The following is a 72089-nucleotide window of genomic DNA, read 5'->3' as shown; positions in this document are numbered from 1 at the left end:
CATCTGTGGTGTGCGCGATGCTGCCCGGTCATCAATAAAGAAGAACTCTCCTGTAATACTGTCTAGAATAATATCATTAAAAATAGTTGAAACAATCTATACAGGAGCAATATTCATATATTATGGTTTATTTAATGATTGTGATGTTATTAAGAGACATACGTTTAGTTTCTTTATCTGTTATGAGTGTATTGCAAAGGTATTGTAATATTTTGTTGCAAGTTTTTAAATAAAAAAGATAATTCTAGTAGTATAGTATAGTAGTTATATTCTTGTACATAAGGGAAGTGTTATAGTAGTTATATTCTTGTACATAGAGGGCAGTATTATAGTAGTTATACTCTTGTACATAAGAGGCAGTATTATAGTAGTTATATTCTAGTACATAGGGGGCGGTATTATAGTAGTTTATATTCTTGTACATAGGGGGCAGTATTATAGTAGTTATATCCATGTACATAGGTGGTAGTATTATAGTAGTTATACTCTTGTACATAGGAGGCAGTATTACAGTGGTTATATTCTAGTACATAGGGGCAGTATTATAGTAGTTTTATTCTTGTACATAGGGAACAGTGTTATAGTAGTTATATTCTTGTACATAGAGGGAAGTATTAGGCCTCATTCACACGGCAGGGTTTCCCGGCCGGGTGCCGGCCGTTCATAAATCGGCCGGCACCCGGCTGCATTAGGAATAATAGACCCCTAATGGGGCTATTCACACGGCCGATTTTTTGACGGCCGGGAAAACCGCCCGTCAAAAAATAGGACATGCTCTATTTTCGCCCGGGTACCCGGCCGCCCGGCTCCCATAGAAGTCTATGGGGCCGGGTAATACCCGGCCATCACCGGGATGTGTCCCGAGTGACGGCCGGGTTTTCCGGCTCTTGCGCTCTATCTCCTCCTCCTCACAGCGCAGAGTGCATGTGAGGAGGAGGAGTTGATGCCATTCTGACGAATGGCATCGCTGTACACGGTGTGGCAGGGCCGGGGTGTACAGCAGGTGGAAGGGAGCGCTGCGCTGGCTCCCTTCCCCTGCTTGTTAAAAGCGCCCTGGCCCGGCGACACCTTTGATGGCGCCGCTAGCAGCTGCAGCAGCTGCTACTGCTGCTACTACTGTAGCGACGCCACTATAGCAGAGCAGGGAGGTATCTCCCCGCTCTGCTATGTGCTAGCCGCACTTTAGCTCCTTGAAGGAGCGGAATCCCCGTGTGTTCGGGGATTCCGCTCCTGGACAGAGCGCTTGATGTCTCTGTCCATATCTGGGCAGTGACATCAGGGGAAACTCCTGAAGCGGAATCCCCGAACACATGGGGATTCCCCTTCAGGAGTTGCCGATGATGTCACTGTCCGGATCTGCCCGGCCCGGCACGGATGCATAACTTTATGCAAACCGGCCAGGCAGAATGGCCGATTTTACCGGCCGGCACTCGGGCTCGGACGTGACCCGGTCGTGTGAATCCCGCCTTATAGTAGTTATATTCTTGTACATAGGCGGCAATTTTATAGCAGTTATGCTCTTGTACATAGGAGGGAGTATTATAGTAGTTATATTCTAGTACATAGGGGCAACATTATAGTAGTTATATTCATGTACATAGGAGGCAGTATTATAGTAGTAATATTCTTGTATATAGGGGGCAGTATTATAGTATTTATATTCTTGTATATAGGGGGCAGTATTATAGTAGTTATATTCTTGTATATAGGGTGCAGTATTATAGTAGTTATATTCTTGTATATAGGGGCAGTATTGTAGTAGTCATATTCTTGTACATAGGAGGCAGTATTACAGTAGTTATATTCTAGTACATAGGGGCAGTATTATAGTAGTTTATATTCTTGTACATAGGGGACAGTATTAGGGTATGTTCACACGGTCAAATTTCAGACGTATACGAGGCGTATTATGCCTCGTTTTACGTCTGAAAATACGGCTCCAATACGTCGGCAAACATCTGCCCATTCATTTGAATGGGTTTGCCGACGTACTGTGCAGACGACCTGTTATTTACGCGTCGTCGTTTGACAGCTGTCAAACGACGACTCGTAAAAATACAGCCTCGTCAAAAGAAGTGCAGGACACTTCTTTCAGACGTTTTTGGAGCTGTTTTCTCATAGACTCCAATGAAAACAGCTCCAAAAACGGACGTAAAAAACGGCGCGAAAAACGCCGCGAAAAATGCGAGTTGGTAAAAAAACTTCTGAAAAGCAGGGTCTGTTTTCCCTTGAAAACAGCTCTGGATTTTCAGACGTTTTGGTTGACTACGTGTGAACATACCCTTATAGTAGTTATATTCTTGTACATAGGACCAGTCTTAGGGTATGTTCACACGCTTAACCAAAAATGTAATAAAATACGGAGCTGTTCAAGGGAAAACAGTTCCTGATTTTCATTTTTTTTTTAAGCCACTCGCGCTTTTCGCAGCGTTTTTGGCGGTGTATTTTACGTCCGTTTTTGGAGCTGTTTTCTATAAAGTCAATGAAAAACAGCTCCAAAAACATTCCAAGAAGTGACCTGCACTCCTTTTTCGCGGTCATTTTTTTACGCGTCCGTTTTTCATAACGGCCGCGTAAAAAAACGGCCCGTCGGAACAGAACGCTGTTTTTCCCATTGAAATCAATGGGCAGATGTTTGGAGGCGTTCTGCTTCCAATTTTTCGGACGTTTTACAGGCGTTTACTGCCCGAAAAACGTCCAAAAATAGGCCATGTGAACATACCCTTATAATAGTTACAGTGAAGGAAATAAGTATTTGATCCCTTGCTGATTTTGTAAGTTTGACCACTGTCAAAGACATGAACAGTCTAGAATTTTTAGGCTAGGTTAATTTTACCAGTGAGAGATAGATTATATAAAAAAAAAAAAAAAAAAATCACATTGTCAAAATTCTATATATTTATTTGCATTGTGCACAGAGAAATAAGTATTTGATCCCCTACCAACCATTAAGAGTTCAGCCTCCTCCAGATCAGTTACACGCTCCAAATCAACTTGGTGCCTGCATTAAAGACAGCTGTCTTACATGGTCACCTGTATAAAAGACTCCTGTCCACAGACTCAATTAATCAGTCTGACTCTAACCTCTACAACATGGGCAAGACCAAAGAGCTTTCTAAGGATGTCAGGGACAAGATCATAGACCTGCACAAGGCTGGAATGGGCTACAAAACCATAAGTAAGACGCTGGGTGAGAAGGAGACAACTGTTGGTGCAATAGTAAGAAAATGGAAGACATACAAAATGACTGTCAATCGACATCAATCTGGGGCTCCATGCAAAATCTCACCTCGTGTGGTATCCTTGATCCTGAGGAAGGTGAGAGCTCAGCCGAAAACTACACGGGGGGAACTTGTTAATGATCTCAAGGCAGCTGGGACCACAGTCACCAAGAAAACCATTGGTAACACATTACGCCGTAATGGATTAAAATCCTGCAGTGCCCGCAAGGTCCCCCTGCTCAAGAAGGCACATGTACAGGCCCGTCTGAAGTTTGCAAATGAACATCTGGATTATTCTGAGAGTGATTGGGAGAAGGTGCTGTCGTCAGATGAGATTAAAATTGAGCTCTTTGGCATTAACTCTACTCGCCGTGTTTGGAGGAAGAGAAATGCTGCCTATGACCCAAAGAACACCGTCCCCACTGTCAAGCATGGAGGTGGAAACATTATGTTTTGGGGGTGTTTCTCTGCTAAGGGCACAGGACTACTTCACCGCATCAATGGGAGAATGGATGGAGCCATGTACCGTCAAATCCTGAGTGACAGCCTCCTTCCCTCCACCAGTACATTAAAAATGGCTCGTGGCTGGGTCTTCCAGCACGACAATGACCCGAAACATACAGCCAAGGCAACAAAGGAGTGGCTCAAAAAGAAGCACATTAAGGTCATGGAGTGGCCTAGCCAGTCTCCAGACTTTAATCCCATCGAAAACTTAGCGAGGGAGCTGACGATCCGAGTTGCGAAGTGACAGCCTCGAAATCTTAATGATTTACAGATGATCTGCAAAGAGGAGTGGGCCAAAATTCCATCTAACATGTGTGCAAACCTCATCATCAACTACAAAAAACGTCTGACTACTGTGCTTGCCAACAAGGGTTTTGCCACCAAGTATTAAGTCTTGTTTGCCAAAGGGATCAAATACTTATTTCTCTGTGCAAAATGCAAATAAATATATATAATTTTGACAATGTGATTTTCTTTTTTTTAAAAATATAATCTATCTCTCACTGGTAAAATTAACCTAGCCTAAAAATTCTAGACTGTTCATGTCTTTGACAGTGGGCAAACTTACAAAATCAGCAAGGGATCAAATACTTATTTCCTTCACTGTATATGCTTGTACATAGGGGGCAGTATTATAGTAGTTATATTCTTGTACATAAGGTGCAGTATTATAGTAGTTATATTCTTGTATATAGGGGGCAGTATTATAGTAGCTATATATTCTCGTATATAGGGGGCAGTATTATAATAGCTAAATATTCTTGTATATAGGAACAGTATTATAGTTGTTATATTCTTGTACATAGGGCAAGTATTATAGTAGTTATATTCTTGTACATAGGGGGCAGTATTATAGTAGTTATATTCTTGTACATAGGGGCAGTATTATAGTAGTTATATTCTTGTATATAGGGGCAGTATTATAGTAGTTATATTCCTGTACATAGGGAGCAGTGTTATAGTAGTTATGTTCTTGTATATAGAGACAGTATTATAGTAGTTATGTTCTTCTACATAGGAGGCAGTATTAGTTATATTCGTGTACATATGGGGCCGTATTATAGTAGCTATATTCTTGTATATAGGGGCAGTATTATAGTAGTTATATTCTTGTACCTAGGGGACAGTATTAAAGTAGTTATATTCTTGTATATAGGAGCAGTATTATAGTAGTTATATTCTTGTACATAGGGTGCAGTATTATAGTAGTTATATTCTTGTATATAGGGGGCAGTATTATAGTAGCTATATATTCTCGTATATAGGGGGCAGTATTATAATAGCTAAATATTCTTGTATATAGGAACAGTATTATAGTTGTTATATTCTTGTACATAGGGCAAGTATTATAGTAGTTATATTCTTGTACATAGGGGGCAGTATTATAGTAGTTATATTCTTGTACATAGGGGCAGTATTATAGTAGTTATATTCTTGTATATAGGGGGCAGTATTATAGTAGCTGTCATGTCCCTCGACTTAGGTTTCTATTCACTGTCATGTTATGTTATATGCTCCTATTGCAGTTGCTTTGCTTTATTTAGTTTGTCCCTGCTATCTCCCTGTAGCTAGGCTCTGAGGTAATAGCTCCTCCCTTCTTTCTGTGCTTAGTTGTCTTTCCTCATGGTTCCCTTACTGTGTAGTCATCTCCTGCTCAACTCTGGCAAAATATCATCTTTTCACCTGCTGGTTTGTGTACATTACAAGTATTTCAGCCTGAAAATAAACTTCTCTGGAAACTTCCCACGTGCCTCTTCAGCTGAGTTGACGCTATCTGACAGTGTCTTGGTGTGAGTACCGGTTCAATACAGACATATACAGTGAGATTGTCTCAAGGGCCCTACAACTTACAGCCTGGTCATGGAGTCAGAATAGTGAAAAGATGCTTTATATATCTGCCAGATCCTGCTGTATAGTCAGTGTGCAGCTCCGGCAGAGATAGTCACAGACAAGCAACTGCCTGCAGAAGAAATCATCAGTGTGTGTGACCCCACAGCATAGACCCTTCTAGCAAGCTAGCACCCCCACCTCTGTATTATCCACATCCTGTCTGTGAGGTGTCATGTCTGAAGAGAACATTGCACAGTCTTCTCAAGGTGAACAGTACCTACAGTCAGAAGAAAGTATGGATCCTAGTCTGCAGTACAGTGAGAGAGCTAAACGCTCTGCTAAGCCTACATGGAAGGTTACAGAGAATCTAGAAGGTGCAAAACATGAACTTTCTTCTGCTGTCTCAAACTTATGGCAAAGATTGCTGAGTCACATCTCCACCATCTCACAGCCTGCTCACAATGTTTCACCACTAGAGGGAGCTCTAGAACAGCTTTGTACAGCATATGAACATTATTCACTGAAAAGCCAGGAATATGTTGGCATTTTGAAGAAACTTAATACAAAGGATTCTTTAGAAGAATTTGAAAGCTTCCAGAAACTTAATTTGGAACGAGACAGCCTAGTATGCAAAATTAAGTCTAACACAGAGGCAAGAATCGCGCAATTACAGGAAACGTCGTCTCGCATTTCTAAGTCTACCAGTCGTTCAAAACTATCTTCTAAGTCAAGATCTTCAAAATATTCCACGCTCAGCGAACAGCTCATAAGAGCGCGGGCAGAAGCAGAGGCTACTAAAATACAGGCCGTCTTTGCGCAAAAGAAGGCAGATATGGAAGCCGATGCAGCGCGCCAAAAGGCGGAAATAGAAACTTTAAACAAACAATGCGAGCATGCCACAGCTATGGCAAGGTTAAAGGTTTTAGAAGAAGCTGCCAGGGGAAGTGAAAGAGACACCATCAGTGTATGTGAAGTGGAGGTAGAAGATCCTCTTAAGCGCACAAGAGACTACGTACTAAGCCAAAACAGTGAACCTGTGATTGCTGCTAATGATCCTGACAGCGCAAATATTTCTCCAGAGCAACGGGGCACAGATTCTTCTGCAGCATTCTGCATCCAAGGTCAGTACAATGCATTACCAATTTGTCATCCTTACCTTTCTCCACATACCACATTGCACCAGAACTCTGCACCTCAGCAAGCTCATTACACAGACGCCCAGGTGAAATCCAATATGCTAGCAAGTCACCAGACTCCTGACAACCACATAGTTCCAGTTCCATGTGTAGCTAAACCTATGGACTTTAAACTATCTCCTGGATTGAACGCCCGTGCAGACCCGTATTTCCCTATGTCTCTTAGCCAGAACACCGCAAATAATATGATCAGCACTACTCAGCCAGCAATACTCTGCCCAAAGTCAGAGAGAACTGACATGACAGAGTTTGCAAGATACATGGTTCGCCGCGAACTTACTAAAACCGGCCTCACAAGGTTTGACGACCAGCCTGAGAACTACAGGGGCTGGAAATGTGCCTTCAGAACCGTTATTAGTGACATTGGCATTACTGCTGCTGAAGAACTAGATCTGCTGATCAGGTGGCTCGGTCCACAGTCTACAGAACGTGTCAAGAGATTGAAATCTGTCCACATTGAGAATCCAACTGCAGGCCTCATCGCTGCTTGGGAGAGACTGGAACAAAGCTTTGGCAGTCCTGAAGCCATAGAGAATGCTCTGTTTAAACGGCTGCAAGGTTTTCCAAAAATATCTGGCAAAGACAATGAAAAATTCCAAGAGCTCAGCGACCTACTCTTAGAGCTCCAGCTGGCCAAGGCAGACCCACACCTACCTGGCCTCAGTTACCTAGACACAGCTCGTGGGGTAAACCCAATAGTTTCCAAGCTGCCGTACAATATTCAAGAAAGGTGGACTACACTTGGGTCGAGATACAAAAAAGAAAAGCAAGTCTCCTTTCCTCCATTTTCTTACTTCTGTGAATTTATCAGGAACATTGCAGAATCCAAGAATGACCCAAGCTTTACCTCCAGTGAGTCCAGTGGTCCTGGTTCACCCCATCCTAAGTACGACAGCCCACGTTCTAACTATAGAAACCACAGAGGTCCAGTGTCAGTGAAAAAGACTGATGTCCTTCCCACACCCTAATCAGCTCCAGACAAGTACAACCAAGGTGAAAAGATTGAAAATCCTAATCGCCTATGTCCTATTCATAAGAAGCCACATCCTCTCAAGAAATGCATTGGCTTCAGAAAGAAACCGCTCCAGGAACGCAAAGAGCTTCTAAAGAAATTTAGGGTATGTTACCGATGTTGTGCGTCTACTGAACATTTCGCTAAAGACTGTAAAACTACTATTAAATGCATAGAGTGCGGCTGTGAGGACCATGTGCAAGCGCTCCATCCATCTCAATTCAGTCCTGCTCCACCTGCACATTCCACTCCTGCGATAAATCATGGCGGGGAGAATGCAGAGCAAGCAGCAAATCTTACTACTGTATCTTCTTCATGCACAGAAGTCTGCGGAGACGACCTTTGCGACAAGTCCTGCGCAAAGATATGTCTAGTCAACGTATACCCCAAGGGTCAACCGGAAAGGGCCGTAAAGGTGTATACCATCCTGGACGATCAGAGCAACCGTTCACTCGCAAGATCAGAACTCTTTGACCTGTTCAACTTAAAAGGAGATGCTTACCCTTACACCTTGGGTACTTGTAGTGGCATTACAGAGGTCTCCGGAAGAAGAGCCAGTGGACTTATAGTGGCTTCTCTCAACAATCAGGAGATACCCTTACCCACACTTGTTGAGTGCAACCAGATACCATCCAACAAAGATGAGATTCCTACGTCAGAGGCTGCTCTTCATCACACTCATCTAAGGGCTATAGCGAAAGAAATACCAGCCCTTGACAAGAGTGCAGAGATCCTACTTCTGCTCGGTAGAGACATTCTCAGGGTACATAAGGTACGCCAGCAAATCAACGGACCACATGATGCTCCGTTTGCCCAACGCCTTGATTTAGGTTGGGTTATCATAGGCAACGTCTGTATAGACAAGATGAAGAAGCCTACCAAGATTTCCTCATTTAAAACTCACATTTTGCCAAATGGTCGCAACACTTATTTTCAGCCATGCCCACACCATTACTGGGTGACAGAGAAGCTGAGCAACAGTAAGTGGCAGCTTGACCACCAAGATAATATGAACACATTCCTGTCCTGGGATGACAGTCTTGGAGCAACAGTGTTCAATTCTACAAGTGAAGACAATAAGTTGGCACTTGCAAGAGAGGATAAAGAATTTCTCAAGGTTATGGACAAAGAATTTGCTCAGGATGAGTCTAACAGCTGGGTAGCACCTTTGCCTTTCCGTTCCCCAAGACCGAAATTACCAAACAATCTACAGCAAGCAGTTTCGAGATTTTCCTCTTTAAAACGCACCCTAAAGAGGAAACCAGAGATGGAAAAACATTTTGTAGACTTCATGCAAAATATATTTGATAGAGATCATGCAGAACCTGCACCACCACTAAAGGAAGGAGAAGAATGCTGGTACCTTCCATCCTTTGGCGTGTATCACCCTCGCAAGCCTAATCAAATCAGAGTGGTGTTTGATTCCAGCGCTCAGCATGAAGGCGTTTCTCTAAACAACCTGCTCCTCACTGGGCCTAACCTAAACAACAACCTCATAGGAGTACTCATCCGCTTCAGACAAGAACCTGTTGCAGTAATGGCTGACATCCAGCAAATGTTCCACTGCTTCATTGTCAAGGAAGACAACAGGAACTACCTCAGGTTTCTATGGCACAAAGACAATGATGTCAACAACAAGGTCACAGATTACCGGATGAAGGTACACGTCTTCGGCAACAGCCCCTCTCCTGCTGTAGCAATCTATGGATTGAGAAGGACAGCCCAGGAAGGTGAGAAGGGGTATGGATCTGATGCTCGTCAATTTGTTGAGAAGAACTTCTATGTAGACGATGGACTTAAATCCTTACCCACAAGTGAAGAGGCAATCGATCTCCTCACCAGAACGCAGGCAATGCTGTCTGTAGCAAATCTCAGACTTCACAAGATTATCTCTAACAGCCAGAAGGTAATGAAAGCGTTCCCCTCTGAAGATCATGCAACCAACTTGAAAGACCTCGATCTTGGTTCTGATGTTCCTCCTATACAACGAAGCCTAGGTTTGCTGTGGGACATTAAGCAAGACACATTCACCTTCCAAGTGTCAGCCAGTGACAAACCTTTTACCAAGCGAGGAGTTTTATCTGTTGTGAACAGCATCTATGATCCTCTTGGCTTCATAGCCCCCGTCACCATTCAAGGCAAGAAATTGCTGAGACAGTTTACCACTGAGAACATAGACTGGGATACTTCTCTGCCTATTGAGAAACAACAAAGGTGGAAGATATGGAAGGAGTCTCTGAAAATATTAGAACAACTCCAAGTCTCACGTTGTTACGTTCCCAGCTCTCTTTCAGCTGCCATCAGAAGAGAAATACACATTTTCTCTGATGCGTCTATCGAAGCCATAGCTGCAGTAGCCTATCTGAGAATCCCAGGAACCAACAAGCCTCACTGTGGATTTGTCCTGGGTAAGGCCAAACTAACCCCAAAACCCGCACACTCTGTGCCAAGACTTGAGCTTTGTGCAGCTGTGCTAGCAGTAGAGATTGCTGAAGTTATTAAAAACGAAATGGACATTGCAATTGATTCATTTGCTTTCTACACAGATAGTAAAGTTGTGATTGGTTATATATACAACCAAACAAAACAATTCTATGTATATGTCAGCAACAGAGTAGAACGCATTAGAAGTTTTTCTACTCCTGGGCAGTGGCAGTACATCTCCACTGACCTTAACCCAGCTGATCGTGGAACAAGACCTGAACCGGCAGCAGGCCTATGTGACATGTGGTTGTCACCTCCAAGATTCTTGTATGAGGATCCCTGTTTAATTCCTACCAACACCACCTATGAGATGGTGGATCCCGAGTCTGACAAGGAAATCAGGCCTACAAATACCACGCTCTTCACTTCTGTAATTCCAAAATTGAAGCTGAAGTCACATCGCTTTGAGCGCTTCTCAAATTGGTCATCTATTGTGCGAGCTGTTGCTCACCTAATTCATATCGCTCACTGCTTTGCTAAGGACACATCAGAGTGTCATGGCTGGCATATCTGTAAAGAACACCCTACTGTCGCAGACATCGAACATGCTGAAGAAGTCATTACCCGTTGTGTGCAACAAGAAGTATACAGTCAGGAGATTGACAATATTACAAAGGGTATCAATCTTTCCAAGAGCAGTGCACTCTTTGAACTGAATCCAGTGCTTGATCATCACAAATTGCTGAGAGTGGGCGGCCGTATAGTGAGATCTGATCTAAGTAGCAAGGAACAAAATCCTGTCATTATACCAGGTCGGCATCATATTGCTACACTATTGGTCCGACACCATCATGAAAGAGTGCAGCACCAAGGCAGACAGTTTACGGAAGGTGCCATCAGGTCAGCCGGCTTGTGTATCGTAGGGATGAAGAGATGCATCTCTTCCGTGCTCCATAAATGTGTCAAGTGTCATAAGTTAAGAGGAAGACACCATCAACAACAAATGGCAAATCTCCCAGCAGACCGACTAAGTACGGAACCGCCCTTTACTTATGTTGGGGTGGATGTCTTTGGCCCATGGTCAGTTGTTACACGAAGGACCCGTGGTGGAGTCGCAAACAGCAAACGGTGGGCTGTGCTGTTTACATGTCTCAGCATCCGAGCAGTACACATCGAAGTGATTGAGTCTATGGATTCTTCTTGCTTCATCAATGCCCTCCGAAGATTCTTCTCTATCCGAGGACCCGTCAAGCAACTGAGGTCTGACTGCGGCACTAACTTCGTGGGAGCCAGCAAAGAACTGCAGTTAGACAATTTCTTGTCTAACAATGGGTGCACATGGGTGTTTAACCCTCCACATTCGTCTCACATGGGAGGATCATGGGAACGCATGATTGGAATTGCACGCAAAATCCTTGACTCCATGTTGCTGGATCACAAGTCTTTGCTTACTCATGAGATCTTGGTCACCTTTCTTGCAGAGGTGTCCGCCATAATCAATGCAAGGCCACTAGTCCCAGTATCCTCGGACCCTGATTCCCCAGTTATTCTTACCCCAGCTACGCTTCTTACCCAGAAGATCGGGACTGCTGCAATCCCTCCGGGAATCTTTGACCACAGCGACATTTACCGACGCCAATGGAAACAGGTACAATACCTGTCCAACGTGTTCTGGCACCGCTGGAAGACAGAGTATTTGCACATACTTCAAAGCCGTCACAAATGGCAGACGTCGAGACCTAACCTCCAGGAAGGTGACCTTGTTCTTCTAAAGGATAAGGAAGCCCATCGCAATGAATGGCCAATGGGTCTTGTTACCAAGGTTATGCCTAGTGATGATGGAAAGACTCGAAAGGTAGAGGTCAAGGTGACCAAAGGAGGCTCAGTGCGAGTTTTCTTCCGCCCAATCACTGAACTAGTGCTTCTTCTTCCAAAGAAAGAAGGCACATAAAGGACACAGCCCCCAGCTGGCTGCTAGCTGTGTTATATTTGGAACACCTTACCATTTGGAATATACAGTGGGTTGGTGGAAGTATTGGCAAGTTGCGGCTTCCCCGATCCGAAGATGGGTTTCTTACTTGGAACTTGTACAAGCGGATACCTACTGTTGTGGACTATCGGCAACAGACTTGGACTATAACTATTGTCATTGTTTGCATGTTCCTTTTGTCTTTCAGGTTCCAGGATCCACTACTGGACATTATTCAAGGACATTCTTTCAAGTTTGATTTTATTGTGAAATCTAAAGATTTCAGACGGGGAGTGTCATGTCCCTCGACTTAGGTTTCTATTCACTGTCATGTTATGTTATATGCTCCTATTGCAGTTGCTTTGCTTTATTTAGTTTGTCCCTGCTATCTCCCTGTAGCTAGGCTCTGAGGTAATAGCTCCTCCCTTCTTTCTGTGCTTAGTTGTCTTTCCTCATGGTTCCCTTACTGTGTAGTCATCTCCTGCTCAACTCTGGCAAAATATCATCTTTTCACCTGCTGGTTTGTGTACATTACAAGTATTTCAGCCTGAAAATAAACTTCTCTGGAAACTTCCCACGTGCCTCTTCAGCTGAGTTGACGCTATCTGACAGTGTCTTGGTGTGAGTACCGGTTCAATACAGACATATACAGTGAGATTGTCTCAAGGGCCCTACAACTTACAGCCTGGTCATGGAGTCAGAATAGTAGCTATATATTCTCGTATATAGGGGGCAGTATTATAATAGCTAAATATTCTTGTATATAGGAACAGTATTATAGTTGTTATATTCTTGTACATAGGGCAAGTATTATAGTAGTTATATTCTTGTACATAGGGGGCAGTATTATAGTAGTTATATTCTTGTACATAGGGGCAGTATTATAGTAGTTATATTCTTGTATATAGGGGCAGTATTATAGTAGTTATATTCCTGTACATAGGGAGCAGTGTTATAGTAGTTATGTTCTTGTATATAGAGACAGTATTATAGTAGTTATGTTCTTCTACATAGGAGGCAGTATTAGTTATATTCTTGTACATATGGGGCAGTATTATAGTAGCTATATTCTTGTATATAGGGGCAGTATTATAGTAGTTATATTCTTGTACCTAGGGGACAGTATTAAAGTAGTTATATTCTTGTATATAGGAGCAGTATTATAGTAGTTATATTCTTGTACATAGGGTGCAGTATTATAGTAGTTATATTCTTGTATATAGGGAGCAGTATTATAGTAGTTATATTCTTCTACATAGGAGGCAGTATTAAAGTAGTTATATTCTTGTACATAGGAGGCAATATTATAGTAGTTATATTGTATATAGGGGCAGTATTATAGTAGTTATATTCTTGTACCTAGGGGACAGTATTAAAGTAGTTATATTCTTGTACATAAGGTGTAGTATTATAGTAGTTATATTCTTGTATATAGGGAGCAGTATTATAGTAGTTATATTCTTCTACATAGGAGGCAGTATTAAAGTAGTTATATTCTTGTACATAGGAGGCAGTATTATAGTAGTTATATTGTATATAGGGAGCAGTATTATAGCTGAAATTTGCTTACCGAACTAGTAATTCAAGGACCTCATATATAAGGCCCAGGGAAACCCCACCTACTTATATGGTATGTAGCAGTTAAAATAATTAATAAGGGTGGGAAGCTGTGCTGCCTCCATACTCCAGGAAATGAAAATTTCCATAAGCAAATTTCAGCTTTCCTGAGCGTCCGTAGGCAGCACACAAATGAGATTTGTAAAGCAATGTTTATAGGGCGTTTTATTTAACACCATTTTGACAAAGGCTGAACCTTCGGAAGCAGAAACGTCCAAACTATAGTGACAGATGAAGGTTGAAGAGGATGCCCACGTTGCTGCTTTGTAGATCTGTTCTAAGGGTATACAACCAAATTCTGCCCATGAGGTTACAGTAGAACGAGTGGAGTGTGCTCTTACATGGATCGGAGCAGTCTGCCTGGACAGAGAACAACATAGACTGATGGTGTATTTTATCCATCTAGCCAGGGTAGATTTACTGGCTTTTTGGCCTTTGGCTTTGCCATGAAATTGTAAGAATAAGGATTATGAATGGTTGTGTCGTCTGAAGGTATGAGAGTACTGCTTGTTTTACATCCAGAGTATGTAGAAAGGTTTGATGATCCAATTCTGGTTCAGGAAAAAAGACAGCTAGGATGATTTCCTGTTCAATGTGTGACCCAGAAGGAATTTTAGGTCTGAAATTAGGAAGAGTTTGAAGGATAATGCAGTTATGTAATATGCGAAGATATGGCTCTTTGCATGACACGGCCTGCAGTTCTCCTAATCTGTTTGCCGAAGTGAGTGCCACCAAGAATAGAGTTTTGAAGGATATGTGTTTCAGGCTAGCTTGAATAATAGGTTCAAATGGAGGACCTGTTAACGCTTGGAGGACCAAGGACAAATCCCACGAAGGAACAGGATTATGAACCTCAAATTTCTTATAGCTTTGAAGCATCTACGGATCAGAGCCTGATTAGAAAATTTTGATTCTAATTGAACATTTATGGCTGTGAAGTGCACCTTCAGTGTGTTGTATTTAACCCCTTAAGGATGCAGCTTTAGCTCAAAATTTTTCATTTTCTCAACAAATAAAGGAATAAAAGAGCCCCAACATTTGTAAAGCAACTTCTCTGGAGTACGGCAATACCCCATTTGTGGTCATAAACTACTGTTTGGGCACACGGCTAGGATCAGAAGAGAAGGAGAACCATTTGGCTTTTGGAGTACAGATTTTGCTGGATTGGTTTCTTGACACCATGTCACTTTTGCAAAGCTCCTAATGTACCAGTACAGTGGAAACTCCCCAAAAGTGACTCGATTCACGAAACTACACCCCTTGAGGAATTCATCTAGGGGTGTAGTGAGCATTTTGACCCCACAGGTGTTTCATAGATTTTATTAGAATTGGGCAGTGAAAATAAAAAAAATCCTTTTTCTTCAATGAGACGTAGTTTTAGCTGAAAAGTCTTAATTTTCTCAACAAATAAATGAAAAAAAATCACCCCAACACTTGTAAAGCAACTTCTCCTGTGTATGGGAATACCACATATGTGGTCATAAACGGCTGTTTGGGCACAGAGTAGGGCTCAGAATGGAAGGAGCGCCATTTGGCTTTTGGAGTACAGATTTTGCTGGATTGGTTTCTGGGCGCTATGTCGCATTTGCAAAGTCCCTGATGGACGAAAACAGTGGATTCCCCCCAGAAGTGACCCCATTTTGGAAACTACACCCCTCAAGGTATTCACTTAGGGGTGGAGTGAGCATTTTAACCCCACAGGTGATTGGCAGAAATTGGTGTGCACTCGATGTTGCATGGTGAAAATGGGATTTTTTCCATAGATATGCCAATATGTGGCGCCGAGCTTGTGCCACCATAACAAGACAGCTCTCTAATTATTATGCTGTGTTTCACGGTTTTAGAAACACCCTACGTGTGGCCCTAATCTGTTGCCTGGTCATTCGACCAGGAGTGAAAGAGTACCATGTAAAATTAAGGCCTAATTTGGCAGGGCTCTGATGTGAAATAATAAAAGAAACTGCTGAGAAGTGACCCCATTTTGAAAACTGCACTCCTCAAGGCATTTATTAAGGGGTGTAGTGAGCATTTTCACCTCACAGGCCTTCTACATGAATGATTGCGCTGCGGAAGGTGCAAAGTAAAAATGAAAATTTTTCCCTAGATATGCTTTTACAGTGGCAAATATGTCGTGCCCAGCTTGTGCCACTGGAGACACACACCCTAAAAATTGTTAAAAGGGTTCTCCCGGGTATGGCGATGCCATTTATGTGGAAGTAAACTGCTGTTTGGGCACACTGTAGGGTTCAGAAGGGAGGTAGCGCCATTTGGCTTTCGGAGCGTGGATTTTGCTTGGTAGTAGTTTTGTTTGGAGTCTTACTGGTTTTTCCGTTTATAATGTGGGGGTACATGTAAACCGGGCGGAGTATATAAGGGGCATAGTCAGGTTGTATAATAATGGGGTAAAAAAAAACAATAAAATAATCCATAGATATTTGTTACACTGTGACACAATCCTTTATCACTAATAAATGGTCCTTCCTTATTCCCCTTTTGGTCCACACTCGGCATCTTTGCAGTTTGTGGAATTTTGCTGGGAAAGTGTTGTCCTGGTATAATACGGGCATCCTCACTTCCAGCAGATATGTTTGGGCCCTACCCTTCCTGATTCCCTAATTTTAGGGGCCTTGATAATTCGCCACTTGAAACAGAAAAAATGTTCCCCTCGGGCCGGCACAACTGCATCATTTTTCTTTCCTGACTTATTGGAGCCTTAACTAATTTTATTTTTTCATAGACGTAGTGGTATGAGGGCTGTTTTTTTTGCGGGACGAGCTGTAGTTTTTATTGGTACCATTTTGGGGTACATATGACTTTTTGATCACATGTTATCCTTTGTTTTTTAGGAGGCAAAGTGACCAAAAAACAGCAATTCTGGCATATTTTTTTAGTTCTTTTTATACAGCGTTCACCACGCATTATAAATTACATGTTACCTTTATTCTGCGGGTCAGTCTGATTCCGGTGATACCTAATTTATAGCACTTTTTTATGTTTTACAACTTTTTGCTCAATAAAATAACTTTTGTAAAGAGAATGGGTTTTTTCTGTCGCCAAGTTGTGAGAGCCATAACGGTTTTAATTTTTTCGTCGACGGAGCTATATGAGGGCTTGTTTTTAGGGAGACGAGTTATAGTTTTTATAGGTACCATTTTTGGTTACATGCGACTTTTTGATCACTATTTATTTCAATTTTTGGAAGACAAAGTGACCAAAAAATAGCAATTATGTCAGTATTTTTTATTTTTTTTTTACGGCGTCCACTGTGCAGAGTAAATAACATAATATTTTTTATAGTTCAGGCCGTTACGGTCGCAGCGATACCAAATATGTATGGCTTTATTACTTTTTTCAATAATAAATGACTTGATAAGGGAAAAAGGGCGATTGTGTTTTATTTTATTACTTGAAACTTTTATTGTATTTTTTACTTTTATTTTGACTTTTTTTACATTTTTTTTTTTTACACTATTCTTTGGTCCCACTAGAGGACTTGAAGCTCCAACTCTTTGTTTGATGTTCTAATACATTGCACTACCTATGTAGTGCAATGTATTAGAACTGTCAGTTGTTCACTGACAGCAAGCCGATCAGGCTCCGCCTCCGGACTTCCGTAATGGCAGATAGGAAGCCATTGCCGATTTCATACAAACCGCTTTGATGCAGCGATTGCATTTGATCGCTGCATTGAAGGGGTTAATGACAGGAATCGGAGCTAGCTCCGGTTCCTGCCTTTACAGTGGGTTGTCCGCTGTGCCATACAGCGGACACCCACTGCTGATGACGCCGGCTCAGCTTCTGAGCTGGAAGCTGAGCCGGCGCCATCTTGCCGATGGTACCGGAAGCCTTTTGGGCCCTGCCGATGACGGGGCATAGGAGGATTCCATTACTGGCAGACCGGGAGGTAAGTATTAGACCTCCGATCGCCTTTGCAGCCACCGGCAACCCAGCGATCACGTTGCTGGGGTGCCGGTGGCTATAAACTCTTCACATGCTGCGATCTCTATTGAACACAGCACGTGAGGGGTTAATCGATCGGATCGGAGGCTAGTTCCGGTCCTGGCCAATACCTTAGGGTACCAGCTATAACATACAGCTGTCAACCGGCGGAGATGTCGCTGGCTCAGCTCCTGAGCCAGCTCCATCTCTTTCACGTACAGTTACGTGGAATTGCGGGAAAACACCAGCTCCCCTCACGTAACTGTACGTGAAATTGTGGGAAGGGGTTAAGGCCTTTGTTAAAACCTTCTTGTAGAAATTGAAGAAGAGATGCGAGAACGTCCATAGAGACTGAGTTTGAGACACACCAGTCTTGATAGATATTCCAGACTCTATTGTACACAGAAATGGCGGCTGGTTTTCTAGCCACAAGTAGTGTTTTAATGACCACTTCTGACAGGCCTGATTGTTTTAGGGACTCCCGCTTAGTCTCCAAACCGTCAGATGTAAGTTGCGGACCTGTTGGTGAAAGAAGCCTTTCTGGATGAGGAGGTCTTGATGGGCTGGCAGCTTCCAGAATCCGCCTCTCGAAAGATATTATGCAAGAGAAAACCAAGCCTGGCATGGCCAGAAGGGTATCACTGCGATGGCTTCTGCTTTTTCGTCTAAGATTTTCTTGAGGACTTTCTGAATTAGAGGAAGAGGCGAGAAGACATAGATCAACTTGTTGAACCAACTGATCGACAGTCTGTCTATGGCTACTGGGTGCCCTATTGAGGACAGAGAACAACATTTGTTTGGTTTTCGTGTTGTCCCATGATGCCATCACGTCTAGATCTGGTACTCCCATCCTCATGGTGATCTGTCTGAATATCTCTGGATTCAGGCTCCATTCTCCTGGATGTAGAGTGTTCTGACTTAGCCAGTCTGCTTGGTGGTTGAGAAAACCCCGGATATGAACTGCCGAATATTCAGAAGATTGGATTCGGACCATGTCATTATAGCTCTTCTGCACTCTTTGGAAAGTTGATGACTCCTCGTGCAGCCCTGTTTGTTTATATAGTAGACTAATGCCAGGTTGTCTGTCTGGACCAGGACATTGCGATTGTGAATGACAGAGTGAAAATGATGAAATGCTAGCTTGACCGCTTTTAACTCTCTTAGGTTGGATGAAAGAGACTTCTCCTGAGGTGACCATAATTATTGGATCCAATGATTTTCTACATGAGCACCCTAGCCCAACGAGGATGCATCCGTTGTGAGAGTCACCTGAGGATGATGAGTCAGAGTTCTGCCTGAGGAAAGTCTGAGGGGATTTTGCCACCATAGTAGATCTCTCATGGTGTGAGTGGAGAGACAGAGATGAGTTTGTCTAGACTTGTCAGGTTTATGTTCCATAGGGCCAGTATGTTCGATTGTAAACATCTTATGTGGGCTCTGGCCCAGGGAACTGCGTCTTTGGATGATGTTAACAGCCCCAGTACCCTCATGGATGACTGGATAGAGACTCTGCGGTCTGAGATTAAGTGAGTCACTTCTGTCACAATTCGCCTTCTCCTTTCTACAGATAATCTTAGGGACATAGATTGGGAGTTGATCAGGAACCCTAAGAACTTTATCTCCTGGACCGGAGTGAGTTAGATTTCTCCTGATTTATGAGGAACCCATGATCTTTCAGAGCTCTCAGTTACTTGAAGATGGAGAATTAGATCTTCTTTGGAGGGGGAGACAATCAGCCAGTCGTCTAGATATGGAATCACTGTTACCCCTTGGAGACGAAGAGCTGCAGTGAGAACTACCACAGTTTTGGTGAACACCCGAGGTGCTGAGGTGATGCCGAATGGGAGACACTTGAATTGGTAGTGAAGAGTTTGTGACTTGTTCTGCATGGCTATCCTGAGATATTTCCTGTGGCTTTGTAAGATGGGAACATGTAGATATGCATCTGTTAGATCTATGAATGCCATAAAACTGTCTTTTTGAAGAATGGCAAGGACAGATCGAATAGTTTCCATCTTGAATTAATTTTTTGTCAAGAATTTGTTTAGATATGTAATGTGTATCTATAATTAGGTGCCATTTTTTTTTTCTGGTTTTGGAACAAGAAAAATTCTGGAATATAGTCCTTTCCCTTTTTGTATGGATGGGACTAATTCCAAGGCTCCTTTGTCTATAAACTCTTGAACCAGATCAATCAATACTGGAGTTGCTTGATTGATGGAAAAATTTGTCCGGTGGGAAGCATTTGAATTCTAGCGAGTACCCCCTTTGAATTGTGGAGGATACCCACTCGTCTGAGGAGGTGTTTGACCAAATGGACAAAAAAGGATGAAGTCTTCCTCCCACCTGCGCTTTTACAGCTCTGGCGTCATAAATCATTGGGTTTTGGGTTCTGCTTCTTTTTGAAGTTGCCCGGGTTGTCTTAGCGAGGTCTGAAACGCCACTGCTTATTCTGGAATCTAGAATTCTTTCTGAATTTTGGGGACCTCTTTCTTTGATAGCCCGATACAACACAGCAGCAGCAGCCTAGCATTACAAGGGTGGGAAGGTCCACTGATTTTGGCCCTTCCCAGCCTCATAATACCAGCCTACGGCCGCCCCAGTACCCGACCATCACAACAGATGGTCGGGTACTGGATCGTACCAAGCTCTTCCCGGCACCCCTGGTGGTGGTGGGTACCGGGGTAATAATGGGTGGTTAGTGCTAGCCTCTGCACCGGCTAACACTAAGTACCGCCTTAATAATGGACGCTGTCAATCAGCCAACTGCCATTATCTAGGCACTAATAAAGTTTGAAAAAAAAACACAAAGACAATTGTTTTTTATTGAAATAAGAAATCCCCAACAAAACCCTCGTTAACCATTTTATTAAAATTTGAAAAAACGCAGATCTACGCAGTAGTCCAACGAATCGTAGATGTAGTCCAATCGGTACATCAAAATCTGCAACAACATAAAAAAACAGTTATCAATGTGAACAATACCAATACTTCTACTCTCCTACACACATATATACACGCACACACAAACAAACAACCATACACAGACACACATATATACACAAACACAACAAGATATACACACACACATAAACAGACAAACACACACATATACACGAACTCACACATATCCAAACACACACACACACAGTTATACACACATACACGAACACATATACACAAACACATATACAAACAAAAACACACATACCCAAACACACATATACACAAACACATATACACAAACACACCCATATATACACACAAACACACACCCATATACACACATATACACATATACAAAAACACACACAAACATCTACACACAAACATATACACACATCTACACACAAACATATACACAAATACACCCATATATACACAAACATATACACAAAACACATATACACAAACACACCCATATATACACACACACATATAAAAACAAAAACAGACAAAGTCACATACCCAAACACACATATATACACAAACACACACATACACAAACACGGTTTCTTTTAAATGCTGCTGGGGAACCCGCTCGATCCACTATATAAGGCTGCGCTACAGTGCAGCATTTAAAAGAAACAGGATCCTGACCTGTCCATAGAGTTTAAGGCAGCACAGAGTATTTCAGGAGATGAGCGTGCAGATTCAGTGCTGCTGCGAACTCTGCTCTTACCATTACGTAGCTCTCAGTCTGTTACCTCTCCTCCACTCCTGTCCTCCAGAACACCTTCACATGATTGGCAAGTCACCACGTAATGGTAAGAGCAGAGTTCACAGCAGCACAGAGTATTTCAGGAGATGAGCGTGCGGATCTTGTGCGGGGTGGTGACTTGCCAATCATGTGAAGGTGTTATTGAGGACAGGAGTGGAGGAGAGGTAACAGACTGAGCTACGTAATGGTAAGAGCAGAGTTCACAGCAGCACTGAATCTGCACGCTCCTCTCCTGAAATACTCTGTGCTGCTGTGAACTCTGTTCTTACCATTACGTAGCTCAGTCTGTTACATCTCCTCCACTCCTGTCCTCTATAACACGTTCACATGATTGGCAAGTCACCACCACGCACAAGATCCGCACGCTCATCTCCTGAAATACTCTGTGCTGCTGTGAACTCTGCTCTTACCATTACGTGGTGACTTGGCAATCATGTGAAGGTGTTCTTGAGGACAGGAGTGGAGGAGAGATAACAGACTGAGAGCTACGTAATGGTAAGAGCAGAGTTCACAACAGCACTGAATCTGCACGCTCATCTCCTGAAATACTCTGTGCTGCCTTAAACTCTGTGGACAGGTCAGGATCCTGTTTCTTTTAAATGCTGCACTGTAGCGTAGCCTTATATAGTGGATCGAGCGGGTTCCCTAGCAGCATTTAAAAGAAACAGGATCCTGACCTGTCCACAGAGTTTAAGGCAGCACAGAGTATTTCAGGAGATGAGCACGGGCAGCCGTTCGTTTTTCCGAGCCGTGCTCCCATCATGCACACGACCGTAAAAACACCCGTTATTGCGGGTCGTAATTACGACCCGCAATAACGGGCTCATAGACTTCTGTTACCCACGGGTACCTTTCCGTATTCTCACGGGAAGGTGCCCGTGCCGTTAAAAAAATAGAACATGTTCTATTTTTCTATTTTACGGGCCGTGCTGCTATAATTATAATGACAGCACGGTTCGCAAAAGCGGCCGGCTGCCCGTGGCCGGCCGGCCGTGCTCGTAGTTACGAGTCGTAATTACGAGCACGGCCCGTAAAATAAAAAAATAGAACATGTTCTATCTTTTTAACGGCACGGGCACCTTCCCGTGAGAAAACGGGAAGGTACCCGTGGCTAACAGAAGTCTATGGGCCCGCTATTTCGGGTCGTAATTACGACCCGTGATAACGGGTGTTTTTATGGTCGTGTGCATGAGGCCCCGTAATGACGGGTGGCTACATGTGTGCACCCGTCATTACGGCAGCGTTGCTAGGTGACGTCAGTAAGGGTATGTGCACACACACTAATTACGTCCGTAATTGACGGACGTATTTCGGCCGCAAGTACCGGACCGAACACCCTGCAGGGAGCCGGGCTCCTAGCATCATATTTATGTACGATGCTAGGAGTCCCTGCCTCTCCGTGGAACTACTGTCCCGTACTGAAAACATGATTACAGTACGGGACAGTTGTCCTGCAGAGAGGCAGGGACTCCTAGCATCGTACATAAGTATGATGCTAGGAGCCCGGCTCCCTGCACTGTGTTCGGTCCGGTACTTGCGGCCGAAATACGTCCGTCATTTACGGACGTAATTAGTGTGTGTGCACATACACTAAATAGTCACTGTTCAGGGTGCTGAAAGAGTTAACTGATCGGCAGTAACTGTTTCAGTACCCTGGACAGTGACTACCGATCACAGTACCTGTAAAAAAAAAGACGTTCATACTTACCGAGAACTTTCTGCTTCCTCCAGTCCGGTCTCCTGGCCGTTGCCTTGGTGACGCGTCCCTCTCGACATCCGGCCCGACATTCCTTGATGACGATGCAGCCTTGTGAGCGCTGCAGCCAATCACAGGCTGCCGCGGCCTCTGCAGCCAATCACAGGCTGCAGAGGCCTCTGCAGCCAATCACAGGCTGCCGCGTCAGAAAAGGTCGGACTGGAGGAAGAAGAGGGACTCGTCAACAAGACAACGACCGGGTACGTATGAAATGCTTTTTATTTTATTTTTAATCAGCAGCCTCTTTTCTCTATCAGTGATTGATAGAGATAAGTGGCTGCCGATTTGTATAATGTTTTTGACCGGGTTCGGTCAAAACTGGTTCGGCCGAACCCGGTGAAGTTCGGATTCGCTGCGAACCGAACTTTACCGGAAGTTCGGACCGAAACCGGGTTCGGTTGTCCCGGTTCGCTCATCTCTATTCAACTGCTGTTCACATGGAACCCTTCTCCACTTCGGCCTTCAAAGTTCTCGTTTGAATATTTGCTACTACCACCAAGATCTGCACCCGCGGTGGCTCCGCCCGGGCCCTATCCCAGGGCTTCCGCGCCCAAAGCGGCGGCCCTCCTACTCGTCGCGGCCTAGTCCCCGTGGACCTCCGCGCCGGTGACGGCCGGGTATGAGCCCGACGCTCCAGCGCCATCCATTTTCAGGGCTAGTTGATTCGGCAGGTGAGTTGTTACACACTCCTTAGCGGTTTTTACATATGGTAAAAGTAACCACGCTTTGTGTGCCACTGTCTTTACAATCGTGTTCAGTAAAATTGTACTGTTTGAATTTTATTTGGTCTGCAATTGTCTTCTTTTAAAGGGGAACCACTCCAGAACCCCCACGGAACTCATTTATGGGGGCTTAAGAAAGGAAACAACATGGCGTTGACCACCTCACAGACCTTCAATCATCCATTGCCAAGGCCAAGTTGTAGGATAGCAGGGCCTGACTGGCCAACCAGAGTATCAGAGGATCTTCCAGTGGGCCCAGACTCTGACACTATAATGGTCCTAAAGGTCCGGCAGAAGACAACCCCTGTTAAAGGTCACTTTGTGGCCAATCACTTGTCATTAGGGTCTATTAATTATGGGACGATCACAAATAACCTTCTATCCTTATTTATACGTTTTACATGTGCAGTGATAACAAAACAAATATGATGCAATTATGGAGGACGTGTACATGTTCTGTATAGATGTAGTGTGCAACTAGATAACCAGTGACATATTAATATCCTTATGCTCCCTATGTGAAGATTTGTATGTGTCAATCTCGAAACTAGCGCATGGGAACAGGGATACAATTGCCAGAAGCAACCAATCAGGTTGCTTTTCAAAAGGGCCTCGGAGAAATGAGATCTGGAACTAGTAGCTATGTGTAGCTACTGCATTTTCCCTTGTATTAATTTGGGTATATCACCCCCACCTGACTGAAAATACTATTGAAGGAGGCCAGGGAGGAACTCAGACTTGGTGTGTCCCCAGCCGGAGCTTTCTGAATTGCTGATGTCTACATGCATTGCTGGGTTTTTCTGCATAATAAAGTTATAAAGAAGCTTATTTTGTAAAATTCCCTTTGAGGAATTTCAGAGTAATGGTAAATCTTTATAACTAATTTTTCACTTAGATACAAACAATCTCATATGTTGACTTGTAGAAAAGTCCAGTTTCTACCAGTGCACAGAGCATTAACATTCCACTTGTGTACATGCAATCCTTATATAACGACATTCTTTTTTTAACCCTTTGGAGACACAGCCAGTTTTGGCCTTGTGGACACAGCCTATTTTTTTCAAATCTGACATGTGTCACTTTATGGGTATGTGCACACGGTAGCAGGCTTTTACGTCTGAAAAGACAGACTGTTTTCAGGAGAAAACAGTTGCCTCGTTTCAGACGTAAATGCTCCTCCTCGCATTTTGCGAGGCTTCTCTGACAGCCGTAAATTTTGAGCTGTGCTTCATTGAGTTCAATGAAGAACGGCTCAAATTACGTCTGAAACTGCACTTCTTTTGACGAGGCTGTATTTTTACGCGTCGTCGTTTGACAGCGTAAATGACAGGTTGTCTGCACAGTACGTCGGCAAACCCATTCAAATGAATGGGCAGATGTTTGCCGACGTATTGTAGCCTTATTTTCAGACGTAAAACGAGGCATAATACGCCTCGTTTACGTCTGAAAATAGGTCGTGTGAACCCAGCCTAAGTGGTAATAACGTGGGAATGCTTTTACCTATCCAAGCGATTCTGAGATTGTTTTCTCGTGACATATTGTAATTTATGTTAGTGAAAAAATTTGATCGATAAATTCAATATTTATTTGTGAAAAACACCGAAATTTAGGGAAAATGTTGAAAAATTTGCATTTTTCTAAATTTAAATGTATCTTCTTGTAAGACAGATACCACACAAAATATTTACTAGTTAACATTTCTTGTATGTCTATTTTATGTCTGCATCATTTTTTAACGTCCTTTTATTTTTCTAGGACGTTACAAGGCTTAGAATTTAAGCAGCATTTTCTGACATCTTCAAGAAAATTTCAAAAGGCTAGTTTTCAGGGACCAGTTCAGTTCTGAAGTGGCTTTGAGGGCTTTATATATTAGAAAGTCCCCATAAATCCATTTTAAAAACTACACCCCTCAAAGTATTTGAAACAGCAATAAGAATGTGTCTTAACCCTTTAGGCGTTTCACAGGAATTAAAGCAAAGTAGAGGTGAAATTGACAAATTTTATTTTTTTTTGCCGAAATTCATTTGACATAATTTGTTTCCTGTAACACAGAAGGTTATACCAGAGAAACACAATTCAATATTTATTGCCCAGATTCTGAAATTTTTACAAATATCCCACATGTGGCTCTAGTGTTGTAATAGACTGAAAAACAGGCCTAAAAACAGAGCACCTAGAGGATTTTCAGGCCTCATTTGTATTAGAAAATATTTTAGGCACCATCTCAGGTTTGAAAAGGTCTTGTGGTGCCAAATCATAGGGAAACCCCTCAAAAAGACAACAGTTTGGAAACTACACCCCAAGGAATTAATCTAGGGGTATAGTGAGTATTTTGATCCCACAGTTGTTTTGCTAAATTTCTTTGAATTAAGCCATAACAATGAAAATCAATTTTTTTTCAAATAAAACATACGTTTTTATTACAAGGAATAAAGGAGAAAAAGCACCCCAACATTTGTAAAGCAATTTCTCTCGATTACGGAAATACCCCATATGTGGTCATAAACTTATGTTTGAACACACAGCAGTGCTCAGAATGGTAGGAGCGCCATTTAGCTTTTACAGCTCCAATTTTGCTATTATGGTTTTCGCTGCCATGTCGCATTTGCAAAGCCACTGAGGGACGAAAACAGTGGAAACTGCCCAAAAGTGACACCCCTTATGGAATTTGTCTAAGGGTATAGTGAGCATTTAGACCCCACAGATTGTTTGCAGAATTAATTGGATATAGGCTGTGAAAATGAAAATCATTTTTTGAAAATCATTTTTTTCCCCACAAAATGTAGTTTTAGCTTAGATCTTTTCATTTTCACAAGGGCCAAAGGAGAAAAAGCACCCCAATATTTGTAAAGCAATTTCTCCTGAGCATGTCAATACCCCATATGTGGACATAAATTGCTGTTCGTATCCACGGCATGGCTTAGAAGGGAAGGAGCGTTATTTGGCTTTTGGAGCTCAAATTTTGGTGGAATGGTTTGCGGTGCCCTGTCACATTTGCAAAGCCCCTGCAGGTCCAAATCAGTGGAAACCCCCAAAAAGTGACCCAATTTTGCAAACTACACCCCTGATGGAATTTATTGAGGGGTATGGTGAGCATTTTGACCCCACTGTGTTTTTTTAGCGAATTTAGTGTAATAATGCTGTGAAATAAAAAATGACATTTTTTTCAGAAAAAACTTGGAAATGTTAAATTTTTACAAGGAATGAAGGAGAAAATTCACCCCAACATTTGAAAAGCTCCATTCCCTGCCATTACAGCACAGTGTCAGTTGTAAAATACAGCTGACATCGGTAACTGATGTCGCAGGCTCAGCTTCTGAGCCTGCGCCATCTTGTTTCTGGGGACGGAAGCCTTTTAGACCCCACCTCCGGTTGGGACCTTGCAGGCTTCCGAACTTGGCAGACAGGATGCCATTGTTAGGAGCAGTCATCAGAACCTCGAGATTACATCGCTGGGTTACGATCTGCTGGTAAAATCCCATAGATGCAGCGCTCGCTTTTGAACGCTGTATTTTAGGGTATAATCGTCCGGATCGGAGCCTAGCTCCAGTCCTGGCCATGCAGCAGTGTGTCAGCTGCAATATACAGCCGACACCCGCTGGCAATGATGCGGGCTCTGCTTCTGAGCTCGCACCATCATCATCGCGTACTATTACGTTGCTTTCCCTTAAGACCTTGACAACAGCAACGTAATAGTACGTGACATGTCGCCAAGGGGTTAACTGTTCTGTTTTTACCATCAAAAATATGTAACCCACAACATCAGTAAAATATTATTCAGCGTTGGAACTTTAGGGAACGGCCTTTAGGGACAGCCTTTAGGGACGGCCTTTAGGGATGGCTTTAGGGGTGTGCGACCTATGATGGCGCCTTGGATGGCCTGGCTCTTACAAGTACTTGTTTAGCAGTATTATTTACACATTGTATAGCGGTGTTATTAGATCACTATATGTATGGAGATCACTGTATGGTCACTGTATGTTTGTATTTGAGCACTGTATGCCGGCATTGTGTGGCACTGCTACTTAGACACTGTATAATATAGTATGGTATTGGTGGCAGTACTGAATAATCTATATGGTGGCACTGGCTTTGTTATTTAGGTAACTGCATGGAAGTGTAATTTGGGCAACATATGACACTGTTAGTTGGGAACCTTATTGTATGGTACTGTATGGTATGGTATGAGTCAGTCAGTTTTATGAATATTAAAGTGATAGTTTTACCATCAATTGCTGAGAAGATCATTAAAACGTGCCAATTAATATGGCTGCACTTCCTGTTGTCACTTTTGCAAAAATGTCCGCCGCAAAATATTAGAATAATAACAATATCTTTGTAAGTAAAATACATGATCATTAGTCTTAGGACTTTTTTTTTTAAATGGGCAATTCAATCCACTGTTACGAAAAACAAAAATTGCTATTTTGTTTGATATATGAAATGGATCTGCCAAATGCTTAATTTTTCCCATTAAAATCAAACAGATGGAGATTAAAACCAGAGACTGAAGGATCTGAAAGAAGTCCACAAAACAAGAGAACATACAAACACAATGAAGATGTTGCCGCTACAGTGGCGACCACTCAATTACAGACTAAAAAAACAAAACATTTTGTACATTATTTGTAAAATCTGTTAAAAGATGAAAGGGGAATGGAAAATATTCAGAGTTGATACTTGTAATTGGGCAGAGCCAGAGCGGAACCACTAACAAAGACCAACTTTCACTCTAGTGGACCTAGACCATCCACATATTACGTGGTCGGCCATTTATTTGAAAGGCCAGCATGTAAATATTTCTGTTTATCTCTTTGTAACGGCAACATAATCCCCAGTCAGGGGCGTGTCACGAATACCACAACATGGCCAGGAAGCCTATGGCTTAGCGTATGAGAATACGGATGAACGGCACAGGCTGGCACGATGATGTCATTGTGCCGCCATACGCCACGCCGCAAAAAGCTCAGGACACAGTGCGGTAGTTGGAAGCGACATGGAAGGGGAGTTCTGCATTTTTTCTTTTTTTGGTCTAGGGCATTATAATCAATGGGGGAACTCTGTAAAAGCATTAATACCAAAGGGGACTCTCTGGGTAAGCATTCTTACAAATGGGGGCACCCTGTGATAGCACTATTCCTAAAGGGGGCACTCTGGGGGAGAGCTATTACAAATGGGGGCATTCTGGGAAGCACAATTACTAATGGGGGCCCTCTGGGAGCACAATTACGAAACTAGGCACTATGAGGGAGCACTATAACTAATGGTGGCACTCTGTGGGAGTACTATTATTAATGTTGGCACTCTGGGTGAGTATTATTACTAATGTGGGCACTCTTGGGAAGCACTATTACTAAATGGTGCACTCTGTGGAAGCACTAATACTAATGGGGCACTCTAGGAAAGCACTATTACTAATAGGACATTGGGGAAGCACTATTACTAAAGTGGGCACTCTGGGGGAGCAAAATTACTAATGGAGCTGTAATGATGGGGGTAGGGAAACGGACAAGTGAGCCCTAATCTACCAGCCACTCTGTCCCTGCCTACTTGCAACGACCCGCCCTAGGTGACGGGGTACAACTGGGCAGCGGTCCCTACGCTCAGTAAGTGCACGAGACAAACAGACAAGGGTACACAAAGCTAAGGGAAAAGGGGCAGTTGCCCACGGCAACACCGTGAGCAACAAGAGTGGTGAACGAGCCGAGTCAAACCAGGAGAGAACGAGGTACCAAACGCAGAGCAGGAGAGTAGTCAGAAAGCCAGGGTCAGTATGGAGCAGGATCAAATAGTTAGAAGCTGTAGCTGGGCCAGGAAACCACACGAGAAAAATCACAAGCAAAGGAGGAACAGGAAAGGCAGGTATAAATAGACAGAGGGCGGGAGCTAGCTCCGTCTGGCCAGGCTGCGATAGGCTCTCCCACTCCTAAGCCTGCCATCCTGAGTGGTGGAAGATGGAGTCAGTCTCAGAGACATAGACTCAGGTGCAGACTGATTACCTATGGGCGTATACACAGAAGTTGTGCCTGGCAAATCCTTTACAGGGGCACTATTCCTAATGTGGAAACTCTGGGGGAGCATTATTACAAATGTGGGCACTATTACCAAAAGGGGAAATCTGGGGATTCTATTACCAATGTGGGCTCTCTGGAAAGCACTATGACTAATGGTGGTACTCTGGGGAAGCACTATTACTAATGGAAATACTCTGGGGAAGCACTATAAATAAAGGAACCACACTTTGGAAGCACTATTACTAATATGGGCACTCTGGGGCTGCACTATTACTAATAGGGGCACTATTCCTAATATGGACACACTGAGGGAGCAATTTTACTAATGGGGTACTATTATCAATAGGTACACTCTGTGGGAGCACTATTACTAATGGGGGCACTCTGGATTAGCAGTATTGCTACTGGGGCTACTCTGGCATAGCACTGTGGAGGAGCATATTACTGTTAAGAGCACAATTTGCTTGGTACAATTATTTTTAGGAGTACAATGTGTGACTCTAATTACTGTAAGGGGCACTTTCTGTGTCAGGTAGTATTTTTAGAGGGACCATATGTATGGCACTTCTATTTCTGCAGTGCAGTATTTGGGGCACTAGGCAGCAGCAGGAAGATAACACTATTAAAGGGGGCAGCCGGACTGGAACTTTTTGTAGAGTAGGTAAGGATGTACTGGAACTGTGAAAAGCCAAAGATGTCTGGCAGGAAACTCTGCAAAGTCATGCCCAGGAGTAGTCATAATGGCACCTTGGGATGAATAGAGAGGAAATGGGAAAGAGAGCAACTACAAGCAGAGAAGATATCACCTGTGAGTCACTGAATATAAATGTTTATTTCCACTGACTGTTATAAGTACATTCTAATACTTGTGATGGTCCCTCTATAGTTAAATTCAATGGGCTAAAGATTAAAACTAGATTTTATTTTTGTCAGAAGACAACCCCATTTGAAGGTGACTTTGGAGCCATCACTTACAACTTGGGATTATTTTTGATGGGATTTGTCACGCCAGGTTAGTATTCTAAGAGTCTCCTCTAATTCAACAAAACTGAGCAGCTCAATAGAGATTAGAAAATCGATTCTACACAAATCAAATTCAGTCTGAATTTCCCAAATGTTTTGGAGGTTTTAAACTTTTGCTGTTCGCAGCGTATAAATCATGGCAAAATGCTAGCCAAAGGAGAGCGCCGGCCACAATTTTACAGATTAGAAAAAGGACCACATGATCTCAGACAAATTTCCCCATTATGCCTTGCAGGCAGACTTCCCACAATGCACTGCGGTTATTCCTCCACCTAGCACAACTAATCTTGAGGGGGCTGTAAAGTACACTAAGGTGAACTCTACATAAATCCACCTAAAGTAAGATGGACCTTGACACATGACAGTCAACCAGATCCCTACTCTTAAATACTGCTGGGTTTTATGTTAACCTACAGGATAGCTACCTATAGGTGGCACTGGAGAGACAGTTTTCTGCTTTCTGGACAACTATTTTGCATATTTTTTTCCCAGGGAGCATTGCCCGCAGGGAATTCCACCCGCACCAAATTGTGGTGCAGTTTTTCGGCACGGAATGTTCGCTGCGGAAAACTGCATGTAAAAAAAAAAGTTTCATACTTACCCGTAGCCAAGGCGACACGTCCCTTTGCCATCTTGCAGCCCGGCCTCCTGAGATTATGTTTCATCACATGTGAACACTGCAACTTGTGATTGGCTGCAACGGTCACATGGGATGAAACGTCATCCCTGGAGGACAGCCTGGATGAAGAAGCACAGAATTCTGGGAAAGTATAAGATAATTTTTTTTTCTGAGCTGTGATTTTTGCAGCGGAATCACAGTTTTTCTGCCACAAAAATTGCAACATCTGCTATTTGTTACATGTTTTACCTCCCCATTGAATTCATGCTGCAGATTAAAAACCCGCACTGCAGGTAAGTTTCTGAGAATTTTTTTCGCTTATCAAATTTTATCTAGCATGTTGATTTGTTCGAATCTCATCCACTCTGCTGCTGCTGTGTTACGCTGCGGACTTTCCGCAACGAAATCTGTTGCACAAAATCTGCAGTATTTACACTACATGTGAACCCGGCCTTAAGCTTACTGTTCCTGAGACACAAAAGCCCATCACTATGCATAAAAGTTAATAGTGTACTATCTCTATATCATCAGTGTGTCTACAGGAAATGTAATTAATTCCTTTATACAAAAATGACAAAAAAAAATATTCATGTGTCATCATGTGGATTTCACAGGTCCGGTAATTGGTAGACGTTTTCTAGGTCAAGTGTCAGAACTGAGGCTCAGGATGTGATGGACAGCGGTATAATCACTCTCCTGGAATAGTACTCCTAGATTCCTACCTCATTAACTTGATACTCCAGTCATTGGGCTTATGTCATTTCCGATTTTTTTTTTTTATATTACAGTGCGGTGTTATACCAAACACACACAAATAGTGCAGAAGGATAAAATGCAGGATCTCTGAGCATCAGAACATTTATTACAGATTTTTAGAGATTTCATTCTAGAAATGTAAAAAAAATGTTCTATACATACCATAAAAATACTAGTGCTAGGGCAAGTACTTCTGGTGCTCAATGGGACATGCTAAAAGAACAAACTGGGTCATGAACAGGGTGCCATTACTTTTGCATTCTATTCACATACATGATACATTTCATGTTGGACAATACACAAAGTACATGGTTACCATCCTTCTCCCAATTTATTTCTTGTCAACTGAGCCAAAAATCACTTGACATATGCCCCGCCCATTGTATAGGCCACACCCCAATTGAATTCCCTTGTATCATGAGTAGTGCACATGACCCCTTCATCAGACCCCAAACCTCAGAGCTCCAAATTAATTCAAACCCTAGACTTCAGAACCAAAAATTTATTCGGGCATCAGCCTTCAGAAGGGCATTCAGACCCCAGATGTCAGATCATAAAATTAATTCAGACCTTGAACCCCAAAATTAATTTAGACCGCAGACACAAATATTAATTCAGATACCAGTTTTCATACGCCAAAAAACATTCAGACCCTAGATATCAGACCCTCAAATTAGGGGGACAACATGACATCATTATTTTTCCCGGGACAGGCAGGGATGCCAAGCGGCGCATGCACAGAGCACACAGCTGCCCAATCATAGGACCAGGTGCCATATTTAAAATGGCGACACACTGGCTTTAGGGACAGTTATTAGGTCCAACTCCCTAGCTAGTCTTGTGTGTCCCAGTGTATTACTCTTTGTATTTGACTCTCGATTTGACTCTGATTTTTTTATTTCCCCTCTGCCTCGTCCCCTCTGTACCGCATATTCGGTATTGCAGCTCAGCTCCACTGTGGTGAATAGGCCTGTGCTCCGATACCACACACAATCTGTGATCATGTGTGGCACTGTTTTTGGAAGAAAGCAGCCATATTTTTAAATTCCCTTAATCTGTGTTTGAACCCAGCAGCAAGTGTTCAATTACCCTGCAGCGCTACCACAGGTGAAATAAAGCATTACACAGTGCTCACTCAGATCCATGGATTATCTTTATAATGCGTGGATATGCTGGGTCCTCCAAAATTAGAGACGCTCTTTATAGCTGCTGTAAGCTGTGGCTATTAGAGGGCGGTCCTGAATTGACTTCCCTCTATTAACCAATGCCATAATAGGGTACTTGGAATTTTACACCCTTTAAGTCAGCAGCCACAATCCAGGTAGGGTGCCATCAACCCTTCTATCAGACCCCTTCCACTACGCTGGGTATGAATATGATACATTGAGTGATGTTTATTCCATTTTATTTGTTTTTTTTTCCATTTGTCTGTGTTTGTTGATTCTCTCATTGACTTTTATTATCTTGTGCCGTAATCTTTCCATTAAGAAACTCTATTAAATTACAATATCACATGTAGAGAATGACGTTATGAGGAGGGTGACCATATTAAGAGCTAACCACTGAAGATTCTAGCATTTGTTTTAATGCATAAATGTAATTTGGGAATGGAGCACAAACATGTTCAACATCTTGAGAAGAATCACATTATTACACCATCAATTTCCATTGCATTGAGTTACATTGTAATTGGACAGAAGAGGAAAACACAAGGATCAAGGGTGAACACTGACAACAGCGGGCCCCAGTGCAAGAACAGTATATGAGCCTCAAGGTTGTGCGCTTGGATGCCGACGGTGGTAATTTTTTTATACTAATAATAGCAACTCAGCGCGTGTGCAGTCAGGTTAGGCTATGTTCACATCACCGTCTGTGTTCCGCTGAGGCGTTCCATCTGAGGTTTCCATTGGGTTAACCCAGGGGTGGGCAAACTTTTTGACTCGCGGGCCACAATGGGTTCTAAAATTTGACAGAGGGGCCGGGCCAGGAGCATTTGGAGGGAGTGTTTGGGCCGGATATACTAAAGCATTAAATGTAGTGTGTGCAAACCTCATAGCACAGTAAGAACACTACAACCCAATTTATTAACTGTCTTTCAAATGTGAAAAATAGCCCTTATCAGTTAATAAATTTGTCTCAAGGAATATGCAAGATATGGCATTTACATACTATTTCGCAGATACTGGGAGAAGGAAATGTAAATAGATTAAAATAACATACGCACTGTGATTTATCAAGAAAAAAGTTCTGTTGACTCTGTAAATTAGCTGCCAACCTCTGAGCAGTAGCCGCCCGTTCTTGTGTTGACTGCTTGCTAGCATAGTTTGCATGCTTCGTGGCAAAGTGACGGCTGATATTGTACTCTTTGAAAACCGAAGGGCTTAATGGTGACGTGAAACGAAGTGAAAATTAAAGTGAAATAAAGAGAAATACGCGCCACATTAACCCCTTAATGACCGGGCCATTTTGCACGTTAATGACCAAGGATTATTTTTTGTTTTTCCACGGTCGCATTCCAAGAGTCGTAACTCTTTTTTTATTCCGTCGACATAGCCGTATAAGGGCTTGTTTTTTCCGGGACGAGTTGTATTTTGTAATTGTACCATTTTTAGATGCTTATAACATATTGATTAACTTTTATTAACTTTATTTTAGGAGAGAATTGAAAATAAGCAGCTATTCCAGCATTAATTTTCACGTTATAAATTTACGCCGTTTACTATGCAGCATAAATAACATGTTACCTTTATTCTATGGGTCGGCACGATTACGGGGATACCAAATGTGTAAAGGTTTTATATGTTTTTTCTACGTTTGCACAATAAAAACCCTTTTAGAAAAAAATTACTTGTTTTTGCATCGCCGCGTTCCAAGAGGCGTAATTTTTTTATTTTTCCGTCGATGTGGCCGTACGTGGGATTGATTTTTGCGGGACAATGTGTAGTTTTCATTAGTACTATTTTGGGGTACATAGGACTTATAGATGAACTTTTATTTTATTTTTTATGGGGGGAATGGGAGAAAAGAGAGAATTTTGCCGTTGTTTTTTGCGTTTTCTTTGGACGCCGTTCATCCGGCGGTTTAATTAATGTGTTCATTTTATTGGTCAAGTTGTTACGATCGCGGGGATACCATATATGTGTATGTGTGATTTGTTTTGACCGTTTTATTAAATAAAACCACTTTTTGGGGAAAAAAGTAGTTTTATTTGACTTTGACTGTAATTTTTTTTATTTTTTTTTTCACAAACTTTATTTAACGGTTTTACTTTTTTTTTTTTAGTCCCACCAGGGGACTTCACTATGCGATATGCCGATCGCATATATAATGCTTTGGTATGCTTAGTATACCAAAGCATTATTGCCTGTCAGTGTAAAACTGACAGGCAACCTGTTAGGTCATGCCTCCGGCATCGCCTAACAGGCAGATGCTGAAGACAGACCTGGGGGTCTTTGTTAGACCCCCGGCTGTCATGGAAACCCGACGGCGACCCGCGATTTGTTTGCGGGGGCGCCGATCGGGAGACAGAGGGAGTTCCCCCCTCTGTCAAACACATTAAATGCCGCTGTCACTGTTGACAGCGGCATTTAATGGGTTAAACTGCCGGAATCGGCGCGTGCTTCGATTCCGGCAGTTGCAGCAGGAGCCAGGCTGCGTATAACAGCCGTGCTCCTGCCGCTGATCGCGTGGGTAAACTGTCAGTACCCGCGCGATCACAGGACGGATATATCCGTCCTCCTGCGCGAGCTAGCAGCTGCTGAGGACGGATATATCCGTCCTTCGGCGTTAAGGGGTTAACAACGGTCAATGTGTTTTGAGTGCGCCATCTATTGGGAAAACGTGGGCATTGCAGGGAAAGGGGAAAAAAAAGGAGGTTTTTACTATTATTTGGACAAGTTCGGCGGGCCGGATTAAAAAGCCTAACGGGCCGTATGTGGCCCGCGGGCCGTAGTTTGCCCATGTCTGGGTTAACCCCTCAGCGGAAAGGCAAACAGAAACCTCAACTTCCGTTTCCTCACTGTTGTGACAGGGTTCCGTCGTTCTGACGGCATCAATAACGCAGTCGATTGTGACAGACGGAAACCATTAGCTAGGTTTCCGTTACCATTGATATCAATAGTGAGGAAAATGGTAGCTTAGGTTTCCGTTTGCCTTTCCATTGATGGGTTAACCCGACGGAAACCTCAGACAGAACCCCTCAACGGAAGGGCAACGGTGATGTAAACAGGCCCTTTCTTCCTATCTGCATTTGATACTTCTCCTTTGCCAGACCGCCCAGCCCTATGAATGTCAAAAGGTGGAGTATGGTATGGTATGTTAGCCCCTGCAAAAGATGTAACTGAGTAGAAGATAAATTCTCGGAAAAATTATCAACACTCGATGCCCAGATAAGAAACTTCTGGGCCCCAATGCAAGATCTGTAACATGGTCCCCACCAACCACATGCCATTTAGTATACCATGTTTACCAACAGTCCCGATTTAGGTGGGACATTTCCCCGAACCGGACCACAAAGTGTGCAAAGCTCATCCCAATTTGCATGGAAAAGATGGCGTTCAGAGTTGTTTTGGGTCATTCCTGGGTGAAATGGAGCGAGACTTAATTTGTTCCAATTTTGGGAATATAGATATTGGTAAGTATGTAATACTGGTATCTTTTTACGTGGTAGAAAGATCCTTTAGTACTCTAAGGTACCAGGGCCTGAGTGCGGCAGCTACCTTCTTATCCTTTATAGCTACACCCCATGCCTCTCAGGACTCCCTCATTTAGAAGTACGGTCCCTACTATTGACTAACATAGCTCCTGTTTTTGCTCCGTCTTGTTTCCTCAATGCCTATTAACCCCTCCACCGTATATTATTTCAAACCTGTATTTCTATCTAGTTGTATATTTTTCTGGTTTGGACATAAACGGATAGTGGATTTTTCCCAGACTGACCATCTGAACCACTGATAGGTATATACACCCATACATTACTATATACTATATTGCTAGTTAAATATAGTCATAGCTCAAGCCCCAGAATAGATTCCTATCTCGATGACATATCGGAGAGCTCAGTAAACCTGTAAGATCTGAATCCCCATACAATGTCTGTAGTGATTAACGTTAATTTGAGCCTCCCTAAAGCCCTTTATGTCACAGCTGCTCTCATATCTTTATGGGCCTGGTGATGGACCCGTGATTCTGACCTTTGCTATCTCTATTGCTATGCACTGTAAACAATGATGAGATCCATAAAGACAAAGCAGCGTGTGGGAATCTTTCAAACTATAGCAGTAAGAAGGTCAAGTTGTGTAGTCCCCCTTTACCGATGGTTCACATCTCCCATACGTCAAACAGTTGAGTAGATGATCCTGGCCCAAACGTTTATTTCAGACTAATGTTTGTATGCTTGGTCATATTATATAAATACCGAACACTGAAGAAGAAGGGAGCGGCGTGATAACTGTCATCTGCTACGTAATCCTAATCATGAAAGACGTAATGCAGTATAGTCCAAAGATTGGTTCCAAATCTGTTAAAACTGGGTCAATTTCCTAATTTTAATCATAGTGTTGGAAACCTAATAGTCTCAGAATGCCAAGGACTAACTGGGAGACTAAAAACCAGCTAGTCCTGAGCCAAGATTTCATGAGGACTAAACGACAGTAATTCAGTGGTCCAAAAGATCAGATCAAGGTTGGTTTCAACCCTTTCACGCCCCAGTCATTTTTCGGATTTTCACTTGAGTTTATTCCTCCCCACATTCCAAAAGCATAACGTTCTTTTTTTTTCCATCAGTATTGCCGTATGAGGGCTTATTTTTTTGCGGGACGAGTTGTAGTTTTTCATGCCACTATTTAGTGTATCATATAATGTAGTGGGAAACTGGGGAAAAAATATTTGTGGGGTGGAACAGGAAAAAAACTGCTATTCCTCAATCTTTTAAGGGGTTTTGTACTAATGTATTTGGGGGTTTTTGTACTAATGTATTGCAGTATATCATGATACTGACACTCTCCTATGAAGCCCTGCCAGGAGCAGGGAGGGCTTCATAGGAGTACAAAGATGGCAGGGTTTTCCATCATTAGGATGAGAGAAAGCGCCAGTGCTTTATTTATAATTAACTACTCAAAGTCAGTCTTACCCATCTCAGCGGACAAACGGTCATGCACAACCAGTAGATACAGTTAGGTCCAGAATTATTTGGACAGTGACACAATATTCATGATTTGGGCTCTGCTGCCACCACATAGGATTTGATATGAAACAACTGAGATACAATTGAAGTGTAGACTTTCGGTTTAATTCAAGGGGTTGAACAAAAATATCCTGTGAAACGTTTAGGAATTGCAACCATTTTTCTACACAGCCGCCTCATTTCAGGGGCTCAAAAGTAATTGGACAAATGAACATTACCATAAATAAAATGTTTTTTTTTTAATACTTTGTAGAGAATCCTTTGCAGGCAATGACTGCCTGAAGTCTGGAACCCATGGACATCACCACACGCTGGGTTTCCTCCTTTGTGATGCTTTGCCCGGCCTTTACTGCAGCTTCTTCAGTTGTTGCTTGTTTGTGGGTCTTTCTGCCTTAAGTTTTGTCTTAAGCAGATGAAATGCATAATTGATCGGGTTGAGATCTGTTGATTGACTTGGCCATTGCAGAATATCCCACTTCTTTGCCTTAAACTCCTGGGTTGCATTCGCAGTATGTTTTGGGTCATTGTCCTTCTGTACTGTGAAGCGACGTCCAATCAACTTTGCTGCATTTGGTTGAATCTGAGTAGAAAGTAAATCCCTGAACACTTCAGAATTCATCCGGCTGCTTCTGTCTTCAGTCACATCATCAATAAACACTAGTGACCCAGTGCCTTTGGCAGCCATGCATGCCCATGCCATCACACCGCCTCCACCATGCCATCACACCGCCTCCACCATGCCATCACACTGCCTCCTCCATGCCATCACACCGCCTCCACCATGTTTTAAAGAGGATGTGGTGTGGTCTGGATCATGAGCCGTTCCAAGCCTTCCCCATACTTACTTCCTCCCATCATTCTGGTACAGGTTGATCTTAGTTTCATCTGTCCAGTGAATGCTGTTCCAGAACTGGGCGGCTTCTTTACATGTTGTTTGGTAAAGTCTAATCTGGCCTTTCTATTTTTGAGGCTGATTAATGGATTGCGCCTTGTGGTGGACCCGCTGTATTTTCTCTCATGAAGTCTTCTCTTTATGGTAGACTTAGATACTGATACACCTACTTCCAGGAGAGTGTTCTTCACTTGGGTAGATGTTGTGAAGGTTTTTTTTCACCATGGAAATGATTCTGCGATCATCCACCACTGTTCTCTTCCGTGGACGTCCAGGCCTTTTGAAGTTCACGAGATCACCAGTGCGCTCTTTTTTTGTTTTCAAGAATGTACCAAACTGTTGATTTGGCCACTCCTAACATTTGTGCTCTTTCTCTGATGGATTGGTTCATTTTTTTCAGTCTAACGATGGTCTGTTTCACTTGCATTGAGAGCTCCTTTGACCTCATGTTGTGGGTTCAGAGCAACAGCTTCCAAATGCAAATGCCACACCTGGAATCAACTCCCGACAGTTTACCGGGTTAATTGATGATGGATTAACGAGGGAATAGCCCATGCTGCCCATTAAATAGCTTTTCAGACAATTGTCCAATTACCTTTGGTCCCTTGAAAAAGAGGCAGCTACATATTAAAGAACTGTAATTCCTAAATGCTTCCTCAAATTAGGATGTGAATACCCCCAAATTAAAGCTGAGAGTCTGCACTTTAAGCCCATATTGATTATATAACTGTATATTCAATATGTTTTGGTAAACAGCTAAAATGCCAAAATTTGTGTCACTGTCCAAATAATTCTGGACCTAACTGTATATAAACCCCTGAATAGGAACACTATTTATAGGATTTTGGGTTGATATAGAACACTATTTATATGTAATAATAGCCTTCCATAAATTATGCCAACGTAGATATATCTACCTCTGTAGTATAGGAGATATACAAGATATTTTTGATTGGTCATCGTCTGCCATACCAATGCATAATTACTAGCCACTATCTTTGCCATGTTTATGAATTTTATCACTATTTGTCTATTGTTTTATATTTATGATCAATCAAATATTTTCTATATTTATAAGTAGATGACTATATACTCCCTTTTGTTTGTATGTTATAATTATATATGGAGTTGTCTGTTAATGATGGATGGGAGGTCGTTTTTTGTCTGTTCCTGAATAGATATGCTTCAAGAATTTGCATACTAGTAAAAATTATTTGTTTTTGCATCGCCGCATTCCAAGAGCCGTAACTTTTTTATTTTTCCATCAATGTACCCAAATGTTTGCTACTTTTTGAGGGACGAGGTGTAATGTTTATTGATACTATTTTAGGGTACATGGGACTAATTGTATTATTTTTTAAAATATTTTTTTCAGTGGGGAATGAAAAAAGAAAAAGCAGTTTCGCTGTTGTTTTTTGCTGTTTTTTTTCTATGGCGTTCACGATGCAGTTGAATTAATGTGTTAACATTACTGTTTGTACTGACAGTGACGTTAGGGGCTTTGAGATGCCAGAATCCCATTGGCAATGCTCTGGTCGGGGATTTTGCTCCTAGAATCCCCTGGCAAAGCGCTACCTGATGCTTTTCCTGGTGATTTCAGCCCTTGGGAAAATCCCCAAGGTATATGCTTAATGTATATATCTGTGTAGGATGCCATACAGTGGCATCCATCATGCATAGACAACCATGTTAAAAAAAAAACATAGACCGCGCTGTATACATTTTTGTTGCGGGATCCCTCAGGATGGAATAGCGTAATATACTACATTATTGCAAAAAAAAAAAAAAAGGAATGCCGACTTATACCAGCCGAATGGAGGCCAAAAGGACGCTTTTTTGGTCTTCGTCGGGCTAATGGAGTCCTATGGACATGTTTAGCGTGTACGTCGGGAGCTTTCCTAACATACACTCTAAACGAAGGATTAAAGCATAATGTGAACATGTTCTAAAACTGAGATGCAATCTATTAGGCCATGCCTCTGGCATCATCATCACGTACATGTATGTGATTAAAATGTGTATTCCCATCTTAGACATTTATGGCATATGCTCTACGGCTGCTTAGCCAATCAGGATGGTGGTCAGAGGTTGGAATTGACACGTTTTTAAAGAAGCACACATGCTAACACACCAGTGTCATTGGTTTCTTCCCAGCTCAGTTGCATCTATACATTTTGAACCCTTTTACTATGGGTAACTGTGTCATGTGATCTCAGTCGGACCACCAGAATAGACCATGCTCTCATGTGTAGACAGGAAGCCAGTTATTTTCTGATGGCTTCCTGCGAACTACAGGATTACATCATCACTTATCAAATCCCTCCTGGCAGCTCTGAGACCCCTTCCCACCCACCCAGCTTCACCTTCTTTATTCCTCTGTATATCCCCCATGTATATAGTGCTGCTAAAAAATAAAATTTAAGTGCTATCTAAAGGAGCAGGAGCGCAGTGATATAATAGGTTAGGCTATACAATAATTAGCTGCAGAGTTAGAAAAAAACTCCCCAAACTCGCACTGACTGTCTATACTTTCTGTCTGTGCTGTGTGCAGAGAGTCAAGTGTATTTCTATGAGATGCTGCTCCTCACTACCTCCTGTATAAAAAGTGACAGAGAGAAATCTATCACTAGCAGGAAGCAGAGGAGACAGGCAGAAGCTGCATCACATAGAAATACAATGTATACACCAGTGTTAAGGGACATAAGTTCTCTGTTAGGGTGTGTTCACATTAGTGTTGGTGTCTGTTGAGGGGTTCCGTTGGACCTCTCTGTCGGAGGAACCCCTAAACGGAAAGGCAAACGGAACCATAGGTTCTGTTTGCATTACTATTGATTTCAATGGTAATGCTTTTGTTGGTAATGGTTTTAGTTTGTCCCCGTTGTGTAAGGTTTCAGTTTTTTTGATAGAATCAATAGCGCAGTTGACTGCATTATTGATTCCGTCAAAAAATACTGAAAACTTACACAACGGTGACAAACGGAAACCATAAGCAACGGAAGCATTACCGTTGAAATCAATGGTAATGCAAACGGAACCTATAGTTTCCATTTCATCCCCCATGACGGCACACAAGGAAGATCACCTCTGTAGGGACAGGAACTGAGAGGGGTTAAAAGGACCGCTCCCTCAGTCTCCCACCAGTGTATTTTATGTCCCTGCTGGAGTCAGGATGAAGAGAGGATCCTCTTCCCCCTAGGGGAGGGGGGATTGAAGTGAAAGATTTTCTACCTTCACATAGAGGTCAGGATCGGGGGCTTCTCTCCTTTCAAATGGTGTTCCATTTGGGGGGGGAGCGTACAAAGGGCTTTCCCTCCCCCTTTTTTTAAGAAACTACCCCTCCGCCTACGGTCCCGTGAGACTAAAGATGTATGGAGTGTAGCACTTCCGCCGGCCCGACCCTCATGGTTACAGCTATGCAACCAAACATCTGGCGGAAGTGGCGTCAGGCGACCGCACAGATGGAAGTGACGTAACAAGGACTGCATCGAGAATACTGAGCAGATAAATAGACCGGCGTGCTCAGGGCAAATTGCCACATGCATCCTGCTCTGAGGTCTGTGTTTCCAAGCATGTCCTTTCCTGGCGCCGATCCGGTGGGATCCGAGTTTGAAGAATCTGAGGTCTCCTGTCCATCCACTGCCGTGAGTTTTCCCCATGGGGATAATACCTGATATATTACCATAAACTGTACTGGCTGGGTCTCCCTCTCTCTCTCCCTCTCGTTTATTAGGTTGAGAAAGAGGGATCCCAGAAACTTAAAGAGGCTCTGTCACCAGATTTTGCAATGTAGATTACAGTAACGTTTTTATTTTTAAAAAACGAGCATTTTTGGCCAAGTTATGGCCATTTTTGTATTTATGCAAATGAGGCTTGCAAAAGTACAACTGGGCGTGTTGAAAAGTAAAAGTACAACTGGGCGTGTATTATGTGTGTTACATTGGGGCGTGTTTACTACTTTTACTAGCTGGGCGTTCTGATGAGAAGTATCATCCACTTCTCTTCACAACGCCCAGCTTCTGGCAGTGCAGATCTGTGACGTCACTCACAGGTCCTGCATCGTGTCGGCCACATCGGCACCAGAGGCTACAGTTGATTCTGCAGCAGCATCAGCGTTTGCAGGTAAGTAGCTACATCGATTTACCTGCAAACGCCGATGCTGCTGCAGAATCATCTGTAGCCTCTGGTGCCGATGTGTCCTCGCTCGTCTGACACGATGCAGGACCTGTGAGTGACGTCACAGCGTGATCTCTCGAGAACACGGCTGTGTCTGCACTGCCAGAAGCTGGGCGTTGTGAAGAGAAGTGGATGATACTTCTCATCAGAACGCCCAGCTAGTAAAAGTAGTAAACACACCCCGATGTACGCACATAATACACGCCCAGTTGTACTTTTACTTTTCAACACGCCCAGTTGTACTTTTGCAAGCCTCATTTGCATAAATACAAAAATGGTCATAACTTGGCCAAATATGCTAGTTTTTTTTTTAAATAAAAACGTTACTGTAATCTACATTGCAGCGCCTATCTGCTGCAATAGCAGATAGGGGTTGCAAAATCTGGTGACAGAGCCTCTTTAAACATGGAGGGCTTGAAAGATCCATGAAATGAGCTACATGCTCCAAAAAGCTGGCAGACGCATACAAAAAACAACTATGTTCATCTCGTATTAATACATTTTATCAAAGCTGAACAGCAATCCTTTGTGGACGACCTGTGTTCTATGATCAGAGAGGAAGTTCAATCCTCCTTATCATCAATACAATTCACTGTACCACTAGATATGCTTATCCACCTCTGCTAAATTATCTCACTGACTCTCTTGTGGATATAATATAATAAAACATCACTTTTATTAAATCTGCATTCAAAAATAAAGATAGCACTAGGGTTCCTTCCTATTTTCCACCTAAAATAATTGGTTTACTGTGGGTGAGTAGTTGCTGAACAAGAAAAGGCCAATGAAAGGTACATCTCAGTCTAAACTCTGTTACACATTCAATCTAGCAGCCAGATTCCTGCCCCACATTTGGTACAACACTCAAAAATATCCATGTGCGTATTAATACATGTCTCAATGCGTTTCATCTGCAGCATGACCCACAGACACCTCAGGAGACTATTTTCAATTAGATATTGAAAAGATTATTACGAGAATACCAATTAGTACAAGTTATGATATTCAAACTCCGGCGGCCACGATGAGAGCCGTATGCGGCGGCAAGGACGCCGAGCTTATAAGGGCTAAGTCCAACCCTCTAGAGTGACATGCGCCAGGACTTCCTCCCACCTCTGCATCTGAGCCAATGGAATTGTAGGCACGGCGTGCGTCATTATAAAGATCGCGAGAGACTTGGCTCTTGCCCCGGTAATCATGACAGATAGCGGCCTGGTTAATAATATTACAATGAATCATTGTGTTTGTTCCTAATACACACTACCTTTAGTATTAAGAAGATATACTCAGCATAGTCCATAGAATAGAGTAGGGGGAGGAGAAGACCGGTCCATACAGTTAAACTGAGTTAACAGCGTACTATTCAATCTCATATCATACGTATATACTGAGGAGTGTTTACTCCAGCCCAGTCCTATACTGATTTCAAATACATAAAGATTGATCTATCATCATGCTAGATAATAATATACACAACGGTACATCCAGCTCAACAGAGTTATGGGTTGCTATTTTCTCTCCTATCATGCATATACACTGAGGAGTATATACTTCAGCCCAGTACTATACTGATTTCACAGACATTAAGATCGATATATGATAATGCTGGCTAGTGATATATGCCTATCCAAGACGTATCCTTCGATGCCACATAGAGCCAAAGAGCAATACTAGTCTGACCATAATTTCCAAAGTGACAATACAAAATATAGAGTCCCTCTGCAGATCACATATGGACCTAAACCAACATACCCCACTCTCCTGCATGAATTATGCGATGTTTATCATGACGCGTGCTGTGCCTGCGATCCTATTCGCTCAGATGGAGAGATGGGAGGAAGTCCCGGCGCACGTCATTCCAGAGTGTTGGACTTATGTCTCGGCGTCCTTGTCGCCGCGTGCGGCTCTCATCATGGCCGCCGGAGTTCATACTAATTGGTATTCGCATAATAATCTTTTCAATAGCTAATCGAAAATAGTCAACCTTCCATTGGCCTTGTCTTGTTCAGCAACTGCTCCCCCACAGTAAACCAATTATTTTAGGTGGAATATAGGAAGGAAGCCTAGTCCTATCTTTATTTTTTAATGCAGATTTAATAAAAGTGATGTTTGATTATATTATATCCACAAGAGAGTCAGTGAGATAATTTAGCAGAGGTTGATAAGCATATCTAGTATTACAGTGAATTGTTTAAAGGTTGGTAATTTACTAGTTAACCCTTCAGGGTCAATTGATTATTTAGTCATGGCAGGCTTTCTGTCATGCAATATTGATACGGATAAATGGCTTTATGAAGCTAATACAGTGTTTTCCAAAAGCAAACTACAGATATCATCACAACCAATTTCCTTTTAACAACTTACAAGAGTGTATAAGGATTACATAAAATCATGGTGGGAAGCACAGGGATTACGCAATTTTTGGGAGAATAAGATTGTGCCTAGAAATTTGAGGATTCCAATAGTACCAGCTAAAACAGTGAGATCCCCTACATTTAATACGAAATGGGAGAAGGAAGCTACAGATAGCTCTCTTAGATGTATCACTATCCTACTAGAGGAAGAACAATTTATTTTGGGACGCAATTCCCGCACACTCAAAGAAAATATTGAACTCAGTAAGAAATTTTCTTTAGATGTGGAATTTGATAAAAAATAAAAAAAATTACAAACTGAGATTGATAAATTTACATCTCTTATTAAAGGGAGAAAACATTCTACATTTCTGAGAGACCTCTCTGGCTTTAAAGATAACAGAGCCTATGACCTCAATAATCTGACCCAAGGGAACATGGGGAATGAGCAGACTTCATCAAATTGTGATACTGATACTGATAGATCAGGAAGGAGGGTGGGAAGGTGCAGACACAGATACAGAGGCAGGGGCAGAGGAGGACGACATCACCGGACTAGAGCATATGACCCTGGTCACATATCTGAGCCTTTTTTAGGACGAGGACCACCAATAACACAATACATGCTCAGGGAGAGCAAGGAGGCCTGAGACATGTTGAGATGAGTTCTAATATTTGTGTACCCTCTACTCAAACACCTTATACTATTGATGATCTACAAGTTATAAACCTGTCCAGTATAGAGCTAACGGTTAATGACCTTAAACTACTATCTAGGGGATTATCCTTTGTGCCAACTGCAAACTTTGATCTTTTTATTTGGGTTAAAGACATCTCCCTGATTACAAGGAAACTCAGATAGGCTAAATTCATGAAAGCCAACTATCCTGTTAAATGCCATGCATTGGGCATTGATGTGGATGAATTACCTGATCTTGAATTATTGGAGAGTCTATGGCAAGAAAGTACAAGAGATATTGGTGCTGGTCCATTCACTAATCTTAAAGCCAAAAGTACCAGTGTCCCTCCTATTTTTGACACTACTTATATTGATATCTTCGAAGAGATGGTTATTGTGGCTTATTGTAAAAAGTTTCAGAATACTGGTTTCAGGGGCCATAGTAATCATTCTAAGATGGAAATTAGGGCTCTTCTGGAAGTGGAACAGGATAATTCTACTATTGTGAAGCCCTCTGGTAAAGGGGGTAACATAGTGGTCATGGACAGGTCACTATATAAGAAAATGTGTTTAGACATCCTCATGGACTCTATATATTGTATTGTCACTTTGCATATTATGGTCAGACTATTATTGTTCCTTGGCTCTATGTGGCATCGAAGGACACATGCTGGTGAAGTGTGGGGGCTGGATAGGCATACATCACTATCCAGCATCATGATAGATCGATCTTAATGTCTGTGAAATCAGTATAGTACTGGGCTGAAGTATATACTCCTCAGTGTATACGCATGATAGGAGAGAAAATAGCAACCTATAGGTTGCTATACACTGAGGAGTATATACTTCAGCCCAGTACTATACTGATTTCACAGACATTATTATCCAGCATGATGATAGATCAATCTTTATGTCTTTGAAATCAGTATAGGACTGGACTGGAGTAAACACTCCTCAGTATATATGTATGATATGAGATTGAATAGTACTCTGTTAACTCAGTTTAACTGTATGGACCGGTCTTCTCCTCCCCCCTACTCTATTCCATGTACTATGCTGAGTTTATCTTCTTAATATTAAAGGTAGCATGTATTAGGAACAAACACGATGCTTCATCGTAATATTATTATCTAGGCCACTGTCTGCGATGGTCAGCCAAGTTTCTTGCGATGTTTGATATTTATCATGACGCACGACATGCTTGCGATCCCATTGGCTCAGATGGAGAGGCGGGACGAAGTTCCGGCACGAGTCATTCTAGGGGGTTGGACCCTTGTAAGATCAGCGTACTTGCCGCCGCGTGCGGCTCTTATCGTGGCCGCCGGAGTTTGAATATCATAACTCGTACTAATTGGTAATCTCGTAATAATCTTTTCAATATCTAATCGAAAATAGTCTCCTGAGGTTTCTGTGGGTCATACTGCAAACGAAACACATTGAGACATGTATTAATACGCTCATGGATATTTTTGAGTGTTATACCAAATGTGGGGCAGGTATCAGGTTGCTAGAATGAATGTGTAACTGTTAGTTTAGACTGAGATGTCTCTTCCATTGGCCTTGTCTTGTTCAGCAACTACTCCCCCAAAGTAAACCAATTATTTTAGGTGGAATATAGGAAGGAAGTCTAGTGCTATCTTTGTTTTTTAATGCAGATTTAATAAAAGTGATGTGTAAAGGATCTGCCAGACACAGCTTCTGTGTCGACGCCCGTGGGTAATCAGTCTGCATCTTCTCCTAGGTCTGATAGAGTGACTCGATCTGCTACCTCTCAGGCTGGTAGGCTGAGGAGTGGGAGAACCTATCACAGCTTGGCCAGACGGTTCTAGCTCCTGCCCTCGGTCTATGTATACCTTCATTTGCTTCTTGTCTTTGCCTGTGATTCTTGCTTGTTTCCTGGCTCTGCTGTTCCAGCTATTACTATTGACCTCTACTTCATATTGACCCTGGCTTTACTGACTACGCGCCTGCTCTGCGTTTGGTACCTCGTACACTCCTGGTTTGACTCGCCTCATTCACTACTCTTGTTGCTCACGGTGTTGCCATGGGCAACTGCCCCATTTCCCTTAGCTTCTGTGTACCCTTTTCTGTTTGTCTGTCGTGCACATACCGAGCGTAGGGACCGTCGCCCAGTTGTACGCCGTCGCCTAGGACGGGTCGTGCAAGTAGGCAGGGACTGAGTGGCGGGTAGATTAGGGCTCACCTGTCTGTCTCCCTAACCCGTCATTACATAATCACAGGCCCATATACCTTTTCTACCCTGGTTCCTACTACTATGGACCCCCTTGAGACCCTGGCTCAGCAAATGCAGGGTCTCTCCCTACAGGTCCAAGCCCTGGCTCAGATGTGCGACCAGCGTGATGCTAACCAGCTAGTGCCCTCCACCTCACCTCTTGAACCCCATCTCAAATTGCCTGACCGGTTCTCAGGGGACCGGAAGACTTTTTTCTCCTTTCGGGAGAGTTGTAGACTCTTTCCGCCTAAGGCCCCACTCCTCAAGTTCTGAGAGCCAGCGAGTGGGTATAATTGTCTCCCGGCTCTAGGACGGCCTCCAAGAATGGGCCTTCTCCTTGGCTCCTGACACCCCTGAACTTTCCTCTGTTGACCTTTTTTTTTCCACTCTCGGGCTCATCTATGACGAGACTGACAAGACTGCCTTTGCCGAGAGTCAGCTGGTGACCTTACGTCAGGGTAAGAGACCCGTTGAAGAGTACTGTTCTGACTTTACGAAGTGGTGTGTAGCTTCTCGCTGGAATGACCCTGCCTTGAGGTACCAGTTTAGATTGGGTCTGTCGAACAACCTAAAAGACCTATTAGTTAGCTATGCCTCTTCTGACTCTCTAGATCAGGTTATGGCTTTAGCGGTACGTCTTGACCGACGTCTCAGGGAACGACGACTTGAACGTTTTTGTGCCTTCTCCCCCATGATGGCTCCCGAGTTTCCGTTGCTTCGTTCTTCCACGGGAATCTCGGATGAACCAATGCAACTCGGGGCCTCCGTCTTTCCCCAACAACGTAGAGAGCTCCGCAGGAAGAATGATCTCTGCTTCTACTGTGGGGATGACAAGCATCAGGTGAACAACTGTCCTAGGCGTAAGAATAAGCAGCCGGAAAACTTCCGCGCCTAAGTGACCATCAGGGAGGTAGCTTGGGCGCACAGGTATTTCCCGTAAATATATGGAACCTAATAAGATCTTGCTTCCCTTTCAGGTCTCTTTTGAGGGTAGGTCTGCCACCGTGGATTCAGGGTCTTCTGCTAATATTATGTCTGTGGAATTTGCTATGTCTCTAGCTATGCTATTGATTGATTTGCCTAAACCTGTCCCGGTAGTGGGTATCGACTCCACTCCACTTGCTAATGGCTGTTTTACGCAGCATACCCCTGTTTTTGAACTCATTGTTGGCTCCATTCATTTGGAGCAGTATTCTGTACTGGTGATGCAGGGATTATCGTCCAATTTGGTTTTAGGCCTTCCCTGGTTGCAGATGCATAATCCCACGTTTAATTGGAGTACTGGGGATCTTACTAAATGGGGTAATGAATGCATGACGTCCTGTTTTTCTGTTAATTTTATTTCTCTCCCTGAGAAGGTGAACAATCTACCTGAGTTTATTCAGGACTTCGCTGATGTTTTTTCTAAAAAGGCCTCCGAAGTGTTACCTCATAGAGAATACGATTGCGCAATCAATTTGGTACCAGGAGCTAAACTCCCTAAGGGTAGGATTTTTAATCTCTCTTGTCCCGAATGTGAGGCCATGAGAGAATATATCCAGGAAAGCCTGGCCAAGGGTTACATTCGCCCCTCTACTTCTCCGGTAGGTGCTGGGTTCTTCTTCGTAGGGAAGAAGGATGGTGGTCTTAGGCCGTGCATCGATTACCGAAACTCGAATAAGGTCACTGTAAGGAACCAGTATCCCCTTCCTTTGATTCCTCATCTCTTCAATCAGGTTCAGGGGGCCCAATGGTTCTCAAAGTTTGATCTTCGGGGGGCTTATAACCTTATCCGAGTCAGAGAAGCGGATGAGTGGAAGACTGTGTTTAACACGCCCGAAGGTCATTTCGAATACCTCGTCTTGCCCTTTGGGTTGTCTGTTTTTACTGACAGCAGAGGGCTCTATAGGCAGGAATTATCCCCCGACCATAGAGCCCTGACTAGTTACTATACTGAAAGGTTAGGGGGGTCTGAGCATCTGACTGACTGCTCTAAAGGGGGGGGGGCAGAATCCCCCCCTATAGAGCTCTCTGCAGTAAGTCAGACAGTCAGACCCTCCCCCACCCACACTAATCCTTCCATTATAGTGATGTGAGGGCTCTGTGGGGTGGATTAATCCAGCCCCATAGAGCCCTTTGCTGTCAGTAAAATGGCCAGACCACCACTTGCAGTATACTCACGGGTCCTGGTCCCAGCAAGGCAGGAACTTACCTTGTGCTTCTCGTCACTCCACCGCTCCTCCTGCAGACTTGCTCCTCTCTGGCGGCATGTGCTGTGTACAGCGTCAGAGAGGAGGAGGAGTGCTTCAGACGTTCGGCACGTCTGCTATGTGCGTCTGCATGGCCCCTCCCCCCTGGTCCAGTCCGTCCCGGCCTGAAAATGCCGCCCCCCCCCCGTTTGGGTAGGTGGTGCCGCCTGAGGCTGTCGGCTCACCTGGCCTCATGGCAGGTGCGGCACTGCTCCTTCATCCTTCCTTCGTAATCCTTTCTTCTTCATCCTTCCTTTTTCATCCTTCCTTCTTCATCCCTCCTTTTTCATCCCTCCTTCTTCATCCCGTATTCTTCATTCTTCCTTCTACATCCTTTCTTCTTCATCCCTCCTTCATCCCTCCTTCTTCATCCCTCCTTCTTCATCCCTCCTTCTTCATCCCTCCTTCTTCATCTCTCCTTCTTCATCCTTCCTCCCCCAAAAATAATAATGGAGTTTTTTTTTTTTTTTCATTCTTCCCCCAAAAAAATGAATAAAAGTTGTTTAATAAATTATATGTACACCACAATGGTACCATTAAAAAAAATACAATGACTGAAATACAGATCTGCAGCCCTACTCTAATTGCGGAGATCAGAGAAACCTCTGATTTCCGTTGTTAACCCTTTGAATGCCATTTAACGTTAAAGAGTGAAGGGAGACCCCCTTTTGATCACATCACGGGGAATCCCTGTGACGCGATCGAGGGACATACCATATATGGGCAGACAGCTCATGGCCCACTGTAGAACTCCTGGGCTGTCTGACTATATTTCCAGTTGGTAGGGCATACTTAGGTATGCCCTTACAACTGCCTGTGTAATATTATAACACAGGTTAATGTACTGGCATATAGATATATGCCAGAACATTACAGTGAAAAATTGAACATCCTCCTATGGGATTTAAAAATAAGTAAAACTAATTTAAATTAATTAATTTAATTTAATTTAAATAATGAATGTACATTTTTTACAATAAATAAACTTTATTAAATATGTCTCAAAACATGAAATATAATACACATATTTGGTATCATCACAACTGTAACAACAAATTTACAGCATTATTTCTGTTGATTGATGTATGCAGTAAAAATAAAAACATAAATACTGCAGAGAAACAACTTTTTTTCTTGTTTTCTTACTTTCTTTGCATTTTTGACAAAATAAAAGTGAATATAAATTAAACACTAATGTATATGTACCAAAGAATGCCACCTACATAAAGTACAACTTGTCCCGTAAATATACAAAGCCTCATACAGCTACGTGGAATAAAAAATACAAAAGATATGAGTGGCGGGATACAAAGAGGAAAAATCGAAAAATTGTTCTGGATCTCAAGGTCAAAATTGGCCCTGTGTCCTTAAGGGGTTAAACAAATGAATGTTATTCTTTGTAGCATAAGAACTTATACAATATTCCAATATACTTTCTTTAACTGTTGCTCACAGTTTTCAAGATCTTTGTTTGCTGTGATTCAATAAGAACCTGGTCACGCAGGTGCACGGTTCGTTACGGTACAGCTTTTAGACCTGTGTTTTGTAACGAACCATGCATCTATGTGTCCTTCACATGACCGTGACCGATTTTTATCCATAAAAGTAGACAATAAATATTCCTAATAAATGACAGCAAGCAGAGATCTTGAAAACCAAAAGTATATTGGAAAATGTATAACTTTTTATTACACAAAGAATAAAATGTATTTGCTGAAACCGGAATACTTCTTTAACCCTAATGAATAGATCGTACTGTGGAGGATGGGTGTGATGATCTGCGCTAATAATAAATGGGTTATAAAACTTTCCTTGTGAAGTAAACAAAATAATCTCACACCAGATAAATATTTCACGCCCGTGGCATATTTGTACAGCTCCCTCTTATTATGAAGCGCTCATATAGACTGTGAATCAAGGATCGCTATTTATAAAGGGTTTCCTAATATGGTGAAGATTATAAACCCTCGTAACTTTTTTAATAACCGGCCACAAATGAAGTCGTTTATTCTTCATATGCGACCACAATGTCAGCATGGTGGTATCAAATTAAAATAACCTTCTATTTTCACATTCTAGACAAGGCGCATCCTTCACAGTGGCCAGAAAGGAATGTAAATCAATTTGTAAAGGGGAAAAATATTATTTATATCCTAGATAAGAAGGTTCTGTTTATTCTTTATTTATTGTATACACGTTAACTATGTCACGCCAAATTCACAATCATCAGCTGGAGGTTGGCTGTGATTGGCTGTCACACTCACGCACTTACAGCTATCCAAACCCTTAAGCACTGTGATCAGTATAAAAAAAAAATAGAAAAATTCCCCCAACGAGACAGAAAATGAATATAATAAAAGAAACAAATTAAAAAAAACAATAAACATGATTTAAAAAATATATATATTTTATTTAAAACAAAAAAACCACAATAAACAGTAAAAAACATACAAATATTTGTCATCGCCAAACAACACGTTCAATAAAGTTAGAAATTCTATTTGTGGTGAACGAAAAAAAAATTTGCTGTTTTTTTTTAAGCATTTTATCAGTAGGAAAAATTTATATCAATTGAATGCTAACGTATCGATTCCTCAAATATTTATAACTCATCCTGCAAATAAACAATACTCATAAAAATAAAAATGTATGGCTTTTTGGAATGTGAGGAGGTAAAAGTTCAAAAAAATCTTTAAAGGGGTTGTACAGGATTGGAAAAATATGGTAGAATTATTTTAGAAACAGTGCCACACATGTCCATGGTACTGCAGTGTAGCTTCATTGAAGAAAATAGGGCCTAGCTGCAATACCACAAACAACCTGTAGACAGGTGTGGCACTGTTTTTGGAGGAAAGCAGCCATGTTTTTCCAAACCAGTAAATTCCCTTTTTAAGGTCAAAATTGGCTTTGTACTTGACTTGCGAAATCCAAAATTGTTGGGGTTTGTGGCGCACAAATCACAGGAAAATGGCGACCTCCAGTGAGTGCGGACACAATGTTACAGATTTTTAGAGAAATATTCCTCATGGCATTGTTAATGCGTCATCAGTAAAGTGTTGATACTGCTATGATGTGTGGTTGCGGCTGTCTTCTTTATCCCTCTTGCACAGTGGTGAAACTGCTACATTGGATAAGAGCGTGGTTAATCTGGCCACCGAAGACGTCGTGTACATAGTACATTTGTGTTTACATTGTGTACATGGTGCATTTGTGTTTATTTACTGTTTTTCATAAGGTAAGGCAAGGTGCTTCACATCTAAATATAGGGTGCAGGGATGTAGGGCCCGGATGCAATTTTAATGGCTGCATTTAGCGATCTGTAACAGGGTGATGGCAAACTCATGATTGAATGTGATTGGCTGCAGTGGTCATATGGGACAAAACAACTTCATCTCAGGAGGCCAGCAGGGATACGTCCCAGCAGCGGTCATGTGGACTAAAAACAACATCATCTCAGGAGGCCGAAAGGGAGACTTCCCAGCAGCGGTCATGTTGAGTAAAATCATCATCTCAGGAGGCCGGCAGGGAGGCATCCCAGCAGCGGCCATGTGGGCTAAAACAACTAAATCTTAGGAGGCCGGCAGGGAGACTTCCCAGCAGCGGTCATGTGGACTAAAAACAACATAATCTCAGGAGGCCGGCTGGGAGGCATCCCAGCAGCGGCCATGTGGGCTAAAACAACCTAATCTTAGGAGGCCGGCAGGGAGACTTCCCAGCAGCGGTCATGTTGAGTAAAATCATCATCTCAGGAGGCCGGCAGGGAGGCATCCCAGCAGCGGTCATGTGGGCTAAAACAACTTCCTCTCAGGAGGTCGGGTGGAATGCGTTGCTACGGTAGTGCAGATAAGTGTAGTATGTTTTTTTAATCTCTACTTTTCCTCTCTCTAATCTGCAAAATGGCAGCCAATTGCCGCCATTTTGATGATTTTTGCGCCTCGAACCCCAAAAGTTTTCGATTTCACCGAATCTTTTGGAGAATTCGCAACAAATTCGATTTGTTTAGGATCGATTTGCTCGTCTCTACCCATAATGCTTTGTAGACAGCTTTCCCAAAATGCAATGCGGTTTTCCCTCCCTCTAGCACAGCTAATCATGAGGGGTACAGGTGGATCACATTACTAATTCTGGTTAGCGTTAAGAAGCTTGAAAGGGGTTGGATAAAGTCCTAGAAGACATCAGAGTCAGACACGAATTTTCAGGGCAAATGAGGGCACTTGTGATTCACGGTAAATTAATTTGGATTTGGAAATTTCGGGAAATACACTCATATCTACAAGGGAGCTGTGAGTCATTTTTATTGGAGTTTCTCTTTAAATACGCCCCCAGTGAAAAAATAATTATCAGATCTCCTAGACTATTAGCAGACACCCACAATGTTGTGCTTATGTAAGCAATAACCGATAAAAACAAGGGGACATATATGAAAACACAGAAAAAGGCCATACTTGCAAATGAAGCAAATGAAGCAATGAAGCTTCGAGGAGCTCGCCCCGCACATGGCCCTATGTTTATTTCTGTAAACTGCAGTCACAATTTCCAGATTATTTTGGCGCTGCAGTGGAAGAAAACCTTCTGTGTCTCCTCTTCACTTTTCCAATACCGCTTTGTAATTCAAAGAATTTTTAGACTCAGGGTCTTTGGATTGAGTTACAGCATACATGCCGCATAGGGCTGATACATCATATGGGGGGAGGTTAGGAGGCGGCATGTTTACTGACAGCTTTATAGAGAGGCAGCCGGATTATGTAAAGCCTTCTCAGTTTACACTCATATAGCCAACTACTAAATGAACGATCAGGAGATTGATGGTCTTACTATTAGTGTACATTCAGAGTATATACAGGTGATCTCTATACTACCGAACATACATCAATGTACCTTTCTAATGTATAGGTGAATATACGGTACATTATATTGGCAACATTTTTTTTTACCTTAGACTACGCTCATTGATCTCGGACGTAATTCCAACCTACGGCATTTAAATAATAAATAGTGAGTGTGACTCCCCTTCATTACACCCCAAAATGAATGCAGACCGTGGAAGAGACCCCTAAATAAATTCAGACACCAGAACCCCAAATAAATAAAGACCCCAGACTAGACCCCCCTTAATAAATACAGACCCACTAGACCCCAAAATGAATATAGACCCAATTCAAGTAATACAGATACTGCAGATACTCATCTCTCACCGTCCCCACAGTACTCTTCGCTTTCTGGCGCAAACAGCATCCTCACACTGGTACTTACCATTAAAGGATTACAAGCTACGAAGGAAAGAAAAAGAAGGTGTAACCACAACCTCTATCTAGACTTCCTGATGCATCTACTATCCTGATCCATCTACTGTCCTGATCCATCTGCTGTCCTGATTTATGTACTGTCCTGATCCATTTACTGTCATTATCCATCTACTATCCTGATTCATCTACTGTCCTGATTGATTCATCTACTATCCTGATTCATCTAGTTTCCTGATCTATCTACTGTCCTGATTCATCTACTGTCCTGATTCATCTACTGTCCAGATCCGTCTACTGTCCTGATTAATCCACTATCCTGATCTATTTATTATCCTAATCTATTTACTGTCCTGATCTATTTACTATTTGAACCGTCTACTGTCCTGACCCATCTACTCTCATTATCCATCTACTCTCATTATCCATCTACTGTCCTGATCCATCTACTATCCTGATTCTTCTACTATCCTGATCCATCTACTATCCTGATTTATCTACTATACTAATTCATCTACTGTCCTGATCCATCTAATGTCCTGATTCATCAGCTATCCTAAATTCATCTAGTGTCCTGATCCATCTACTGTCCTGATCCAACTAGTGTCCTGATCCATCTAGTGTCCTGATCCATCTACTGTCCTGATCCAACTAGTGTCCTGATCCATCTACTGTCCAGATCTGTCTACTGTCCTGATCTATCTACTGTCCTGATTCCTCTACTATCCTGATCCATCTCCTGTCCTGATCCATCTACAGTCCTGATTCATCAACTATTCTGATCCATCTACTATCCTGAATCATCTAGTGTCCTGATCCATCTACTTCCTGATCTATTTACTGTCCTGATTCATCTACTGTCCTAATTCAGCTACTGTCTTGATCCATCTACTGTCCTGATTCATCTACTATCCTGATTCATCTACTATCCTGATTCATCTACTATCCTGATCCATCTACTGTCCTGCTTTATTTACTATCCTGATCCATCTACTGTCCTGATTTATTTACTGTCCTGATCTATTTGTTATCTACTGATCTACTCTCATCTATCTACTCTCATTATCCATCTGCTCTCCTGACCCATCTACTCTCCTGATCCATCTTCTGTCCTGATTCATCTACTATCCTAATTCATCTACTGTCCTGATCCATCTACTATCCTGATCTATTTACTGTCCTGATTCAGCTAATGTCCTGAACCATCCGCTGTCCTGATCCATCTGCTGTACTGATTCATCTACTATCCTGATCCATTTACTGCCTTGATTTATCTACTATCCTTATCTATTTATTATCCATCTACTCTCCTGATCCATCTACTATCCTGATCAATCTACTCTCCTGATGCATCTTTTGTCCTGATTAATGTACTGTCCTGATCCATCTACTGTCCTGATCTTTTTATTGTCCTGATATATTTACTGTCCTGATTTATTTACTATCTTAAATAATAGTAACAATATTAACTTATCTACTACTATCCTGATCCATCTACTCTCATTATCCTTCTACTCTCATTATCCATCTACTCTCCTGATCCGTCTACTGGCCTGATTTATCTACTGTCCTGATTCATCTACTATCCTGATTCATCTACTGTCCTGATCCATCCACTCTCCTGATCCGTCCTGATTCATCTACTATCCTGATTCATCTACTGTCCTTATCCATCCACTCGCCTGATCCATCTACTGTCCTGACCAATCTACTGTCCTGATTCATCTACTATCCTGATCCATCTACTGTTCAGATCCATCTACTGACCTGATTCCTCTACTATCCTGATCCATCTACTGCAATGATTTATCTACTATCCTTATCTATTTATTATCCTGATATATTTACTATCTTGAACTGTCTACTGTCCTGATCGATCTACTCTCATTATCCATCTGCTCTCCAGACCCATCTACTCTCCTGATCCATCTGCTTTCCAAATTCATCTACTGTCCTGATTCATCTACTATCCTAATTCATCTACTGTCCTGATCCATCTACTGTCCTGATCCATCTACTGCCCTGATTCATCTACTGTCCTGATCCATCTACTGTCCTGATCCATCTACTATTCTGATCCATCTACTGCCCTGATTTATCTACTGTCCTTATCTATTTATTATCCATCTACTCTCCTGATCCATCTACTATCCTGATCCTTCTACTATCCTGATTCATCTACTGTCCTGATCCATTCACTGTCCTGATCCATCCTGATTCATCTACTGTTCTTATCTATCCACTGTCCTGATCCATCTACTGTTCTGATTAATTTACTATCCTGATCCATCTACTGTCCTGATCCATCTACTGACCTGATTCATCTACTATCCTGAATCTTCTACTGCAATGATTTATCTACTATCCTTATCTATTTATTATCCTGATCTATTTACTATCTTGAACTGTCTACTGTCCTGATCCATCTACTCTTATTATCCATCTACTCTCATTATCCGTCTACTCTCGTGATCCGTCTACTGTCTTTATCTATTTACTGTCCTGATCCATTTACTCTCATTATCTATCTACTCTCATTATTCGACTACTCTCGTGATCGGTTTACTGTCATTATCTATTTACTGTCCTGATCCATCTACTATCCTGATCCATCTACTTATCTGATCTTTCTGCTATCCTGAACCATGTGTTATCCTGACCCATGTACTTTCTTGATCCATCTACTATCCTGATGTATTTACCATCCTGAACCTTCTAATGTCCTTATTTGTTTATTGCCCTGATCCATTTACTTTCCTGATCTTTTTACCTGTCCTGATCCATCTACTGTCCTGATCCATCAACTACTCTGACCCATCTTCTTTACTGTAACTGATCTATCTACTGTCCTGAACCATTCATTATCTCACATATCCACTACTCGGATCCATCTACTGTCCTGATAACTCTACTATTCTCCCAGTTACTGTCCAGATGCATCTGCTATTCTCCCAATTATGTTCTGAGGTAATAAAATAATGCTGGTAGTTTTTGCAGTCAGTCTGTCTATCTATCTATCTATCTATCTATCTATCTATCTATCTATCTATCTTATATATATCCATCTCATTATCTATCTATCTATCTATCTATCTATCTATCTATCTATCTATCTATCTATCTATCTATCTATCTCATATATATCTATCTATCTCATATATATCTATCTATCTCATATATATCTATCTATCTCATATATATCTATCTATCTCATATATATCTATCCATCCATCCATGCATCCATCCATCCATCTATCGGGCGATCTGGACAGCATCTTATTTAAATTAATACATCATTGATCAGTTATCATGCTATGCCGCCACTGCAGGAGAAATGTGGTTCAGGGGCATAGATATAGGGAATACCGATGTAGCAGTCGCAACTCGCTCTGGTGCCTAAAATTATTTTACAATTTAGCCCTAATCCCTCTGGACTATAAAAGGGGCCCTGCCCTTTTACTACCTGCCTGAGCATTGTTTGTAATTCCCATGTTAGTCTTAGCAAATAGTCCCTCAGTGTTTTCCTGTTTCCAAGTGTTCCTGTGCCCTACTACCTGTTCCTGTATCCCATGCTGTGGTGGTTCCTGAGCCCTATCAAGTGCTGGAGTCGTGTTCTGTCATCGGTTACGCCTGCTGTCGTACACCACGTCTGGTGTCATCTGCCACGCCTTATACCCTCTGCCACGTGTGGCATCCTTTGCCGTCTGAAGTTCCATCTGTGCCTAGTTACTGCGACTGTCTGGACTTTACAAGTACCCTTGTGCTGGACTTTGTATTTATTGGGTACTCAGTTGTTTGGCCAGCTGCCTCCCCGCTACAGTTGTTTGGCTAGCTGCCTCCCAGCTACAGGGGTGCGGCCCAGTGGGACCACATACCCACAGATCGTGACAGAACGCTCTGGCCATGGACCCCGCTGGTCAACCTAAGTCCTTGATGACGCCATGCAGGCAGATGTGTGAGACCTTCAGTCACGACAAGACCAACTCCTCCTGATGGTGAAAGCCACTACACATGCGCAAGCCGCAGTTGTCACCGCACCTGTTCCTACTGTTCCTCCTGCTACACCTCCTGTCAGTCACTATGTTTCCTGTTTTTACCTCCTTGCTACGAAAGAGACACGAGGTCCTGCAGGTGATTTCTGAACCAGTGCCAGATCCACTTCAGACTACATGCACAGGCCTTCTCCTCTGATAATGCAAGGATCTCCTTTATAATCTCTCTCCTTACTGGTAAGGCCCTGGCATGGGCAAACCCCATTTGGGAACATCAGGGACCAGATACTCGTGACTTGCAGTGTTTTTTACAGACTTTCCGTTCTATATTTGAGGAACCTGGGAGAGTTTCTTATGCTGATGCATCCCTGCTGAACCTACAGCAGGGAGACATATCCGTGGGCGAGTATGCCATTCTGTTCTGTACCCTGACTGCAGAACTAACCTGGAACAACGAGGCCTTGGTGGCTACATTCTGGTAAGGACTCTCTTCTGGGATTAAAGACGAGCTTGCCGTTCGCTATCTGCCACCTACCCTGCATGATCTCATTCTACTAGCCACCCGGATTGACATTAAGATCCGGGAGCGATCCCAAGAGGTCAGGAGAAACAACGCAGATGCACTTCAGAACTTTGTCTGTATTGTCAGAGGCCAAAAAGACGCCTGTGCCTAGGATTGGTGGGAGAGACAACCCTAGGTGGAACGGCACTAAATAAAAAATTATCTTCCAAACTGACCATTCTTGTGACCATAGTGTCTGGCGAGAAGACCCATTGGGTCTCCGCCTATCTTGACTCAGGATCCATGGAAAACTTCATCCAGGAAGACCTAGTGGACCATCTCCAGTTGCCCACTGTTCCTCTGGAGACGTCTTTGGCTGTAGCCTCGGTGAATGGCCTTCCTCTGCCCGATCCGATCGTGTCTGAAATCAAGCCACTGAAGCTCCAAGTTGGAGTCCTTCATACTGAACTGAATACGTTCCTTGTTTTGCCTAAAGCCGTCAATCCGGTTCTACTGGGCCTGCCTTGGCTCCGGTTGCATGCTCCAGTTCTGGATTGGAATTCTAGAGAAGTTCTCCAATGGGGCCCCAATTGTCCCCACCGCTGCCTGTTACAGCCTCCCATCCCATCCAGCCTCCTCTGCCTCAGTCATTAGCGGGATTACCTACTAAATTTTCCCAATTTGCAGACATCTTCAGCAAAAAGGAGGCTTCCTACACAGTGGTCTTTCATCTGTCCGACTTAGCTGGTTCCAAATGCTTCTCATCCCTGTAGTATATCCTCTCTCCTTGCCGGAGACTCAGTTCATGTCAACCTATATCAAGGAGAATCTGGAAAGGGGTTTCGTACGAAGGTCTTCCTCCCCGGCCAGGGCCGGGTTCCTCTTCATTAAGAGGAAAGACGGATCTCTTTGACCCTGCATTGACTACCGTGGCCTCAACCAGATCACGGTCAAAAACAAATACCCGTTGCCACTAATATCCGAACTGTTTGATCGTATACGAGGAGCCAGGATTTTCTCGAAACTAGACTTGTGCGGGGCTTAGAATCTGATCCAAATTCGTCAAGGTGACGAGTGGAAGACGGCATTCAACACTCGAGATGTGTACTACGAATACCTGGTGATGTCCTTCGGTTTATGTAATGCTCCCGTGGTCTTCCAGGAATTTTTCAATGATATCTTCTGAGATTTCCTCTATGTCTGTGTTGTGGTCTATCTCGATGATATTTTGATTTTCTCTCCAGATCCGACGACTCATCAGAGGCATGTCCATCAAGTTCTACTACGATTAAGGGAGAATCGTCAATATGCCAAGCTGGAGAAGTGCGTCTTCGAAAAAATCTTCTCTGCCCTTCCTGGGCTACATAATCTCGGATCAAGTTCTCAAGATGGATCCAGAGAAAATAAGGTCTGTCCTGGAATGGCCACGTCCTCAGGGCCTGCGGTCCATATAGCATTTTTTGGGGATTCGCCAACATTTACCTGCAGTTTATTCCTAACTTCTCATCACTGACTGCTCCCATCTCTACCCTTACCAAGAAGGGAGTTAACGCCAAGGTGTGGACTCCAGAGGCAGAATCTGCATTTAATAGCCTCAAGAGTGCCTTTACCTCATCCTCAATCCTCCATCATCCAAACGTCTCTCCACATTTCTCTTTGGAGGTGGACACTTCCTCTGTTGGTGCAGGTGCACTTCTTTTCCAGAGAAGCTTCAAAGGAAAGGCAGTGGTATATGGCTATTACACAAGACTTTTTCCTCTGCTGGGCGCAACTACTCTATTGGGCATCGGGAGTTATTGGCCATCAAATTGGCTCTGGAGGAGTGGAGACATCTGCTAGAGGGTGCAGTTCATCCCATCCTTATATACACCGACTGCAAGAACCTCACTTATCTCCAGTCGGCTCAACGGCTAAACCCCCATCAAGCCAGGTGGTCGCTGTTCTTCACCCGGGTCCAATTTGTGCTCCACCACCGTCCTGTTGACAAAAATGTGAGGGCCGATGCCCTGTCCAGGTAGTTTGAAACAGAGGACATTGTGGAGTCCCCGCAATGTATCATAGACCTGTCCTACATTATTACAACTAATCCTCTGCAAGTTAGAGACATCCCTCCGGGAGGACCTTTGTGCGGTTGGCAGACAGGAGGAGAATCCTTCACTGGGGACACTGCTCCAAACTGGCTGGAAAGGTGTTCGTAAGACTCGAGACCTGAAAGCTTGTCATTTCTGGTGGCCCACGCTGCCCAAGGATGTTGTGGACTTTGTATTTTCCTGCACTGTGTGTGCTTCTAACAAGGTTGCTCACTCCAAGCCTGCCAGTCTGCTCCAACCTCTGCCTGTGCCCATGGCCCCCTGGCAGCATATTGCATTAAACTTTGTCACTGACCTTCCTCCCTCAGCGGGATTCAATACGGTCTGGGTGTTGGTGGATCGGTTCTCCAAGATGGCTTATTTTGTTCCGCTGACTGGCCTACCTTCTGTTCCTCGACTGACTCATCTCTTTATACATCTTCTGCTTGCGTGGCTTGCCCTTGCACATCGTGTCTGATTGGGGGGTTCAGTTCACCTCAAAATTCTGGAGAGACCTCTGTAAACTCCTGGATGTGAAATTGGAGTTTTCCTCAGCCTACCATCCCCAGTCCAATGGTCAAGAGGGTTAACCAGATGATGTATAATTATCTCCGCCACTTCATCTCCATGCAGTATGATGACTGGGTACAGAATTTTCCATGGGCCGAGATCTCTTACAACAATCACACAAGCGAGTACACCACTTCCACACCATTCTACATTGTGTACGGTCAACATCCTAGAATCCCTCTTCCGGTGTCGGCTACATCTCAGGTACACGCTGCTGAGTCTGCATTTGGGGACTTTCTGCAAATCTAGCAACATACCCGGTCCTCTATTCTGCTAGCAGTTGATCGCATGAAGCAAAAAGCAGATATAAAAAGAAAGGAGTATCTTCCAGGTTCCAAAGTCTGGCTGTCCTCACGAAATATCAGTTTAAAGGTGCCTTCGTACAAGTTTGCTCCCAGGTTCCTCTGACCCTTTGAAATTTTGCAAAAGATAAACCCTGTATCCTATAAGCTTCAGCTGCCTCCTACCCTCAGAATCCCCAACTCCTTTCATGTGTCCCTCCTGAAATCGGTGGTCCTGAACCACTACAGTAAGACTCCTAGCCCCGCAGTTGCTCCCAGCGGTTCATCTGATGTTTTTGAGGTGAGGGAGATCCTGGACTGCAAGAGGGTAAGAGGAAGCACTTTCTATTTGGTGGACTGAAGAGGGTTTCATCTTTAGCAGAGGTCCTGGCAGTCAGAAGAGAATCTTAATGCCCCTACCCTCATTAAGAAATTACGCCGTTCCTACTCACCCCTCAGCGGCCACGGAACATGGATTTGTGAGTGCTGGCCGGCATCTCCTTCCTCAGAAACTCCAGCACTCAGTTACGCTTTGCTCGGCTGTGTCCCGCACATGAAATATATTACAATTTAGCCCTAATCACTCAGGACTATAAAAGGGGCCATGCACTTTCACTCCCTGCCTGAGCATAGTTTGTACTCTCCGCCACATGTGGCATACTCTGCCGTCTGAAGTTCCATCTGTGCCTAGCCACTGCGACTGTCTGGACTATTCAGGTACCCTTGTGCTGGACTTTGTATTTATTAGGTACTCAGTTGTTTGGCCAGCTGCATTTCCGCTACGGTGGTGCGGCCTCGTGGGTCCACATACCCACGGATCATGACACTGGGTCCTCTAGACCGGCATCACTTATTTGTAATGGCTCTCTACTCTGTCTATAAACAGGGCACCCCTTATGACGTCCATATGACCAATTAGGAGATATGGACAGGTGTAGTTCTAGTGAGAGCCTTTTTACTAATCTTACATGACATCAGATGTTCTTTCCTATCTATCCACCTCTGTATTGGTTTGGTATGCTTATTATAGAAGACTGAACGATTATTTCCCAACATAATGACAACACAAACATTTTCCACAGTTCTTGCCAGACTTCACTGGATGTGTCCAGTGGGGCCAGCTCGACCTTTAAGTTTAGCCTTTTTAATCCTTTGTGTTGATGTTTCTACTGTTCTCTCTCGTCACTGTTTGTATAACATAATAACCAAAATAATCCCATTACAATAAACCACCTTGTACATTAGGCATAGCGTTATAAATAAAGTAAAGCTAATATTAAAGGTTCCTCTCCACGTTGTATACTCTTCTATAATATTGCTCTTCAACAGACATTATAGTACTTATAACTCTTGTATTACTTACCGATTATTGGGCTCCATGCAGTGTGGGGACTCAGAATCCTGCTGTTCCTTCTCATCCCTCACAGTCAGTTCTCGGCTACAGTAGGTGTCAGGAAACTCAACTGGTCAATACATGTGACCAGCTGGGCATCGTGGGGTTATCGGATATGGGTCACTATAACTTTTACTCTTATGGGTATATGTGGATGGCATTGCTAGCGTGGCCCAATAGCTGCCATTCTGTTGGCTTTGTTCTAAGGGTATTGACTTGCAATTGCCTATCAAGCGTGCTTATCCGTAACGCCCATAGAAATTAATGGATAGAACCGTGTATATGTGCCTCGGGTCCCAGGCATGACGGATTGGAGATACACCATTCTGGTATACATTCTGGTACGGGTCCCAGAGATGAGACCCAGATCTATCACAAATTTTTGGCATATCCCGTATGAATGTATAAGATTTATTCAATGCTTACTGCTTTTCCTCATCAGTTCTGGGTGAGTCCTCCTTTATCCCGTGTTGACCCTGGTTGAATTTTTTTTTTAGTTTAAAATATGTAAGATTTGATTTTTTGTTTTGTAAAATGTTATGTTCATTAAGAAGTTAAAAAAAACACATCTTAGCAAAGACATAACTATGAATCAATACAACCAGCGGAGAGGAAAAATTCTACCAATCTTACTAATTGCCAGAATAAAGATTGTTGTTAACAGCTACTCCCAAGACGTCTGTTTGTAAGTGCATTAAAGCTTTTGGCACCAAAGTGAAAAAAACACAAATTGCCTGGGATCAGTAAAGGGCAACAAAACAGTTTCTCATGGGAGAGGAAGAACTGGAGGAAAATTAGACATGAGGACCATGCAAAAAGTTCTTAAAAAACTCTCGAGAGATTCCTCAACATGTTTGTTCAAGTTTCACAAAACAAGAAGAAAATTTAATTTAGAAAGTTTAGTTAGAGAAAAACATTGATGCATTTCCCATGTTACATTTTTTAATGAAAGATTTCATGAAAATTTTCCATTGAAAAATAGAGATTGATCTTGGGAAAAAAAGAAGTTAAAGTCCCACGGGGTGGTGGATTTTCATCAAACAATAAAATAAATTTACAAAAATCGATGTAAACAACACATTCACTTCTGTAGCAGAGTGTCGTGAGCATGCTTTATACAGTGCCAATCCATGGACAATATGCCAAAGATGCCCCTGCAGCTCTACATTTTTAAACCTTTTTTTGAATTTCAGCCTATGTAATACCACAATATACAGCCCACATAATTTGCAGTGTTTAACTAATACTCACATAATACTGCCATGTAGTACTGCAATTAAATTCCCAAACAATACCACCATACAGTGCAAAATAATACTGGGTGGTATAATAAAGACTTGTCATCTTCCTAGAAATGTTATTCTACTGCCATACCTGCATTGCTCTCTTTCCCCCGATTCCGATGTTTGTAGAGCCTCCATTCCTCTGCATTCATGCTAGCGGCTGATAAGCTTATTTATGACTAAATTGACAAATGGGTGGTGTCCACCGGCCAGCATCAACAGGTTATGAACCTAAGCTGCTGAGACATGGCGGCTTACGTTCACGCCCTATTGACAGCAGTGGGACCCCTAGCAATAAAACACTTATCACCTATCCTGTTGATAGATTATAACTTGTTTTGGTGGGAGTACCCCTTCAATAGACAAACGAGAGCCACCTATCAGTAGCCAGCACTGTTTTGGAGTTGCTGTTCCTTATTGGTACTAAGTAGAGTTCCGATTGACTGAGTGAGAAGAGTTTGTAGCTGCTCTTGGAAGGTACTAATTCCTCTTGTGGAGATCCAGCTGGCAGGGCAATGCTTCCTGGGAAAAAAATATGCAAAACAGTTCTTAGAGGGAAGAAAACTGTCTTTCTAGTGCCACCTCGGTGACTACCCTGTAAGTCAATGTTTGACCCTTTATAGAGCCTTGAAACATGACTAGAGTTAATAGCCAAGTCAGAGACCCCCATCAGTAGACAGCACTGTGTAAGAGTAGGGTTCTGGTTGGCTGAGTGAGATACCTTTGTAGCAGCACTTGGAAGGTACTGATTCTACAGCTGGATCTCCACAAGGAGAATCAATACCTTATATAGATGGTGACATAGAAAATTGCTGGGTGGTAATGGACTCTAATTAGTGCATAATAAAAAAGGGAAAAGAGAGTGCTCCATAATTGTAACATTTTTGGTACAGTTTCGATTTTCTCATGAATGTACAGTAAGTGCCGATCTTCACCGCTACATGGTCTCAGCACCCAATTCTTGTGCAGTCTCACTTAGCTTGTACTGTGTCTGTTCTTGAGGATAAGATACAAATCCAGTCTGGAGTGGAAATATCTCTTACAGTAATGTATTATACAGCATGCTAGTAGTAAAGAGGTGCTTGAACTCCATGGCTCCCAGCTCTAATTTACACTGAACTTACTGATCTCATGTTCCTGACTCAATATTTTAATATTCTGCTGCTATTTGCCCTTCTTCACTATTACTAGATGGCAAAGCAGCCGTCTGTGAATGACCGATACCTGGAAAGGCTAGTCTGTGGTAAATATAAATTATAACAGATGGTTTTATTATATTTAAACATTATGTAGGATTTTAATGGTTGCCCATTTTGTCCATAATGCCCCCAAACATGGCATCAACCAGTAGTGTAGTACGAAACAGGTAATGCACATACACACAAAGAGGGATTATGGTAAATGTCTACAATTATTCCTGTTAATAATATTGCTGACTGTGTCATAGGGCGGGCAATAGGGGCAAATGCCATGGGCTTCTACCACCCTTTTCCGGATAATCTACAGAAGTTACTAATCTCTTGGCTTGGAAAGCTTCGACGTTAGTGTTATTTATCACTATTAGTTAGGCAGTAAGTATCTGTATTATTTTGGCACTGTATTGCATAATTATTTGTGCACTCTCTGGTAGGTTCATTTTTTTATATCTTATTGGGTTGGAGTAAGATACTTTTTATCAGTCACCTGTAGCTTGTTTTTTTTATTTTTTATGAGCTAGGCTCCCTTCTTTACTTTCCATAATACACAGGGCCTCCACATGGCTTCATCGGGCCCAAAAAGCCAAAATCGCCCCCGCTGAGTTCAATGGAAGGCAAAGTCATCTTTTTTCCGGGCAGCTTTTGGCCACTCTCGGGGATAAAAAGCAACATGTCCTTTCTTAGAGCGTTTTCCGCCTCTGACCTGCCATTTAAATCCATAAGAGACAGAAAAAAACCTGTGGCGCTCATTTCTCAGCGTTTATTTCAGCAATTTTTGCATTAGATTCAACAGCCAAGGGCAAAGAAACCCACAAAAAAGCTGAAAAAAACCCAAACAAAGGACACATAGACAGTCCATAGGCTGTAAATGGTGGGGTATTTAACTCGCTCTCCTTTCCTATACGTTTGGTAAGCAATGATCGTCTCTGAACTTCGACATCTTATTTTTCTTTTTAATAGGAATGCCAGAAAGATACAAGAAAGATAAAACCTAAGATGAATCCCACAAAGAACAAGCTGATCATAGTCCCCTTGGGATACAAAAGTACAGTACGAACATAAAAAGTGTCTCACTCATGTTCTTGGGCTGGTAACAAATAAAACACATTTTACAAAAACAAATCAAAGGAATCAATAAAACAAAAATAGTCCCTAGTTACATGGAAAGAACAAAAAAGAGAGATTGTACTAAAAATATCACAACTTGTGATGAATTTGCAGTACTAGAGCTAGAACACTGCAGAAACACAAGCAGCAAATCATGTGAAACATCCATTCTATCAGATAGGTCTACATCAAAGGCATCTACAAAGATCGGAATCGGGGGTAAGGGAGCAATGCAGGTACAGTTAGGTTCAGAATTATTTGGACAGTGACACAATCTTCATGATTTGGGCTCCGCGTGGCACCACATTGGATTTGAAATGAAACAACTGAGATACAATTGAAGTGTAGACTTTCGGTTTAATTCAAGGGGTTTAATAAAAATATCCTGTGATTCGTTTAGGAATTGCCACCATTTTTCTACACAGCCTCCTCATTTCAGGGGCTCAAAAGTAATTGGACAAATGAACATTACCAGAAATAAAATGTGTTTTTTTTAATACTTTGTAGAGAATCCTTTGCAGGCAATGACGGCCTGAAGTCTGGAACCCATGGACATCACCACACGCTGGGTTTCCTCCTTTGTGGTGCTTTGCCTGACCTTTACTGCGGCGTCTTCAGTTGTTGCTTGTTTGTGGGTCTTTCTGCCTTAAGTTTTGTCTTAAGCAAGTGAAATGCATGATTAATCTGGTTGAGATCTGGTGAGTGACTTGGCCATTGCAGAATATTCCACTTCTTGGCCTTAAATTCCTGGGTTGCATTCGCAGTATGTTTTGGGTCATTGTCCATCTGTACTGTGAAGCGACGTCCAATCAACTTTGCTGCATTTGGTTGAATCTGAGCAGAAAGTAAATCCCTGAACACTTCAGAATTCATCCGGCTGCTTCTGTCTTCAGTCACATCATCAATAAACACTATTGACCCAGTGCCTCTGGCAGCCATGCATGCCCATGCCATCACATGCCTCCACCATGTTTTACATAGGATGTGGTGTGTTTTAGATCATGAGCCGTTGCAAGTCTTCTCCATACTTTCTTCAGGGGCGTAGCTAGGGGGCGGCAGGCGGGGCATGTGCCCTGGGCGCAACTTAGAGGGGGGCACCAGCGCCACCCTCTCCTGCATTATAATTGTACCTGCGTTTATAGGACACAGGTACAATTAAAACCAATGAATGGCCGGGAACGTTCTGTGCCCAGCCATCAATGGCGGATTATCATATTAGCATGGCCGCCCAAAGTACATTGTAGTTTTGTTGCGATTTTGCCGCGAATCGCTGAAAAAAACACGACGAAACTGCAATGTATATGTCCTGCAAAGGGACCTTTAGACATAAGGTCACATGACCTTATCTCTGAATTTCTTACTATTGCTTAGAGACCTGCTGGTCACATGACCGCAGGACGAGCAGCAGCAGCAAGACAAGACTCCACAAGGAAGACTGACTATGAAAGTATAAGGGGATTGATTTGTTTAATGGGTCTGTATTTAGGGGGTCTATATTTAAGGGGTCTGGTGTGGAGTCTGTATTTAGGGGGTCTGGTTTGGGGTCTGTATTTAGGAGGTTTGGTGTCTATTAGTTTAAGGGGTCTGTATTTAGGGGGTCTGGATCAGTTTAAGGGGTTTAGGGTCTGTATATTTAGGGGACTGTGTTAGTTTAAGTGGTCTGGGGTCGGTATTTAGGGGGTCTGTATTTAGGGGGTTTGGTCTGTATTAGTTTATAGGCTCTATTTAGGGGGCCTGTTCTAGGGTCTGTATTAGTTTAGGGGGTCTTTATTTAAGGGTCTATATTTAGGGGGTCTGATCTGGGGTCTGTATTCGTTTATAGGGTCTATTTAGGGGGCCTGTTCTAGAGTCTGTATTAGGTTAGTTAGGGGTCTGTATTTATGGGTCTGGTCTGGGGTCTGTATTACTTAAGGGAGTCAGGTCTTTTGATCATTATTAGTGTAGGGGTCAGGTCTGGGGTCTGTATTAGTTTGAGGTCTGGTGTCTGTATTTAGGGGTGTGGTCTGGGGGTCTATTAGTTTATGGGGTCTGTATTTAGGGGTCTATTAGTTTTGGGGTCTTTATTTAGGGGTCTGTATTAGTTTAGGGGGTCCGGTCTGAGGTCTGTATTAAGGGAGTCAGGTCTAGGTTCATTATTAGTGTAGGGGGTCAGGTCTGGGGTCTGTATTTAGGGGTCCGGTCTGAGGTCTGCATTTATTCAGGGTGCTTGTTCTGTCGTCTTGAATTGTTTAGGGGGGGTGTGTGGTCTAGGGACTGCAATAGTTTAGAATGTCTAGGGTCTGTATGTATTCTATGATCTAGTCTGGGGTCCAAATTTGTTAGTCTGAGTAAAAGGGGTTGTCCAGGTACATCGATAGGTCATCAGTATAAAAAACGGTCTGTGCCCGCACCATTCCTTTATTGTATGGTCCTGGGCCTTGGTGTCTAAATTTGTGTGTGTCTATAGGGGCTAGAAATGGCTGCAGAAGTGATGGGCAAAGATGTCTCATCAGGAGAAGTAGCCATAACGGTCTGCGTCAGATGGAGAAGAAAAGAAAACGGCTCCCATCAGAGAAGACGTCACTAGATCTATAGGGGATCTCCTCTCCTGACATGTCTGTTGCAGGTAATCCTTGTATTCTACATATCTCTGTTCACACAGAGCTAATAGACAAATACGTGTTACCATTCACATTGTCAGGAGGATGTGTCCCTGCACAGTGTGATTATGTCAGCGATGGTTGGAGACTGTCAGTATGTAGGGACACAGTACTTTGACAAGGGGAATTGTAACAACCATTTGTCAATGCTCACACAAAAAGGTGGTGTTCACTATAGACACGGCAGAGCGGCGGTGGGGAAGGGGGGCCCAAGTTTGTGGAACAGCCCAGGGCCTATGGTCTACTTAATCCGCCTCTGCCGGTGATTCAGCGCCTTTCTATGAGTGAAGCGGCGCGATACTTTGCGCCGCTTGCGTAGTGGAAAGGCGCTGATTCACATGGAAATCGTTCAAACCCAGGAGACCTACACAGAAGAGAGCAGGTCTCCATTGCTGCCGGACGGCGTGGGAACAGGATTAAGGTGAGTTTGAATAGTTTGTTATTTTATCGTAATAAAAAAGTGTGTGCCATTATCTACGGGGGTGGCTTTATCTACAGGGGGGGCTTTATCTACGGGGGGCTTTATCTACCGGGGGGGCTTTTTCTACGGTGGGGCTCTATCTACAGGGGAGGCTATATACTGGGGTGGGCTATATGTGGAGCACTATATTCAGGGGTGGGCTATATCTACAGGGGGGCTATATACAGGGGTGGGCTACCTGTGGAGCACTATAGGGGGAGCTATATTTGGGACACTATACAGGGGTGGGCTACATGGGGGCACTATCTACAGGGGGCTCTATGGGGG

The sequence above is a fragment of the Rhinoderma darwinii genome, chromosome 1, assembly GCF_050947455.1.
Source record: "Rhinoderma darwinii isolate aRhiDar2 chromosome 1, aRhiDar2.hap1, whole genome shotgun sequence".
Lineage (NCBI taxonomy): Eukaryota > Metazoa > Chordata > Amphibia > Anura > Rhinodermatidae > Rhinoderma > Rhinoderma darwinii.
This window is presented reverse-complemented; position numbering follows the sequence as displayed.